The sequence below is a fragment of the Lycium barbarum genome, chromosome 9 (genome assembly GCF_019175385.1).
Source record: "Lycium barbarum isolate Lr01 chromosome 9, ASM1917538v2, whole genome shotgun sequence".
NCBI lineage: Eukaryota > Viridiplantae > Streptophyta > Magnoliopsida > Solanales > Solanaceae > Lycium > Lycium barbarum.
Genome location: NC_083345.1, coordinates 20,186,436 through 20,250,352, shown reverse-complemented (window position 1 = coordinate 20,250,352; position 63,917 = coordinate 20,186,436). Strand labels below are relative to the sequence as shown.

The 63,917-nt window shown below is 36.7% G+C and overlaps 6 protein-coding genes, 3 long non-coding RNA genes and 1 pseudogene across 14 annotated transcripts; 1 reads left to right on the top strand and 9 right to left on the bottom strand.

Moving 5' to 3' along the window:
- Positions 1-7,472: 7,472 nt before the first annotated feature.
- Positions 7,473-8,513, bottom strand: LOC132611738 (putative F-box/LRR-repeat protein At4g00320). Its single transcript, XM_060326119.1, has one exon. It carries the CDS (start codon positions 8,511-8,513, stop codon positions 7,473-7,475), a length of 1,041 nt encoding a protein of 346 aa, XP_060182102.1.
- Positions 8,514-12,583: 4,070 nt separating this feature from the next.
- Positions 12,584-15,267, bottom strand: LOC132609656 (acyltransferase Pun1-like; annotated as a pseudogene).
- Positions 15,268-16,182: 915 nt separating this feature from the next.
- On the bottom strand, positions 16,183-22,901 carry LOC132610126 (uncharacterized). Its single transcript, XM_060324402.1, has 2 exons — positions 22,471-22,901; positions 16,183-16,470 (listed from the first exon to the last, which is right to left on the bottom strand). The coding sequence occupies exons 1-2, from the start codon at positions 22,805-22,807 to the stop codon at positions 16,436-16,438; spliced, it is 372 nt and encodes a 123-aa protein (XP_060180385.1). The 5' UTR covers positions 22,808-22,901; the 3' UTR covers positions 16,183-16,435.
- A 1,499-nt stretch (positions 22,902-24,400) lies between these two features.
- LOC132610657 (uncharacterized) lies at positions 24,401-27,057 on the bottom strand. Its single transcript, XR_009571209.1, has 3 exons — positions 26,560-27,057; positions 25,608-25,673; positions 24,401-24,688 (listed from the first exon to the last, which is right to left on the bottom strand). It is a non-coding gene; the product is annotated as an uncharacterized LOC132610657 (long non-coding RNA).
- Positions 27,058-28,926: 1,869 nt separating this feature from the next.
- LOC132609658 (endo-1,3;1,4-beta-D-glucanase-like) lies at positions 28,927-33,946 on the top strand. 4 transcript variants are annotated; one of them, XM_060323734.1, is made up of 9 exons: positions 28,927-29,074; positions 29,223-29,370; positions 30,578-30,599; positions 31,046-31,172; positions 31,374-31,464; positions 31,836-31,925; positions 32,288-32,388; positions 32,552-32,688; positions 33,458-33,946. In XM_060323734.1, exons 2-9 carry the CDS (start codon positions 29,223-29,225, stop codon positions 33,513-33,515), a joined length of 774 nt encoding a protein of 257 aa, XP_060179717.1. In that variant the 5' UTR covers positions 28,927-29,074; the 3' UTR covers positions 33,516-33,946. The 4 variants fall into 4 exon arrangements, with proteins under 4 accessions (XP_060179717.1, XP_060179718.1, XP_060179715.1 ...); XM_060323732.1 differs by having other exon boundaries at positions 28,938-29,087; XM_060323735.1 differs by lacking the exon at positions 33,458-33,946 and having other exon boundaries at positions 28,934-29,087; positions 32,552-32,692.
- Positions 33,947-34,332: 386 nt separating this feature from the next.
- Positions 34,333-36,658, bottom strand: LOC132609659 (uncharacterized). The gene is made up of 2 exons (XM_060323736.1): positions 35,373-36,658; positions 34,333-35,128 (listed from the first exon to the last, which is right to left on the bottom strand). Exon 2 carries the CDS (start codon positions 35,112-35,114, stop codon positions 34,503-34,505), a length of 612 nt encoding a protein of 203 aa, XP_060179719.1. The 5' UTR covers positions 35,115-35,128; positions 35,373-36,658; the 3' UTR covers positions 34,333-34,502.
- Positions 36,659-36,779: 121 nt separating this feature from the next.
- On the bottom strand, positions 36,780-42,327 carry LOC132609660 (sm-like protein LSM2). 3 transcript variants are annotated; one of them, XM_060323738.1, is made up of 4 exons: positions 42,228-42,327; positions 41,349-41,403; positions 40,965-41,123; positions 36,780-37,238 (listed from the first exon to the last, which is right to left on the bottom strand). In XM_060323738.1, the coding sequence occupies exons 2-4, from the start codon at positions 41,349-41,351 to the stop codon at positions 37,119-37,121; spliced, it is 282 nt and encodes a 93-aa protein (XP_060179721.1). In that variant the 5' UTR covers positions 41,352-41,403; positions 42,228-42,327; the 3' UTR covers positions 36,780-37,118. The 3 variants fall into 3 exon arrangements, with proteins under 3 accessions (XP_060179721.1, XP_060179720.1, XP_060179722.1); XM_060323737.1 differs by having other exon boundaries at positions 41,349-41,406; positions 42,228-42,323; XM_060323739.1 differs by lacking the exon at positions 42,228-42,327 and adding an exon at positions 42,072-42,092.
- Positions 42,328-43,477: 1,150 nt separating this feature from the next.
- Positions 43,478-50,223, bottom strand: LOC132609657 (BTB/POZ and MATH domain-containing protein 2-like). Its single transcript, XM_060323731.1, has 4 exons — positions 49,392-50,223; positions 46,788-47,136; positions 44,861-45,137; positions 43,478-43,930 (listed from the first exon to the last, which is right to left on the bottom strand). The coding sequence occupies exons 1-4, from the start codon at positions 49,811-49,813 to the stop codon at positions 43,752-43,754; spliced, it is 1,227 nt and encodes a 408-aa protein (XP_060179714.1). The 5' UTR covers positions 49,814-50,223; the 3' UTR covers positions 43,478-43,751.
- A 6,505-nt stretch (positions 50,224-56,728) lies between these two features.
- LOC132610325 (uncharacterized) lies at positions 56,729-58,010 on the bottom strand. The gene is made up of 2 exons (XR_009571112.1): positions 57,919-58,010; positions 56,729-57,807 (listed from the first exon to the last, which is right to left on the bottom strand). It is a non-coding gene; the product is annotated as an uncharacterized LOC132610325 (long non-coding RNA).
- A 2,244-nt stretch (positions 58,011-60,254) lies between these two features.
- LOC132609886 (uncharacterized) lies at positions 60,255-61,999 on the bottom strand. The gene is made up of 2 exons (XR_009570960.1): positions 61,703-61,999; positions 60,255-60,827 (listed from the first exon to the last, which is right to left on the bottom strand). It is a non-coding gene; the product is annotated as an uncharacterized LOC132609886 (long non-coding RNA).
- Positions 62,000-63,917: the final 1,918 nt, after the last annotated feature.

Genomic DNA, 63,917 nt, shown 5'->3' with positions numbered 1-63,917 from the left:
GGTATTTTGATTGGGTGTTGAATAAATTCCTTGTAGCAAGTTAAATTGTTGTAGTGTGTAGGATGGCTAAGAATCATCAATATATATATATATATATGTGTGTGTGTGTGTAGTGATAGATGAATATGGGTCATGCTATATGCCAAAGAACACTAATGTCGCTTAGCGTTTTAATGGTTGTTGTGATGACTTTTATGTTGGAAATGAGAGTTTAATGTCCCAAAATGATATGGTGAATTGTTGCGGACTGATTTGAGGCTTATTGTGCGTTTGACGTAATTTGTATATTTATGAGAATTATATCGTTATATTGTGGATTGTTGACACAAATCATGAATAGAAGTTGAGAAGTGTGGCATAGGGGGCTGCTCTCGGTTTGGGGCTGCTTCGGCCACATTGGATTAAATTATTGGATTGTTGGAAAAATTATGTAAACTGTTTAGAAAGTTCTTGAATGTTGTTAGTAAGAATTCGGGTTGACAATTGAATGTATGAGCTATATTGTGGCTTGAATGTAAGCCGTTGAAACGAATAGTTGGAAAGTTGTTGAATGATGTAAAAGAAAGTTACTATTGTTATTTTGTCTTTCGAGTTGATTATCGATGTTGCTAGGTTGGTTATTGTGGTTGTTGTTGTTGATTTTGAGCGAGTTAAATTCTCGGGTTGGCCTATTTACAGGGGAAATGCTGCCGAATGTTCTGTAGAATTTAGAGTTAATTTGGAATAAATAACTGCTTAAGTGCCTATGGTTAATATTGGATATTCGTTGGCATATTTGTAGACCTTGGGGAGCCCGAGGCGTAGATTGAGATTTACTTTAGATTGGCTATTTTGGAGTGCGTACGAGGTATGTAAAGCAACCTCCTTTCTTTTTGGCATGTCTTAGTTTTCATAGGCTAAATTAGAGCCTTAAGGAAAATTCTAAATCCGAAATCCGAGCATGTTATGATCCGTATATGTTCTTTGGCACTCTTATGTATGACTTGATGAAATATGAACCTTTACGTATTCGAAAAATCGCTTTTCGAACTTTGCGCAAAAAAAAGGTTTCACTTTAAAGAACTTCGAAATTTCCGAATGCCATATCTTTCACATAAATGCTCGGATTGCTCCAAGATATATTTTTATAAAAGTTTGCATTACGTATAACGAGTATGTTTTCCATAAGCAGGCCCGACTTGGGTAAATTCCCGTATGTGGGTCCCGCGACTTTCCTTTATGTAATTCGGGAACTTTTGAAAGAATTTGTTAAGACTATTATTTCGATTTTCAAATATGATCATTTTACTTATGTTGAATTTATGATAATGATTTTATGCATATGACTACTCACGACTCTATTCGTGCACTTTGTTATTTCCTTCGCCGAGTCCCGGACCGGTTCTGTTATCGTGCGCATTTTGATATACTCCGGAGTTATGCTGTGTTATGGTTTTCCGAGCTACTCGCTAATGAGGGTCGGGTTCCACTTATGTTTGGTGATGTGTGGTATATGGTGTTATGTTGTGATGTGATATGTGACGGGGGTACGGAGATTTGAGACCTTCTGGTGTTATGCTGTGTTATGGCGCCATCGACGGGCGGGCGACCATATTCTTCTGTACCCTATGCATGACTTGCATATTTTTGACAGTAAACAAATTTTGATATGTTGAATTTGCACTTATGTTGATACTTCCATTTCGTTATATCTCAGATTTTTGCTTTCCTTACATTCTGCTTTGCATACTCAGTACATATTTCGTACTGACCCCCTTTCTTCGGGGGCTGCGTTTCATGCCCGCAGGTACCGACGTACAGTTTGGTGATCCCCCAGTTTAGGATATCCCCTTCAGCTGTTGGAGTGCTCTTCTCATTTCAGAGCATACACTTTTGGTATATATATATTTTGTTCGCTATGCATGTATATATTTGTTTTGGGGTACGGCGGGGCCCTGTCCCGCTATATGATTCGTTTGGTCGGTATAGAGGTCAGTAGACGTATTTGTGGGTGTGTGTGCCTGCTTCAGTGCAGTTGTGTTTATATGATCTCTTTCGTTATGGCAGCCTCGTCGGCGTGCGTTTTGTATATGTTTTTGGGCCGTTGCGCCATTTGGTAGCCTTGTCGGCTTTTGACATATTTGATAGCCTTGTCGGCTTTTGACATATTTGATAGCCTTGCCGGCTTTTTGATATATGTATATATATATGTTTGCGCTGAAATGTGTCTAATAAAGTTTGATATAGTTTGAGACGGCATATAGCAGTTATAGCCATATATGTTGTTTGTATGAGATTCGATTGAATAGGTGCGTCAGGGTGCCCAAGTAGGGCGCCAGTCACGGCCTACGGGGTTGGGTCGTGACAAAATCATTCGTAAGACGTTCGAGGACTCGGAAAAATTTATATAACTCCATCTACGAGGTATGTAGGGCTTTCTATTCTCTTTGTGGCATGACTAGCTTTCAAATGACCTTTCATTGAAAAGTTGTTCCGCTAACTTGGATCGATCGCGTTCCATGATAATTGAGATGACACATACTCATCTACAACTTGTACCAAATTATGGTCCACATCTCCTTTTGGCTATCGATTAAAAGACTTTCCGTTCAACTTGTGTCGATTATGTCCCAAAATGGTTAAGTTTACCCTTTTCTCATGAATAGCTTGTATTGAAGTACCTTTCACATTTCGTATCCCTCTTGTTTATCGAATGAAGAATGATATTAGTTATGGTACTCTTCATATCAAAGTTGAGTTGATTGTACTTCCTTTAATTGAGTTAATCATTATCTTCTTGTTTATTGCTCCAAGGTGATGAACCTCTCGTTGGCACACTCTTTCCGATAAAAGTTGTGTCGATCATATTTCATAAGAGTTTGGCTAACTTGGCTTCGTGAATAATTTCATAACAAGATGTTTCCTTGTACTTTTAATTCTTTGGCCTAATGATCAAATAATGATAAACGTAGCGACAATAACGATAGTCGGAGGATAACGACGATAGGTCACCCCGACTCTTTCCATGATATTTCTTCTGAGGTCAGTCTTTCATTGCACTTATATATATGTATTTATTTTTATTACCGAGCCGCGCTATCGTCGGCCGGGTAGGCACTTATATGTGCACCTAGACATGTTTCTTTCTTTACCGAGCCGTGTTGTAGGCGGCCGGGTAGGCACGTAGCTGTGCATTGCCACTAATCAGTTGGGAAGAGACGATGTTATGATGATTAGCTCGCCCCACAGAGGGATTTATTATTGTTATATGATATGATATATGCCTCCACAGTGAGGAATGATTTTACGGGCATGCATTTACATTTATGTCATGGTTATGGTCACCCTTAGTGGCCTCGTTCATAGTTTCAGGTTGGCTCTAGATCTCTTCCCATGATTATCCGTATCTTTTATGCTTATGTTATGTTTACACTTACCGCCTTACATACTCGGTACATATTTCGTACTGACGCATTTTGTGCGCTGTGATCATGCCCACAGGTACGGTAGACAGATTGGTGTACCTTTCTCGGTAGGATACCAAAGTTCAGCAGGGATGTTCGCAGTCCATTCTCCGGAGTTGCTGGTCAGAGTCATTAAATAGGATATATATATATATATATATATATATATATATATATAGAGAGAGAGAGAGAGAGAGAGAGAGAGAGAGAGTATGGCTATGGGTACGTCGAGGCCACTGTCCCGACCAGTTGATGCATATTAGTGCTCTTAGAGGCTTACAGACTATCAGTCAGTGTACAAGTATTGTGTTTGGCCTTGCCGGCCTTCTGACTAGTTGTCTTTCTTGGTTGTGGCATTGTTGGCCTTTGTAATGCATATATGTGTTGTTGGGCTTTTTCTGCTTGCAGGTTGTTATGATATACTTCTTACTATTGTTATTCAGCGGCCTCGTCAGGCTATGACTCACGTTACAGAGTTTAGATATCACAGTTGGTTAGCTCAGCCCTTCGGGTGCCGGGTGGCGGCCACTCCCCCAAGGTTGGGATGTGACAAAAATTGCAAGTCTCCACACATCAAGGTGTGTTCAAGAACAAAGCTTAAACAAATCCAAGGACCTGTTCTTCTACAACTGAAGCTGTGTTAAGTCCTAGGAGTGTTAAGTGTCTGTTCTTTTGTTCTTAAACTTGTAAACCTACTCTTCCCAAAAGGAAGCTGTTGTAGGTACCCTGAATTCGAAGTAGTTTTGCATAGGTAGTTTACCTTCATCCTATTGAGTGGTACCCTTGGCTAGAGTTAGTCAAGGTGTATTAGTGTGTTTGGCTGGAGGTAGTCAAGCAGTATTGAACTCTCAAAGGCTGCTTGTAGGAAGTGAATCTTCACAAGCGTTTGAGTGGTACACTAGGCTAGAATTAGTCTAGGTGTATTAGTGGCTTGGCTAGAGGTAGTCAAGAATTACTTGCAGTAGGGGTACTGTAAGGGTGAGAGATTATGTGAGTTAATTCCTAGATTGCAAGAGATGTAATCTGAAGTTGCTCGGTGTAGTGGAGATGAAATCTTACGTCGTAAGTCGTGGTTTTTAATCCCTTGAGCAAGGAGTTTTCCACGGTAATATCCTATGTTGTTTACTTACTGCACTGCATTAGGGAACTGGTACACAACCAGGTCCCTCATATATTGTTTGGTGGACGCACAGTCTCTATCAAGTTCCTTTGTTTATATTGGGTGGTGAACGAGAAGTATACCACGCTATAACTACATCTAATCATCATACTAGTATGCACCAGCAGATTGATACCTAAAATTGCTATGGTGGGGAGTGACAAATGATACTCGATGCTGCCTTCGTCATGCTGCCACAGAAACAATGAGCACTTCATCTTTTAGCGTGCTTATCCTAAAGGTTTGTGACTGAAGATGAAGCAATACAGCTTTGGTTTATCTATTAAAGGAGTGCAATCTGGTCTAAAGAGATCTATTTAGCATGACATGAAAAATAAAAATAAAATATAAGCTGGTGTAAACAGATAGCTCATGCTGAAAATGTGTTATAACTTGTTTGATGAGAGATTATGAGACAACTACAACAATGACTAAGCAAGTCTCTGCATTAACTTAACACTTGCTTGCTTACAGAAAATGTCCAAATTGCACATGAATCCACGTTATTTATTTTTTACTGTACCTATACATGTAAGTCTGTAAGTACATTGCAAATATCCACCCTTTCGCCAGTCAATACAATCAGTTTCAATAACATCTGGCAGCTTACTAGGGATTGCCTAAACAATTGGCTCATTGCTCAGAATCAGTGTTCTTAGATAGCAATACGTTTACAGGGGATGTCCCGGCATCTTGAAGAAACTGCAGATATCTGTAGACGATCAGTATTAGACCAGAAATGATCCAATCACATTATCCAGTGGTATCTCCTCTGGATTTTGTTAAACGTGAATATCTCTAAATCTTGGACCCTCTCAAAACAAAATATATGTTATTAGTATAGTTTGTCGACCTGGAATCCTTGTGAAACCGATATTATTTACTAAATATAGATGAACATTATAGATCATATAAAATGCTCACAATGGAGGGAGTATCACATAATTAATGGTTGCTCTCCTTTTATAGGATTAGTTTGTATTATTAATAAATAGGCCGCTAGACATTGTCTAGTCGTATAAATTCGCTTTAAAAAAAGTATCATATAAGCCTAGTTCTGTATTAGTTTTAGCAATGCTTACCACACAAGCACCTGCAACAATCTTTATATGTCAAACTTTGTGCTATCAATAGGATTTGAATCAGCAAATCATATAGACTGATCCAATGCAAAAACCAGAAGTCTTGTAAAGCCTGCTGAAAACAAAGGAGCCCAAGTTTCATGCAAACATAACAGATACAAAACTTAAAATGCAGTAAAATTGTTCAAATGTTTCATATGAAACCACTTAGTCCCTTTCTTTAAGCAAATAATTAGGCAACAACATCATCTTTAACAAAAGCAGGTATCACTGAGGCAACGAAGAGGGAAAATACCAACTCGCTCAATAAGGGAGATAGTAAATGGTCGGAGTGACAACTGATACTCGATTCTGCCTTTGTCAAGCGTGACAGCCTGTGGAGGGTGGTATGTACGCAGGAAAATATGAACCCTTATTTTTGATTTCTTATACTAAATGGCTCAGAATGAAGTACTACAACTTCTGTTTATCTCTAAAAGCAGTGGAACCAGGTCCATAGACATCTATTTAGCGCGACATTATTTTAGAAGAAAAAAAAAAGGTACTTAATGGTTCAATACTCCTACCAAATAAGAAAAGATGCAGATGCCACATAAAGCAGAAGTCTAAAACAGAACTGTATGCAACATAAGTTTTCTTTCAACACAGTAACTACTTTGACGCCTCAAGATGAAATTAGAACAATAAGTTGAAAAGCCAAGAAGAAATTAATAGGTCATCAACTGTAAAATCATGAAATTTTTTAGAATTCTAAGACGTGATTCTATGAGGCCTCTTGTTTTGAAAATATCTCTTCCCATTCTGTATTTTGAAGTACAGAAGAACATATATTGTTGGGAATAAAATAGATCCGCAAAATAATATTCACGGTATTAGTGATAAACGCGGAACACTAAGTTATGGTTAAATCAGCAAGAATAAAATGCAGCAATAATGACACCAAGATTTTACGTGGAAACCCTTCTGAATAAGGGAAAAAACCACGGCCAAGAGGAGCAGCTGATATCACTATAGTAAGGAATTTTACACTGTGTAGTAACGAGTATAAATACTCCTAAGACCACTACACCCACAAAAGAAATAACACTCTTTTGATTTCCCACCTTACTACAATATCACTCACACTCTATTTTTCTTCACAGACTATTTTCTCACAGTCTATGGAACACCTCACTTTGCTCTCACTCAGATGTATTGTCTGAGATTTTGGTGTGTATAGCAAATGATCTTGGTGATCTTACAAATGAACCATAAGCCGCCTATTTATAGGAATGAATTTCCTATGATGAGGTAAGCGCTTACATCACGACTATGATGAGCTAAGCGCTTACATCACGACTATGATGAGCTAAGCGCTTACATCACGACTATGATGAGGTAACCGCTTACTTCACGACTAAGATGAGGTAAGCGCTTACATCACGGCTATGTGAACAAAAGAATTGACTTGTTGGCCAATTCCACAATTGCTACCAATGTGATTTTGTCAAAGGAAGAAAAATCTTCCTTTCTTAAAATATGGGATAGAGAACTGGACCCCACATATATAGCTGGGCCTTCGATATTTATGTGGAACTCTCTAATAGTTTGGAACAACTAAAATATCTAATACAAGTATTTGAAATATTGACACAGAGAAGCACTAGTCACAATGTATCACTTAAATTAATGTGTAAACTAAAATTTGTAGTTCTTAAATATCTAAAATAGATCCTAAAAATACATATTAACCAACTTTATAATTAATAAGTGCATTCAACTTGCAATAGAGATAAATTAATTGCATCACTAATCTAATACAAAACAAAATGTATCCCTCTCGCTAGGGGTCCTTATTGCCATCTTTCCACTTTCGAGTTCCACAGGATGCCATCTCCGGTTTTCCCAATCGAATATATAGGCTTTTACATCTTGTAATTGATTATGCAAAGGCTTGCTTCCATGAGAAGTAGAATGACTCAAAATCTGCATATACATTAAACTGTCCATGAAACATGCAATCGTTTTACTAGTTGACTCAAGGACGAGTCTCCTGGGATGACAACTCCATTGCAAATTAGCATCCACAATCTCAGGAATTTGATCTCCTATATACTCTAGTGATACCAAATTTGGAGCATCAATTATATCCAACATAGGATACTCTTCCTCAACACCAAAGTAAAACAAATGTTCAAGAGTTGGTGCTTCAATTTTAACACGTTGGTTTCCAAATGTCTTGACAGAAACTGACTTGATCTTTTGAAGATTTAGTAGCTCAATCTTTTCCAGCCCATCACAATAATGGAAGATGAAACTGATAATCAAGGGACAACTATTAAGTAGAGTCTGAAGCATGTTCTCGTCTAAATTTAAAAAAGATAGAGAAAGTTTTCTCAACGAATGGCAGTTGGTCGTACCACTAGATAACGAAACAGACATAAGATTACAACCATCCAGATCCAATTGTCTTAAAGATTTTGCTGCCAAGATTGTGAAAATAGGCAAGGGGTATGACGTATAGGGAGGAACTCTAAGGACGAGATCTTTTACACCGTTCTGAAGTGCAATATCAAGCCACTTATCAAACAAAAGGAAAGCTTCCCGAGAATAATTAGAGTCTGATAATTCAAACTTTTCAATAGGGATTTTTCCGTCACTATATCTCTTCATGATATTATCAACTATTTTCAAATTGCCTTTAAGATGATTAACTGTGAATTCCAAGTTGGGAAGAGTTAACCAGGCTTCCAGCCACGTTTTACAGAGAATACTCATCTGGGCTGCTTCTGTAAAAGTAAGGTAAGAAAGTATTTTATGAATGAGGCAATAAGGCAATACATCAGCCATGGTGGAGGCTTTGCTTGGAAGCTGCAATGATTCCAAGTTAGAATTATCTCTACATAAACCCTAATGTGCACGAGAATATATAGAAGGAAGGTTTTTGTAAGACATCAGTCACCCTCAAAACAAGGAAAAGTAAATAAAAGTAAATCTTTTCTTTTTGTGGACTAATCAGAAAAGTTAATCACCTCCAATAATTCTAAAACCTTTTTATTTAGGTTATGCATGTGGGGTGCTATAATTATTGAAAGGCTTGATATAAATCAAAACTCTCTTCCTCAATTATCCCTTTTGCTTCATAAGATGTATGCAAAATATTGTTAGGGTTTCCTTTGGGACCTTCCGTCCAGTGCTTGAATGGCTGCTTTTTTTCACTCTTGAACATTCTTTCAGTAGAGATGGATGGATTGAGTCAAAATGGGTTAAATTAATAAGTGAATCGTGATCATCTGACAAAGTTTGCTTGAGTAAAATATATTGAATCAAGATGCATCAGTTAATGAGTTATAATTTGACTCGCCTATAGGATTTTACTTCTCTCATTTTGACTAAGCATACATTGGGCGAATTATACTCAGCAAATTTCTCAGGGGTTGTTTGGTTGATTGTTTTGACATGGTCAATCATAGTATAAATTTCCGAATAAATAATACAGTGTTTGGTTGATTGCATGCAAAAGATCACTGCATATCTGTTGCAACGTTTGGTTGGTTGTACCCATTCACTTCTTTAAGATTTTTCATAGGAATGACACTAAATAGCCGTTTTGTTAGTAGTCCCACGTCGTGGATGGATGGCAATTGTTCTTATATGGTCAATCTTAACCTCTTGATCTAGCTTTTGGGTTGAGTTAGGCCCAAGGTCTATTTTCTTGTCATATTTTCTGGAGATATACTAGGCTAGGATTATGATCCTTTTTTACTGCTTTATGTTGCTGCAAGTATTATAAGTGCAGAGCTCAACAAAGCAAAAAACTATAATTCTCTTTGTTGCATCTATTCCAATATACTTCTAGAAATTTTCTATCTTCCACTGTCATTTCCCTTAGTTTTTTTTCTCTTAAAAAACCAACATGTTTTAAGCACCCCTATTTAAAACATATCCAGTTTTAAGAACTAATTCAAATTTCATCTACTCGAATGATGAACTTTTACAATAACTTGATTCAAGTTTAGTGTGGTATAATTCAAGAGATGACACTTACAAAGTGTCCTGGGAGGCAGAGATGTGGTTCTACAAACAAATTTAGTATATATGTTGAAGGTCTTGTTTCGCCAAATTTTCTGGAGTAAGTTTGAATAGCTATTGATCAATGAGGGGGAGGATGGAAATTCGTGCTCTTCGAGGTCTTGTGCTCATGATGAACTAACAAAAAATTTATAGGTAAATGATTCTGGAGATTTAGCAAAGAGGATAACAAAATTGTGCCAGGAAGTAATCAGTGAAAAATTTGACAGTAGCTTCTTTTATTATTATTATTATTATTATTATTATTATTATTATTATTATTATTTTTACTTTTTTACAATTTTCAAACCTGTAGTGTTGGCTGTACTTGCTTTGGAATGGGAGGAAATTAGGTTTCTGGCAAGATGTGGTGTGTGGAAAGAGGAGTTCCCTCCTATCTGTCAAATTTCTCAATCCTCTAAAGCTGTAGTATCTGATTGATGAATGACGAGCCCCAAAGGATGGATGATATAAGATGGAAGCCTAACACAAGGGGAAAATTTATAGTTAAAGAAAATTACCATGTTCTCATGAGGGACGATAACATCTTAAAAAATTGGTAATTGATGTATGAGTCTTGTCTCGGATAATTTGATGATAGGAGGTTTCAAGTTATGCTGAAGATGCTACCTTTGTCAGGCGGAACGCAAATCTGCTGGTCATCTAGTTTTTGCATTGAAGGGCTACTCACAAGAACATGGTAGCTCTGGGACGTGTTTTTGAACCAGTCATCACAGAGAGCTAGCTGCTTTTGGAGGGCGGTACAGTTGGGGAAAATGTTTAGATGTAGATAATGTAATGCAACTTCTAGAATTTGTCGACTGTTAAGCTTTTACGTTAAGACTCAATTTTTTTTTTCTTGTACAAATTTGCCTGTTAATGAAAGCATTACTTTATCACAAAAGAAACAAAAGGATCTTTTGTATATGTTTACGAATGATGGAATTTGATCAGAAAAGAAACAAAAAGCTGGATCCTAATGATGGGATTTGATCTTATTTTAGTTTTAGAACTCTGTTGCAGAATTATTTTGCAATATTTGTTAGCACCTATCAAATTTTCGCTTGATTTTGAATAATTACATGTTCAATAGATTGTTTACTGTATAGGATGAATTCGAGTGATTCAACTTCTCATGGAAGCAAGCCTTGGCATAGTCAATTAGAAGTGAATGCCTACACATTTGATCGGAAAAATAAGCAGCGTGTCGAACTCAGAAGTGAGGATCTGGCAATAGGACCCTTATAGAGAGGGGGATTATTGGTGATGCAATTAGTTTATCTGCATTGCAAATTGAATGCACTTATTCATTTATGAAGTTTATTGATATGTTTTCAGGATATATTCTAGACACTTAATAACTTCAAGTTTATGAAGTTTTCTTAAAAAGAGTCTTTGATCGAATATGACTAAGTTGGAAATATCAATGCACAGAAACATTATGTCCGGTATTCTATTTTCTCTTCAGTTCATGTGAATTTTCTCATGTTTCTATGATCAATATAACAGTGAAAGCAGTTGCGATATTTTCATATAATGGGTTTACTGTCGTCAGTGTAGATGATAATTGTATACGGTAAAAATCGGGTATATGTTAAACCGGTGAGACCAAAGGCCGAGGGAAGGAAGGAACAAGAACGTGCATGAAGGCTCCCGTTCTAAACCGGGGAAATTGGACCGGAGCAAGGGAAGGGCATCATTTGGTCCGGTTCCCCTATGACCGGGTTGATCAAGGCCGTATGTCCGTTTGATCGTGGCCGGTGGTCCGGGAGATCCGTTGCGCGGTTGCCACGCGTCGATGACGTCCTGCCATGTTCAATTGTCAATCGTACGGGTGTCAGATCGTACGGTCAACCTAATCCAACCTAACCCAACTCAGAGCTTTTTCATCATTATTTTATTGTTCATGTTGTGTGAAGCCCATGGGGCACTACTATAAATAAGGGGCATTGTCCTCCTCTTAAAGGGTTGGCTCCCTAACATCAAGAACACTCTTTTGTATTAAAAATATATGTCAATCTCTCTCATTATCGTGTGCAATCCGAATTCACTGTGTCCATCTCTATTATATTTCTTCGATCAAATAACACACGTATATTAGCACACACTCGCATCCATAACAAACCACCAATTAATAGTTGCTTCTTCGTAATACATTCATGCATTTCTTTTCTCTATCAAAGGGATTCAAGGCATAACCACATATTCTATACCTCACCCACAAATTCAATTGATTATCCAAATTCGGGGTAAACAATAATATATGCACATCTTTGGGTTTTAAGAACTTCAAACTGAATGTGCTGGCTTCTTGGAGTGTGATATTGCTTATATCGATAACGAGACTGTGTTAGTTAATTCTCGGACTATTTCCTATATAGAGAAGTTCCCGAATGTTCTGCATCTATTGGCACTTCTGGTGTATAGGTCTTGAGCAATGGAGAACATTACTGTATTTGATTTGTTATTGGATTTTTGGGAGTTTGTTATTGGACTTCCTCTCTCAACAGGTCATAAGGGTATTGGATAATTCATTTGATTTTTGACAGTTTGCTTTGGAATTTTCCAGGCAGGGGCGGACACACGTACATTGAAGCGGTGTCAAGCAACACCAATTCGTCAGAATTTTTTTATTTAACATACGTATAAACAGTATTCAAAAACAGATATATATAATCAAAAGACACCACGTGGCAGAATGTGTCGTGCAGTCTGGTGTTCCGGAGCTTTGTAAAATTGGGATAGAGGTTGCAGCATGTAAAGGTCGATTCCTGGTCTTCTCTGGGCTTAAAATGGGTTATACCAGCACAGCCATGGTTAATACAGTATGATACGGATACATTATGAAATAATACGTAGCAACCATCCAAACAAGTTGTTATTATTCAACACCCATGCTTCACAACGTAAATCATACATACATCTAAAAGTAATTTGCATATGGAGAAGCAAATTGAATAAACTCCTCATCACGCCCGAATACAGACATGTCTTGTTCATTCAACATGACGAATACTTCGGTGCCATCATCTCGGTAGTTCAGCAAATTGAACAATTTATTGTAAGGACCAGTAGCTGTGGTTGCAGCCACGGGTTTTCCCCAACCAAAATCAACATCATAAGAAGGAAATTTACACATGCTGCTGCAAGTGTACTCATCAAATTCCTCCTTCTGTGGTGGCAATACTTTAGCTAATTCAAGAATTTCTAAGGCCCATGCATTTTCTTTGATATCATCTCTGGTCCTAAATAGTTGTTTTCTTTCCTCATGAGACCAACTATTTTTGGTAAGTTCATGTCTGCCTCATTGGAAATATGTGTAGAGAAGTGAGACAGAGCATTTCCAACAGAGTTAGGCGGTAACTTTGGTGAAATCATTCCTCACAAATCTGCGTAATGGATTAATTTAGAAGGGACAAAGGAATTACCTGAGTTCGCCGTCGCTGCTTTAGCAGCACATTTGAAAACAAGTGCACTAACGACTTCAGTACTTGTAGGATTTTTCACTACTGTTTCACTAACAACATAGGACTTAAGTGCACTTATTTTTGAAGAGGAAAAAACATACCTTGTTTTTTGTGTACAACCATCTGATATTGATGGAAATACAGGGGAATCCAGAGGACCAGTTGGTGGTGATGGAAAGGTAGTGCCAATTATGTAATAAAGAGGAGATGTTTTCGCATTTGGATCGCGAGTTAATGTTGCCCAATCAATTGAAAATTGAAAACCATTGCATCCATCTCCAATCTTGTGTGACAAACATGTACTAACTTCAATTCCTCCACATTTAAAATGTGTTAACTGAATCGCAGCCATGCCATAATCGGAATCATTCGCCCAAGCTACACCAGGAGGGAAGATTAAATCTTTGACACTACAATCTTTGTGATTGAGAACTTGAGACATAGGTGCATCAATTTGCAAGTTCAAGAACTCAACACCCTTGCATTGCAATCAATCGTGACGTTATCTTTCATGCTTCCTGCGTATGGATAATAGAAGACTAAAATTTTGGAGAGGGAGTTTTCAAGAAGTTTTGATATTTGGGCAGGTTTATTAGAAAGTGCACCTAATTAATTTTTGGAGTAGAAAAAACCAAAGGGTATATAAGTGTGTTTGGTCTTGTTCAATGAGAGAAAGTTTGTGCCATTTTTGAGAGGAAGGTGTTGGAGAAAAAGGTTTAATGAGTTTCTTGGAAGCTCTTGTTACGTCATCGAATGCATTAAGTGGGGCCATTTTTCTGCTAGCAAACCCGTATGTGGTAGCTAGACTCAAAGCGAGACTCTCAGATTGACCTGACGTTTCTTTTCTCTACTTGTTGATCGCTAAATCTTCTCAACTGTGGTTATACCAAATTCTTCACACCACAGTTTTATAGACCTTCTCTACAATGAAATCGATTTACTACATAATAAGACAAAGTACATCACCACGTATATAACTGTAGCGTTCCTAAAATCCAATTAAGTTTTAATATCTTAAAGCAATCGCGTTTACGAATATTGAAAACATTGTTTGGCTTAATAACGACGATGATGGATTAGAAAAGTACTATATGAACATGTTGTTAGGATCAAGCGCAGCTGATAGAAAGGACGCGACTTTATTACTTAACCAAGCTCACCAAGCAAGCGCCATGTTCGACCATGATTTCGACCCGGCCATCCCCGGCCCATCATCTGGGCCTCTCCATAGGCAAGATGTTAGTGTTACCCAACAATCCCCCCTTCCCAAAACCTGCCATATGAAGCATGTCATTCATGGGAATCGAATCCATGACCTTAGCTCTTATACCAATTGAAAGTGCAACAGCAAGGGGGGGGAGGGGGAACTATTTCGATTCTAATCGACTGATGATGACTAACAGTTGACTATCAGGCAAACAGTAATATTGAAACAGGCGGGTAACAGAATCTAATAGTGCAGAAAGTAAAGTGGCACCATTACTTTTATACGGGTTCGAACTCAATGTAAATGCTAGTCCAAATCCTCTTGGATTGCAAGAGGGTTTCTCCGTAAGCTCTGAATTTGTTCTTGAGTAATGTTGAGGGTATATTTCCTATGCATCCACCAGCAGTCTTTTTCTCTCTAGTAACAGTTGATATAAATCATACAATGCCTCACCAAATAATATTTTCTCTCTTCTCTCTTTTGAATACACAGTAAGTTGACTAGGAGATTACAATGCTTATTAAGAGTAGAACAAAGAACTGAGAGTGCTTGGGATAGGATGTACAAACAGTGCTAAGGATAGGATGCACATTTTTATTCTTCTTCTGTGTGTCCTAAATAGTCTTCGTGCTTGATGTCCTAAAGGTACAGAGCCAGGAAACTCAAGAGATTTTCATCCTTGAAAATTTTGATTAATTCTTTTTTTAAGAATCAGGTTAGAGCTTATTGATTGTTGAGTTCATTTCGTCTTGAACTTTTTTCCTTTGTTAACGTCGTTGATTTCATTTCAGTTCTCTTCTTGCTTGGATATTCTTCTTTCTATCTGTTGTGACAGATTTTCCTTTCCTTTGTTATGTCCTTGATTTGTTCTCTTGATTTGATAGTTTTCCTCTCTTTGGTTGTTATTGATTGGCTTCCTGATTGGGATATTTGCTTACTTGATTGTCCAATTTGATGTTTTCCTTTCCTTGGTTACTTGCTGCTGATTTGCTTCATTGATTGACGGTTGTCTCTTCTTCTAATTTCCTTAAGGAGTCGACTTTCCTCAAAATAGCTTGATGCTTGCGGCAATAATTCTTCCTTTTGTGTTGTTGATGTCCTTTTATTTGCTGCACATGTAGTACATTACTTATGGGCATGATACATAAGCAGTCCTTCAAATTTAGTCTCAGCTGATAAGTATGCCCTTCAATTTTGGGTGTGCACAAGTAGACTCAACTTGTCTCCACTTTGTCAATTGAATACTTACAAAATGATCATCTAGACACCTCCAAAATTTATGTGTCATGTCAGTGTCATGTCGGCATTTGTGTTTACGTGTTCAACTTTATACAAGTTAAGGTGCCTACTTGTGCACACCCAAAATTGGAGGGCATATTTGCAGCCTGAGACCCAATTTGAGGGCATGTTTATGTATTATGCCTTAGTTAAGTCACCATTAAAAATAAACCATAACACGTGTTAATACCTGGTTCGAGGATACATGGACTGTCACGACCCAACCCCGTAGACCGTGACTAGTGCCCGATCTGGGCACCCGAACGCATCTATTAAATATTATCTCAAATTCTATCAACTCATTCTAGTATATGGCGGAAGCCGACAAGGCTTTATTTCAAATTTAGGTAATTTCCAGAAAAATTTCGACAGAGTTTCCTTTGTTTTACGGACTATCCAATATACCCTGCACGCAGAAAATACCAACGAAAGCCACACAGGGCTAACCAAGCAATATATAAACATATGCGGACCGGCCGCCTTGGCGTATAGGGTCGCCCAAACAACATATGCGGACCGGCCGCCTCGGCGTATGTGATCGCCCAAACGACATGTACATACATTCATACAGAAAAGACCCTAACCCACAAACATGTCCACAGACCTCTAAACAGACCGACAGAATCATATGACGGGACAGGGCCCCGCCGTACCCATGAACGAATATATACAAATGCACTAATAAATATATATACCAAAAGTATAAGCTCCGGAAAGAGAGGAGCACTCCGAATAGCAGAAAGGGTGTCCTAAACAGGTGGATCACCAGGCTGTGCGTCTGTACCTGCGGGCATGAAACGCAGCCCCCGGAGAAGGGGGTCAGTACGAAATATGTACTGAGTATGCAAAGCAGAAGGTACAGAAATAAATCTGAATAATAATCGAATCAGATATATAGAAAATAATACATATCAAAATGTTTATTTCCAAAGTATAAATTATGCATAGGGCACTGGAAAATGTGGTCGCCCGCCTGTCGATGGCGCCACAACACAGCATAACACCAGAAAGTTTCAAATCTCCGAATCCCCGTCACACATCACAACACAGCATAACGCCAAACACAGCATAACGCCAAACATAAGTGGAACCCGGCCCTCGAGCAAGGAGCACGGTGAACCATAAACACAGCATAACACCGGAATATATCAAAAAGCGCACGACAACAGAACCGGCCCGGGAACCGGCGAACGATATCATAGTAGGCACGAGCGGAGTAGTGAGGAATCATATGCATAAAATCATTATTATAAATCCGAAGGATAAGTAAAATAGTCATATTTGAAATCGGAATAATAATTATCACTTTTTGATTCAAAGTTGTCGAATTTACATAAAGGGCGTCGCGGGACCCACGGACGAGTATAGACCCGAACTGAGTCCGCCTATGAAAAACATACCCATTATACATCAAGCAAACTCCTATAAAAATTATTGGAGCGATCCGAGCCTCTATGCGAAAAATATGGCATTCAGAGATTACAAAATTCCTTAAAGCGAACATTTTCTATGCGAATTTCGGAAAGCGATTACTTCAAATACATCATGGTTCATATTTCATAAAAACATACATAAGAGTGCCAAAGAATATATATATATATGGATCATAACATGCTCGGATCTCGAATTTGGAATTCCCTTAAAGCTCTAGTCTAGCCTATGTGAAACTAAGGCATGCCAAAAGAAGGAAGGTTGCTTTACATACCTCAAACGCTCTCCAATATGATCCAACTCAAGCTAAGTCCAAACTATGATTCGGGCTGCCCAAGGTCTACAAACAAGCCATAAAATGCCAAACATTAGCTAAAGACTTTTTGGGCATTAAATTCCAATTTCGCCCTTAATTCTACAGAAATCCGGGCAGCATTTCCCCTGTAAATAGGCTACCCCGAGAATTTAACTCGCTCAAAATCAACAACAACAACCACAATAACCAACCTAGTAACATTGACAACCAATCCGAAAAGCAAAATAATAATGGTAGCTCTCTTTTACGCCATTTGACAATTTCCCAATTATTCAATTCCATGGCTTACTTTAAAGCCACAATATCGTTCGTACATTTGATTATTAACCCAAACCCATACTAACAACATTCAAGGGCATTCTAAGCAATTCATACCACATTTCCAACAACCCGATTTTTTTTTTTTTCCAAGCTGGCCGAAAACAGCCCCAACCGAGACAGCCCTTTAAATTTTTTTTTATTCATTTCCAAATCATGGTTTGTATCCTCAAATTACATTCTAACAATGCTATCTCATCAATATACCAATTACAATAAATATACAATAACCTCCAAAAACAGTCCGCACATTAACAACATCATTTTGAGTCAACAAACATTCATTTCCAACATAAGATTCATAGCGACGACGATTAAAACATTAAGCGACGTTCATTCGTTCATCGTCATATAATGTGACCCATTTCAATCAACACTATATATACACATATATGGATGATTCTCAATTGTTCTTCACCTTACAATGATCCCAATCAACTAACTAAACATTAATTCATAATTTCAATCACAACACAACAACACCCATCACACGACCCACTCCCAATCATACTATATTTCATGATTTCCAACCACTATAAGATACTACAACATGAATATAACCTTCATAACACAAAAACATAATGAATGCTTACCTTCCTTCTTCACTTCCTTCAATAGTTAGGGTTTGCAATTGGGCACAACTAGTGGTTGGATGACCCAAACAACTCTTCCACGTTACTTAGGGACTTCTAAATAGTTGATTTATACCAAGGAAATAATTTTGGGGTGGCTTGATTTGGATTTGGTTTTTCTTGGTTTGTAGCCGAGAGGGGTGTTGAAGGTGGTCTTCAACTCCTTGATTTTTTTTTTCTAAGTCTTGCAATGGGGAAAAGATGACTACTTGGTCATACTTTAGGCTCATATAGTTGTTGTCCAAGTGTCCTTGGCCCACACATGGAGTGGACCAATTAAAATTGGCCACACAATGTGTGGGACCAATTCCCATTTACATGGCCACCAAGGAATTTATTTTTTATTTTTTTGCACAACATTTTAATTCCAATTTTATGAGTTGTAGTCCCAATTTTCCCTAAGTGTTCAATGCCATCAATTTCATACATGACTTATATCTCAAATTAAAATCAAATGGTCAAAAGTCCCGACTTCAAATCCCGGAAAAATCTTGGCCTTAAATTATCATAATTAATCCGGGTTGTCCCAATGTATAAAAATACGGGACGTAACATCCTCCCCCCCTTAAGAACATTCGTCCTCGAATGTTGGATTAGTTCTACGGATCTTACTCAAATTCGGGGGAGTTGCTTTTATAGCCATCACATACAAATCATTCATAAGTCAACATGGTCAGACAAAGAATTTGAATTACCTGAAGGTACTGGGAATAAGTGAGGATACTTTTCCTTCATCTGCTCCTCAGCCTCCCAGGTAATTTCTTCGCGGTTATTATTGCGCCACAGCACTTTAACCGAAGCCACATCTTTATTCCGCAACTTTCTCACCTGACGATCCAATATGACTATAGGCTGCTCCTCGTAAGATAGCTCCTCTGTGACCTGTATCTCATCTGAAGGAAAAATTCTGGAAGGGTCACCAATACATTTACGAAGCATAGAAACATGGAATACCGGGTGAACCGCTCCCAAGTCAGCTGGCAAATCCAATTCGTAGGCCACCTTGCCTATTTTGCGAATAATCAGATAAGGCCCAATATATCTGGGACTGAGCTTTCCTTTCTTGCCAAATCGCATAACACCTTTCATCGGTGACACTTTCAGGAACACCCAATCGCCAATCTGAAACTCTAACGGTCGACGTCGCTTATCGACATAGGATTTCTGTCGGCTCTGGGCTGCCAACAATCTTTCTCGAATAAGTTTCACCTTATCCACGGCCTGCTGGACCACATCTGGGCCAATCAACTCAGTCTCCCCAACATCAAACCAACCGATCGGTGATCTACACTTCCTGCCATACAAAGCCTCATATGGTGCCATCTGAATACTGGAGTGGTAGCTGTTATTATACGCAAACTCAACAAGCGGTAAATGATCGTCCCAGCTACCCCTGAAATCAATAGCACAGGCACGCAACATATCTTCCAATGTCTGAATAGTGCGCTCGGCCTGTCCGTCGGACTGGGGATGGAAGGCTGTACTCAGGCTCACCTGGGTCCCCAATCCCTCCTGAAACGATCTCCAGAACTTAGCTGTAAACTGGGCACCTCTATCGGAAATAACAGACACAGGAACTCCATGAAGTCGTACAATCTCCCTGACATAAAGCCTGGCATAATCCTCAGCTGAATAGGTGGTCCGAACCGGAAGAAAATGGGCTGATTTCGTCAGCCGATCAACAATAACCCAAATAGAATCATATCTCCGTGAAGTGCGAGGTAGACCTGTAATAAAGTCCATATTAATGATCTCCCACTTCCACGTCGGTATCTCCATCTCCTGCAATAGCCCACCGGGCTTCTGGTGCTCAATCTTAACCTGCTGGCAATTTGGACACTGAGCAACGAACTCTGCTATATCTCTTTTCATACCGTCCCACCAATATAGGCATCTGATATCATGGTACATCTTCGTCGACCCTGGGTGAACAGAATATCGGGCGTAATGTGCCTCGCCCATAACCTGTCGCCGCAACCCTGCAACGTCAGGTACACACAATCTGCCTCTGTGAAATAACACTCCATTAGGTGAAATCTCAAACGGAGTCTTCTCCTGTGCCAGCGCTGCGTCTCTGTACTTTGCCAGAATAGGATCCTCATACTGATGCCGCTTAATATCTTCTGTAATAGAGGACTCAGCAATACCTCGAACAGAAACCCCAACATCTCCAGAATCAGCCAAGCGAACTCCAAGACTAGCCAACTGATGAATATCGCGAACCATTTCTTACTCTCTGATGGCACGTCTGCTAGGCTGCCCATAGACTTGCGGCTGAGTGCATCCGCCACAACATTAGCTTTCCCAGGATGGTAGAGAATGTCAACATCATAATCTTTCAGCAACTCTAACCACCTCCGCTGCCGCAAGTTCAGCTCCTTTTGCCTAAAGATGTACTGAAGGCTCTTATGATCTGTATAAATGTCAACGTGAACCCCATATAAATAATGTCTCCACATCTTCAAAGCATGAATGACCGCGGCCAGCTCCAAATCGTGAGTAGGATAATTCTTTTCATGTTTTCTGAGCTGCCGGGAAGCATAAGCTATCACCCTGCCGTGCTGCATCAACACACATCCCAAACCAATACCAGAGGCATCACAATAAATCACATACCCATCTGGACCCTCCGGAAGAGTCAGGACTGGAGCCGTAGTCAACTTCTCTTTCAGCAACTGGAAGCTACGCTCGCAAGCATCTGACCACTGAAACTTAGCTCCCTTCTGAGTCAGCCTTGTCAAAGGCGCTGAAATGGAAGCAAACTTCTCCACGAATCTCTGATAATAACCAGCCAATCCCCGAAAGCTACGCACCTCTGTCGGCGTCGTAGGTCTAGGCCAATTCTTTACGGCCTCGATCTTCTGGGTATCCACCCGGACGCCATCAGCCCCAATAATATGTCCCAGAAATGCCACTGAAGATAACCAGAATTCACACTTAGAAAATTTAGCATATAATTCCTGGTGCCGAAGTGTGCCAAGTACCGTCCTCAAATGGTCTGCATGCTCTGCTTCTGACCGAGAATAAACCAGAATATCATCGATAAATACGATCACAAACATATCCAAGAACGGTCTGAATACCCGATTCATCAGGTCCATAAATACTGCTGGGGCATTTGTCAGCCCAAAAGACATAACTCTGAACTCATAGTGCCCATATCGGGTCCTGAATGCTGTCTTGGGAATATCAGCCTCTCGTACCCGTACCTGATGGTAACCCGATCGCAGGTCTATCTTCGAGAAGTACCTGGCACCCTGCAGCTGATCAAACAAATCATCAATCCTGGGGAGGGGATATTTATTCTTGATGGTTACCTTATTCAACTGCCGATAATCAATGCACATCCGCAGCGAGCCGTCTTTCTTCCTCACAAATAATACTGGAGCTCCCCAGGGTGACGCACTAGGCCGAATGAAACCCTTCTCCAATAAATCTCTCAGCTGCTCTTTCAATTCTTTTAATTCTGCAGGTGCCATTCTGTACGAAGGAATAGAGATAGGCTGAGTGTCTGGCAACAGATCAATAGCAAACTCTATCTCCCGTTCGGGAGGTTGACCCGGAAGCTCATCTGGGAATACATCTACAAATTCATTAACCACTGGGACTGACTGAAGAGTCGGTGCCTCTGCCTCTAAATCATGAACACGGACCAGATGATAAATATACCCCTTTCTGATCATTTTCTCAGCCTTGAGGTATGAAATAAACTTACCCCTCGGCGATACTGTATTACCTGCCCACTCTATAACTGGCTCCCCTGGGAATTGGAATCAGACTATCTTCTTTTGACAATCAACATTAGCATAGCAAGAAGCTAGCCAATCCATACCCATAATCACGTCAAACTCGATCATATCTAACTCTACCAAATCCGCCTTAGTGCAGCGGCCACAGATAATCACGGAACAATCTCTATAAATCTGACTGGCTATAACAGAATCCCCTACTGGTGTAGCTACCTCAAAAAGCTCTATCGGTTCGGATTCTATCCCAATTTTATCAGCAACGAGTGGAGATATAAATGATAATGTAGAACCAGGATCAATCAATGCATACACATCACGAGAGAAAACCAGTAATATACCTGTGACGACATTAGGCGAAGCCTCCTGGTCCTGTCTGCTGGCTAAGGCATAAATGCGGTTCGAAGGACCGCTAGAACCCGAAGCTCCGCCACGACCCCTGCCGCGGCCTGCTGGTGCTGGAGTACCTCGCCCCGCAGGGCGCATCGCCACCGAGGCTGAAGATGAACCACCGGCTGACCCGGTAGACTGAGCTGAACTGCCTGTACCACCTCTAGCCGGACAGTCTCTCATCTGATGGCCCTGACGGCCGCACACAAAGCATGCACCCGTAGCTCGGAAACACTCTCCCGGGTGCTGTCTCCCACAGTAGGAACACAAAGGTCTGGGTGGCCTCATCTGACTGCTGGAACCTCTGTTCAACTGTGAACCTGAAGCCCTGGAGCTCGGGCCTGCCCCTGAATATCCGACACCCTCAGATCTCCTGCCGGTAAACTGTGGGGGTGTACCCCAGCCTGACGGAGGAGGATGTCTGCCTGACTGCTGCTGCTGAGGCTGTCCGCCTCGAGAATCTCCAGAATAACCTGCGAATCTGGCCCTCTTGGGCGGCCTCCTGTCCCGATCTCTGCTAGAATAATCAGCTCTATGTCGGTCCTCCATACCCAGGGCATAAGCCTGTAGTCGGGCAATATCCATGTCTGCCTGCAATGCCACCGCCATACAGCCATCAATCAAATAGCGGTCTAACCCCATCACGTATCTGTGCATCCGATCGGCCATATCTGCTACTATGGCAGGTGCATACCGGGCCAAAGAATCAAACTCCATATTATACTCACGGACGCTCCGACCCCTCTGCTGCAGATGCAAAAATCGGTCAACCCGCGCTCGCCGTAACTCTGGGGGCAAAAAGTGGTGAGTGAAAGCAGTCACGAACTCGTCCCAAGTAGCTGGGGTAGCACCCTCACCCCTGGATAGCTCCCAGGACTCATACCAGTGAGCAGCAACATCCCGTAGTCTATGCGAAGCCAACTCAACAGACTCAGTCTCTGAAGCCCTGACCAAATCTAGTGAGCGCCGCATCCCCCGAATAAAGTCATGGGGGTCCTCGTCGGGCTTAGACCCGTAAAACTCTGGAGGGCCACATAATAGAAACTCTCGAACCCTCAGGCTGTCACGCCTATCGTCATCATCATCATCTCTCCGCCCGCGTCTGCGAGCCTGTCCCGCTACCAGAGTGGTCAATAACTGCACAGCCTCTCTCAGTGTCCTGTCCTCCGCCCCTTGCTGAGGAGCTGGAGGCGCGGGAGCTGAAGCCCCTGGAGCTAATGGTGAAGCTGCTCCAGACTCCTCTGACGATGAAGACGTAGCAGAGTCGGCTGGCCGGGACGTAATATCACGCATCATCTGAGCAAGGGTCCGAGTACCCTTCTGAGCCCAGCTGGTCTCTCCTACTACGCCCTTTTTCTTCTGGGCGTCCGTCGCCTTTTTCGGAGGCATCACTGAAAGAAAAACAACAACAGATCAAAACAGAATCATCCTAATAGCACAGTTCTATCGCACGATCTAAGATCAGAAGAAAAGACAACATCCTAAATGTCCTGTAGCCTCCTGTTTATAGATGTGGTGCACAACACACCGATAAACAAGACTCTACTAGACACGATCTGTGGACACTCCGAGGACAAACCGCTCTGATACCACTTCTGTCACGACCCAACCCCGTAGACCGTGACTAGTGCCCGATCTGGGCACCCGAACGCATCTATTAAATATTATCTCAAATTCTATCAACTCATTCTAGTATATGGCGGAAGCCGACAAGGCTTTATTTCAAATTTAGGTAATTTCCAGAAAAATTTCGACAGAGTTTCCTTTGTTTTACGGACTATCCAATATACCCTGCACGCAGAAAATACCAACGAAAGCCACACAGGGCTAACCAAGCAATATATAAACATATGCGGACCGGCCGCCTTGGCGTATAGGGTCGCCCAAACAACATATGCGGACCGGCCGCCTCGGCGTATGTGATCGCCCAAACGACATGTACATACATTCATACAGAAAAGACCCTAACCCACAAACATGTCCACAGACCTCTAAACAGACCGACAGAATCATATGACGGGACAGGGCCCCGCCGTACCCATGAACGAATATATACAAATGCACTAATAAATATATATACCAAAAGTATAAGCTCCGGAAAGAGAGGAGCACTCCGAATAGCAGAAAGGGTGTCCTAAACAGGTGGATCACCAGGCTGTGCGTCTGTACCTGCGGGCATGAAACGCAGCCCCCGGAGAAGGGGGTCAGTACGAAATATGTACTGAGTATGCAAAGCAGAAGGTACAGAAATAAATCTGAATAATAATCGAATCAGATATATAGAAAATAATACATATCAAAATGTTTATTTCCAAAGTATAAATTATGCATAGGGCACTGGAAAATGTGGTCGCCCGCCTGTCGATGGCGCCACAACACAGCATAACACCAGAAAGTTTCAAATCTCCGAATCCCCGTCACACATCACAACACAGCATAACGCCAAACACAGCATAACGCCAAACATAAGTGGAACCCGGCCCTCGAGCAAGGAGCACGGTGAACCATAAACACAGCATAACACCGGAATATATCAAAAAGCGCACGACAACAGAACCGGCCCGGGAACCGGCGAACGATATCATAGTAGGCACGAGCGGAGTAGTGAGGAATCATATGCATAAAATCATTATTATAAATCCGAAGGATAAGTAAAATAGTCATATTTGAAATCGGAATAATAATTATCACTTTTTGATTCAAAGTTGTCGAATTTACATAAAGGGCGTCGCGGGACCCACGGACGAGTATAGACCCGAACTGAGTCCGCCTATGAAAAACATACCCATTATACATCAAGCAAACTCCTATAAAAATTATTGGAGCGATCCGAGCCTCTATGCGAAAAATATGGCATTCAGAGATTACAAAATTCCTTAAAGCGAACATTTTCTATGCGAATTTCGGAAAGCGATTACTTCAAATACATCATGGTTCATATTTCATAAAAACATACATAAGAGTGCCAAAGAATATATATATATGGATCATAACATGCTCGGATCTCGAATTTGGAATTCCCTTAAAGCTCTAGTCTAGCCTATGTGAAACTAAGGCATGCCAAAAGAAGGAAGGTTGCTTTACATACCTCAAACGCTCTCCAATATGATCCAACTCAAGCTAAGTCCAAACTATGATTCGGGCTGCCCAAGGTCTACAAACAAGCCATAAAATGCCAAACATTAGCTAAAGACTTTTTGGGCATTAAATTCCAATTTCGCCCTTAATTCTACAGAAATCCGGGCAGCATTTCCCCTGTAAATAGGCTACCCCGAGAATTTAACTCGCTCAAAATCAACAACAACAACCACAATAACCAACCTAGTAACATTGACAACCAATCCGAAAAGCAAAATAATAATGGTAGCTCTCTTTTACGCCATTTGACAACTTCCCAATTATTCAATTCCATGGCTTACTTTAAAGCCACAATATCGTTCGTACATTTGATTATTAACCCAAACCCATACTAACAACATTCAAGGGCATTCTAAGCAATTCATACCACATTTCCAACAACCCGATTTTTTTTTTTTCCAAGCTGGCCGAAAACAGCCCCAACCGAGACAGCCCTTTAAATTTTTTTTTATTCATTTCCAAATCATGGTTTGTATCCTCAAATTACATTCTAACAATGCTATCTCATCAATATACCAATTACAATAAATATACAATAACCTCCAAAAACAGTCTGCACATTAACAACATCATTTTGAGTCAACAAACATTCATTTCCAACATAAGATTCATAGCGACGGCGATTAAAACATTAAGCGACGTTCATTCGTTCATCGTCATATAATGTGACCCATTTCAATCAACACTATATATACACATATATGGATGATTCTCAATTGTTCTTCACCTTACAATGATCCCAATCAACTAACTAAACATTAATTCATAATTTCAATCACAACACAACAACACCCATCACACGACCCACTCCCAATCATACTATATTTCATGATTTCCAACCACTATAAGATACTACAACATGAATATAACCTTCATAACACAAAAACATAATGAATGCTTACCTTCCTTCTTCACTTCCTTCAATAGTTAGGGTTTGCAATTGGGCACAACTAGTGGTTGGATGACCCAAACAACTCTTCCACGTTACTTAGGGACTTCTAAATAGTTGATTTATACCAAGGAAATAATTTTGGGGTGGCTTGATTTGGATTTGGTTTTTCTTGGTTTGTAGCCGAGAGGGGTGTTGAAGGTGGTCTTCAACTCCTTGATTTTTTTTTTTCTAAGTCTTGCAATGGGGAAAAGATGACTACTTGGTCATACTTTAGGCTCATATAGTTGTTGTCCAAGTGTCCTTGGCCCACACATGGAGTGGACCAATTAAAATTGGCCACACAATGTGTGGGACCAATTCCCATTTACATGGCCACCAAGGAATTTATTTTTTATTTTTTTGCACAACATTTTAATTCCAATTTTATGAGTTGTAGTCCCAATTTTCCCTAAGTGTTCAATGCCATCAATTTCATACATGACTTATATCTCAAATTAAAATCAAATGGTCAAAAGTCCCGACTTCAAATCCCGGAAAAATCTTGGCCTTAAATTATCATAATTAATCCGGGTTGTCCCAATGTATAAAAATACGGGACGTAACATGGACAGAGTATGAATATTTAGGTGCGGTAAGAATGGGAGATGGAATTTTTTTCCTAAACCAACAGAATGATCATTAGCTAATTTCATTTTATATAATACAAGAATCACTCAACAGGTATAATACTTATCGGTCAATACAAGAATTAAGGGTACTTTCCCAATTTCCAAACTGATCAAGGAGTTATCGCTGCCCGAAGTAGGCCTATCAACCATTTTCACAAAACGTTCAAACCTTCAGTGTTTCCACTAGAACTCTAATGATATGAGCCTAAACTTAATTCCAAGATGCGGGGTGTTACAATATCTCCCCCTTGGGATCATTCGTCCTCGAATGATGGGTCATGGTTAAGAATATGGTTGGACATGGCTTGAATACATGAACGTGAAGGAAACATGACATGAAACATGGAGACTGAACTAACATGGCATGGTTACATGGAAACGTGAATACTGAGACATAACATGACATGGGGCATGAAAACTGACATGACATAGTTTCATGAAAACATCAGTGCCCAAGCATGAGACATGAATAGCGAATACATGAACTTGAACGTGAAACGTGAGGCATGAATACATAAGGGACATTATAACTCTTCTCCAAAATGTCATTAAGCCATCATTAATTCGATACTCGTAATTCTTGCCCGACACACAACATATATCTTGCTTTCCTTAACAACTTTCGTCTCCTACCTCAAATGTCTTTGAAATCTCATTTAGAATCATTAAATATTACTTCTTACTCGTCAACATGTCGTATACGTCATACCCTTCGTGGGTCTATTCGCGGTACGCTAACAGGAAAATTTCTAAGGTGTAACAACTATGAAGGTGATAGGTGGTGTCTTTTTAGAAAAGAAAATGAGGAAGTTTAACCGGAAAAGTAGGAGATGGAGCAGGGGTTACTCGAGAAGATTTGATGGAGAGGGTGTCTATCCGGAAAGAAGACTAGAGAGGGGGGGGGGGGGGGGGGGGCTATTGTACAACAACAACAACATGTTCAGTATAATCCCACAAGGTCGGGGTCTATTGTATTTTTTTTTTTAGTGTCAAATGTCTTTTTAAGTACGAAAAAGGTCAAAATGCCCTTAAACTATGCGAAATTGAACAAAAATGTCTTCCGTTTATAAAAATGCCCTTATACTATACGAAATTGAATAAAAATGCCCTTATTGTTACTTAATTGGGTCAAAATGCCCTTTTCCTAGTAAACATTTTGTTTCTTTTCTTTTAAACACATTTTTTTTATAAAAATATTATTTTTAAAGAAACCTTTTCTTGTTTCTTGTCTTTTAAAATTCCTTTAACTAATAAAAAGTGGGAAGTAATTTTTTCTCTTCTTAATCTCGTTTTATCAATTAAAATAAAGTTACCTCATGTACTTTTTTAAGTGATAATATAAATCATATTTATAAGATCATAGTAACCCCATCATTAATTTTCATTTAGAAAACGATAAATTTTTCCTAATAAAATAGGAATTTTTTTTATTTCTTAATCTTTTCCGAATTGAAGTAGGATAAGCATTTCCTGATATAATCCTTGGTTTCAATTCAGAAAAGATTAAGAAACAATATTTTATTAGAAAAAGGGCATTTTTGACTCAATTCAGTAATAATAGGGACATTTTTGTTCAATTTTGCATAATTTAAGATTCTTTTAGACTAAAGTACGAATTGCGGGCATTTTTATCCAATTAACTAACAATAGGCATTTTATTCAATTTCATTGATTTGTTCCTTTGACATGTCAATCATTAGTGTGTTTCACTTCACGTAAAAGTCTCACGGACAGCGGTGTTCAAGAAATGCATATCTTGTCAACTAAATGTGTCAATCTTGTCGCTAGCCAAATTTGAATGCCTAATTGACAATTCTGCCAAGTTAAAGGGGTTTATTCGGCCTAATCCTAGTTAATGTGTGCACCCAACGTAATTAAGCCTAACTCCCCTATATCATTTCCTCTTTTTATCCCAAAACACCCATAGATCAGTGATTGTAAATTCATTATCTTAGTCACTAAATATCATTTTTCTCTCTCTTTTTATTTTTTCAATATTCCATAGATGTCAGGTCCTGAATGCTGCAAGAATCCACCAACATTAAGCTCAAGTAGTGGAAATGGGTGTGTGTTACAACTTGGAGGGTTCAATACATACGTTTCTGGTCTTTCCACTTCCAAACTCGCCATTCTCCTCGTCTCTGACGTTTACGGTACTACCTCTATTTCAAGATATGTGATGTTTTTGGTTGAGCACACGCTTAAGAAAACTACTTGTCACGTATAGTAAGATGTACTAACTTATTCTTAATAAATACTTTCATGTCCACCTGTGTTCACTTTTATTTATTCACTATTTTAAACACAAATTTTTTACTTTTATTTATCTATTTTTGCATATCAAAGAGAAAAATAATTTACTTTCCTGATTTACCTTTAGCAATAATTACTCATCTCAAATCATTTTTCAAATCTATTAAGACTATACACTAATTAATATGAATATCATGATAAAATACTCACTTCATTTATTATTTCTCAAGGAGTGTAACAAGTAAAAGTGAACGGAGGGAGTAGCTCTTTAGCGGTTTCTTGGTTATATAAAACTCTTTTTATTAAAGACAAGGTAAAATTGGAAGATCACTCTTCTTGATTATGTGAAACAGCACTTATTTTGAAATAAAATCAAAAGATAAAAACATCACTTATTTTAAAATGGAGGGAGTACCCCAGCTTTAACCCATTATGGTTCTGCTCAATTTGCACTTTGATTTCTGTTTTGTCCACCTCTTTTTTTGGGCAAGATTATTATTGTAGTTAGAGTTGAATTCCAAGTTTATTAGTAGCAAAAAATACAACAGCTAGAGCCCCGACAAGAGGATGTAATGGAATGTTAAAATTCTTTTAACTTCTTGTATTTTCGTTCTTACAAGTTACTCCTGTTTCGCTCTGAGTTTTTCAAATTCAAGCAAATTGTATAGAGATAATGGTCAAAAACACACCTGAATTATCACTTTTTCGCGAGTTTCACACCCCAACTATCAACTGTACCTTTTTATTACTTGAATTATCACCATCTATGTATTAAAACACACCTCGAGGTATGTATTAAAACACACATCGATATTTCCTACTATCACCATCTATTCAACTAGGTGTGTTTTAATACATAGATGGTGATAGTTCATGTTGGAAAAGAAAGCAGCGGATAGTTTGGGTGTGAAACTAGCGAAAAAGTGATAGTTCGGGTCAGTTTTTGACCATTATCTCAATTGTATAACAGATATTTGTTATGGAACAGTTAGATGTATATCAGAGATTCTAACGACCTCCTGATTTCCTTGTTTAGTTTATTATGTTCGTAGGATTAACTTTTTTTTATTTTGGAAGACAATATCTTATGCTCTTAATTGTTTGCAGGTTATGAAGCACCAAATCTGAGGTACGCGCTGCTTCTCAAGTTCAGCCTAGTGTTGTCAAATACCTTCTAAATGACTCTTATTTCCCACTTCATGAGTTTTTCTTATATATAATTCTGTAAGTATCCATTGCACAAAATCAATTGGTCCACCACACTGATGTGGAAATAGTAGGATAGGCTTCCCATTGTACAGGTGGGTGTAAAAAAGCTAAAAGTGGATTTGCATAGTTGACCTAACTAGTTTGGGATTAAGGAATAGTTAACTAATTGATTGATACATCGCACAAACGTATACTCTTAAAATGTTTCTGTTCTTACTTCTCAGACGTTGGTATATTCTTTGAATCTTTTGGTTATATTAAAGGAAGAAGCCGGGGTCACCGTTATTTGTGTTTGTCCAGCAATTAAGCTGCTAGAAGTTTCCTTTTTTTATCTCGGGATAATCGCAAAATTCAACTGCTATGTAGGAAGATTGCTGACAAAGTTGCAGCTGCAGGATACTATGTGGTGGTTCCTGATTTTCTTTATGGTGATCCTTATAATCCTGAAAATACGGAGAGGCCTTTATCAATATGGATGCAATCACATGATAAAGTATGTGTTCAGAATTTCTCGAACTTGATCTTTGTCTTTTTAATAACATAGCCATAGATGTGCCTCTCGAGAGTCAAAGGAGGCAACGCCATTGGATCTCATTTTTCAATTCATTAAGCTGATCATGCTCGAGAATGTTCCGTGACATTTGTAGTGGAAGACTGGCTACCTTGCTACTCATTTTTTATTTGTTTTTGTTAGGATAAAAGATTTGAAGATGCAAAACGGGTTGTTGCAGCTCTAAAGGATAAAGGTATATCTGCTATTGGAGCTGCAGGGTTTTGCTGGGGTGGTAAGTTTTAAGGGTTATTTAACCCTTGCTGATACTACTCCCTCTGTCCCCAATTTATGTGGCACAGGTCGAATTTCCAGAGTCAAACCTTTTAGTTTTGACCCTAAATTTGGGCATGGAATTTTTAAATTTTTTGAAATAAAATCTACATATTTGGATCATATTTTGAAACTACGTAAAAAGTACTATAAGTCAAAATAATTGACAATTCAAAATATTTAAAAGACATGTGAAAAATATGGTCAAAGAAAAACTCGTTTGAATCTCGAAATCCTAAAGGTGTCACATAAACTGGGACGGAACTGAGTAGTATGTAAAGGGTCAACGTTCTTGTGATTGTTTGTGATCCTGATCTCCATTTTTCTTAACAGCAAAGGTGGTTACTGACCTAGCTAAGATTGACTACATTCAAGCTGCTGTGCTATTGCACCCATCATTAGTCAAGGTTGATGATATTAAAGGTATGGTTGGTATTACAAATCAGCTGTGATCAGATAAAGCTGTTACTGCTGAGTTTATACTCATTTGTTGCATTTGCTATTATTGCGTGGGGCACTGAGATCCAGATGATTTAGTACTCTAAAACTTCATATAGCTGTTTTGAATTCCTTTATGCCTTAATTCCATTCTAACATGGATTTTGCTAATTATTTTATGAATATCCCTTGGTTTTAAGCAATTGCTATTAGCTGTTGTTTGAATTCTCATGACTACCTTGAACTGCATCACCATGAGATCCTTCTTTTGTCTCTTTGTTTTTTCATTTTTTTTCTGTTTGAACCTTGTTTTCTCCTCGTCAATTGACAATACATAATACTTGCAGAGGTGAGGGCACCAATAGCTATTTTAGCTGCTGAGATAGATAAAATCTCTCCTCCCGAGCGTATTAAGCAGTTTGAGGAGATTTTATCATCAAAACCTGAGGTACATGAACATCATAGTCGATTATTAGGCTTTTCTCTGTCATCCTAAAAAGATTGATGTTTAAAATAATAAAGTAGGTAACTAGTTTGATGTATCTCTCATTGTCTTACAAGATTTTAGATTTACCCTTTGCTTTTCTTTCTTGCCTTCTGTAAAAATATAGGTGGACAGCTTTGTCAAAATATTTCCTAATGCTAAGCATGGGTGGACAGTGAGATACAATGTTGAAAACAAAGAGTCTGTGCAGCGTGCTGAAGAAGCCCACCGGGACATGTTGGATTGGCTTACCAAGCATGTCAAGTAAGTACAAAGATACGTGGCAGTTGCAATTTCCAGTTAAGAAGTCTAAAAATCTGCCATCAGAATAACTACGTTACTAAAAATTGATCCGTATTTTACTTCTTGTTTGATGAGAAATTATCGTGCTATGATCATCTGAAATTTATTGCATGGACTCATATTCTTTATGCCTGAGAGTGGTTTAAGTAACATTTGATTCTGCGACTGCTTGTCCTATGTATCTGTTATGATAATTGAATGTGATAAAAAGAGACGAGGTAGACCTAAAGTCAAGAAATGTTTGATTTAAAAGACCTTTAATCTCTTAGGAAACAATATGTACTTAGCTACGAACAGAATACAGTAAAAGGAAGGAATCCATATAGGTGACACCAAGTAGTTGCGATAAAGAGTGTAGTCTAATCTAACTAATTTAGAATATGGGACATAGTTAATTACTCCCTCTGTCCCAATTTATGTGGCACACTTTCCTTTTTAGTTTGTCCCATAAAGAATGTCACCTTTCTTTAATTAGAAACAATTTAACTTTAGAAATTTCCTTTTACCTTAATAAATGGTTTATAGCCACACAAATGTCTAAGGTTTGTTGTAGACCACAAATTTCAAAATTCTTCCTTTTTCTTCTTAAATTTTGTGCCAAGTCAAAGGGTGCCACTTAAATTGGGACAGAGAGAGTATGTGATTTGCAGAGAGAAACTAGATGAATTCAAAATTCACGCAAGTTTTCTATCTGATTCAGTTAATCTCTAATATAAAGACATTGCTTCAGGTACAGTGTGAAGGGAAGTGGATTTAGCAGTGTCCGAAGTCCCCGTTCCTCTATGTAACTTGGCTATTACTTAGATGACACAAGCAAACAACTACAATAAATCTGCAGTTTGCTTCATCAGTAATTCCATACACTGTCAGTGTAGTGACTCTACTTTAGAGTTATGTTTGGCTCCATGAACAAGACATAAGATGTCTGGTTTAGATCTGTTCAGGGCCATGTACAGTCACCAAGTTATCGGACATGTACTTCCCAACTTGCTGATTGGCCTTAAAATGATTCTTAAGCTGGGTGTATAATGTGGGCAAAGCATTCAGAAATTTGTCGATTGACACAGCTACCCTTGTCCAAGTGGAGTGAATTCACACCCCTTCGCCGAAAAATTACACGGTGTAGATAGGTTTATTTTATTTTATGTATAGATAATATATATTGAATCCCCTTGACTTCGTGTTGACTTATTCATGCTTTAAATCTCCTTAGTGAAAATTCTGACTCTGCTGCTGGCTAGGAACAAGTGAAAGTCATTTATCATGACCATAGCTTAAGGAATTTCAACTACTGCAGAACCATGCAAGTGCAAGGGTATTTCAGGTGCTAGTTCTCCATTAGGAAACCAAACCTACAGAAAGCCAAAGTGCTACATTTCAACATCAATAGATTTGTCGGGTAAGTAGTCTCATAGAAAATGAAGTCTTGATCGGTCCGCAGTAACTCGACAAGGATTTAACTTATACGCACGTACCATGTAAAGAGTTTTTACACTATCAGTGTAGTTTAACCTGTTCTTGTAGGTTACTGTTTGTTTTAGGTTACTAACCCAGCTTATTAGTTATTATGGATGGTTAGTTGTAGTTATCTTTTAGATGACCTAATTGTGTAAAAATTATTTTGCTCTTCAGTGTATAAAAGTTAAAAACTCATAAAACAATGCATAGCAGTCATGTAAGTATGACTTTTCAGTAGTCCCAGTGATAAACAATCATTAGAACACGGAAATAAAACGTGACCAGAGTAAGCACCGAGCTTAGTATAGCTTCCAGCCTCACATAGTATTGCATTTGCTTGGATTTTCATTGTTGAGGTAACTGGTTGGGTCATTCAGCCCTGACATGAGCAAAGTTGGCGGATAATAACCATACCCCGGTGGAAACATACTCGGACAATAATGCGGGTAACTAGCTTCTCTGCCATATAACTCTTGGTAAAGATGTGGTATCTGCCAAAACATAGAAGAGGCTTTCTCTCTCGCTTCTTTAGTTACACGATCGTGAATAGATCCATGTCTTTTGTGTATTCTGCAAATTGCTTCATCTACCCCTTTAGGGGGCACATAAGCTTCAGGTTTGTGATACTTATCTGATTTTCTTGATACAAGCTCTTCAGCTTCATCCAAATCATCATCAGAATAATCGTGACACGAAGAATCTCTATTCGTTTTCTTCTGTCCGACTTTATTCTTGCCCTTGTCCTTGTAGGGATTAGGAGCTGCTGCATTTTGTTGATCAGGGGCAGTATGTGTTTCTTCATGAATAGGGGGATGTCTGTTATAGGATATGAGTTCTGCTTTCTTTCCCATTTTGTTAGTGGTATTCATGAGTACAGAAGGATCAAATCTTCCTTTAATGGTAGCCAACTTTGTTGTTGGATCATACATAACATCAAATACACCTAGCATAAGAATACAGCATTAAACTTTCTACGATACAATTGATCTTATAATCAAATAATTCATGCTCAGATTTGATCAATATTGTAGAACAGTAATGGGACTCGTAAGAAAATAAACACAGATTTAAATTTTGGACAAGTTTTGCAACATTTTCTTCAACTCCTTGGGACTTTATAGTAAGCGGACTATTTGATATGAAAACTGATAGATGAAAGAAAAGAAGATAAAACAAGAGAATTATACCTTCAACTTGTGATAAAACTTTCTTCAACTCCTTTGGACAAGCTTTGCAACAGTTGACATCAACTTTTATAACACAAACTTGCAGTGTTAAAGTGCATCCAAGATAAACACTCTCTTAGTTCACATATATACAGTTATGAAAATATAAAAGTTAACTATAGTATGTAAGATGAAAAGAGATGCATCAAAATTGGGAAATTTTGAGAAAGAACAATGTGGATACCCGATCATCAGGACTCTGTTCCATCAAGACAACTTGCTTGAGCAAATATAGAACAAGTGATTGTCCAGTTTGTCACTTACACTACCAAATAAGATAACAAACACAAAACATAGAAATAATTGGAAGAAGAAATTAGGACAATCCAAAGAACATAGACAAAAAAGAGCAAAATATTTGGCATGCAAAATTAGGGATACGAGTTTTTACTTCCTGGAACTTGAGAGGTAAAGCAGTAAATGGTGTCGTAAAAGAAAATATACTGAATTTATAGAAAAAGATTTTAATTATGGAAAATAGCAGCAGTTTATGGTAGGGAGAAATAATAGAGCCACACTATGATCGAACATTAATTACATAAGATTTGGCAGAAAATGTTAGTGCTAATATTTTGTGGTTAAAGCAGTCAATGTGGAAAAAGAAATGTTGTAGATACTGGGGATCCATGTTTAATGGTTTTTACATGGATAGTAATTAAGGCTAAAAATCTGTCAATAGAAACTAATCGAACAAAGAATAGATATAGAATATGGTAAAAGTAAAAAAAACGTTTAGTGTGACGTACCATCGATATAATATCGTGAATAGAGAGGTATGGCTCTCACAAATTTAATGCATCTTAGTATGATATATGGTACACTAATGAAATTGAACTTAGCTGTTAGCTGTTAGTATGACTTTTTCTCCATGTCGTTACCTTTGACACAATTGCCAGTTTTGAGTTATTAAGTATACAACCACGAATAACAAGTGAATGTTAATCTCCGAGGTGGTGTTTTAGTATTTGAGCACTAGAACCTTTGTTAGTTCTTGTAAAATATTTCTAAATTTATAAAAGCATTACTTGACAAAACCTTGGAAATTTGTTAACCATTTATATTGTAATGTTTATTAAGTGTTCATATGTTTAATATACATTTCATGCCTTATCTCATGTAATGTCTTCATCGTTAATCATTATGTCTAATCAAAGTACGTGATTACGTTTAGATTATTTATGTAGTTTTGACACTAAAACTGTTTTATCTATTCTTATCAAGGTACTATTCACACCATAATATAATATTAATACTTATGTAGTGTAGGAACTAACTACGAGATGACTACTTTGTATTATTAACTCCTTCCACATAATAATTTTTAGTATCATGTCAACCTTGCTGTTATCTAGAATGAACACAATGAAAAAGAAAAAAATGTAGCCCGGAGATATTACAATAGCAAACCTTACAATTTGGTAGGTAAAAATTCCCAAAAGTGGTGGCAATTTGGAAGGGTCTTAGACACTTAAGTTTTTAACATTCTTAATTTTGTCAAAAGACAGAAATGCCTTAGGGACAACATTCATATCAACAGCTTTCACATCACGGATTGCAGTATTCATAACGTCTGCATACTAAATTTTAAGATGATGAAGAAAACCACTACATGCAAAATGCATCTAGAATTACAATAAACAGTAAGAAAAATCAGAATTCTGCACTTATCCGCAGAAATGTGAATGGATCAATTTTGAACTCTAGATTTCAGCCACCACGAGCTTCTCTCCTTGTAGCATCATGAAGCAATTCTATGTCAACTCCATCTGGAGGCAACTGCACGTATCTCACCACCGATCCTCTGATGAAGCAGTTCCTCACCGACCTCTATCACCATCAAAGAAACATGGAACATGTTTATTAGCATTCTGATGTGAAAAGTACTAAAATTCAAGATGAAATATTTTTTTCACTTTTCTGTTTTGGCGTAAAGAAAGTTATGTAGAGGATGCAGAAACCTTTTTGAATCCTTGCAAGAAGCACACGACCTTCTGTAATTGAAAATATTGATACCAGTACCAACTTGATGCTGATGAATATAAATGTTGCCTTTCTCAAAAGTACCAATTCAAAAATAATGCAGGGGAAAACAAAAGGGCGTGTAGGTGGGGGTGGTGGGATAAAAATACAAGGGAAGAGCAGGAAAACATACTACATCTGCATGTTTCTCACTCTCCCTCTTCTGTCTTTCTCCCCTTTCTTTCTCGTTTTCGTAGGCTCGCAAGTCGTAAGTGTATATGCAAACCCTATTCAGCAGTAAACTCATATCACTAGTAGCATAAAGGCAAATTTAAGCTGACAGGTGGGATTTATTAGGCTAATAACTATGGTCTCCCTACTTACTAGTAGAATTGTTCTCTAATTTGGAACAGTTCCAATCTTTCATTCATAGTCTTGCACACTTTTGGAAAACCTGATCAAAACAAGATTGTTCTTACCTAAGTCACGGATATTTTTTAAAGAATAGGAATAGAGTATATAAGAGACTGACTATTGGGAATGGGTGATGGCTACAGAGCTTCTCATATAAATACAAAAAACGGAAAGAATCCATCATTTTCTTATGATCCATCATCTTTCTTTTTATGTTTGTAAATTCCAATCTATAGGGTTTATCGTGCGGAAGCTCTTGTTAGATCTCCTTTCCCTACTCTACAAGGAAGTGGGTGCGTGTCCCATCTCACGTGGAGCAGCGGAACTTCTGTTTTCTTTAAATCAGAGGTGGGTGAGCTGGTGAGTAAATGAAAAGGAAAAACAGTGCACAAATCCAACCTAGCAGGAAGAGAACATCAAGGTGAAAGGGGGACTATGAAGTTTACAATTGGTGTGGCTAGGCTTCAACCGCCAAAGCCCCATTGCATTCCCTACATCACCTAGACATTTCATACTTTATGGTCCTACAACTATTGTTGTTTCTGTTTCCAATTTGTGCATCTAGTCAATTTAAAGGGCCGACAGAGATTGTCGCTTCCAGTTCCAATTTGTGCATCTAGTCAATTTAAGGGCCGATAGAGATTGTCACTTCCAGTTCCAATTTGTGTTTCAAGAGAACTGGATACAAAAGAAGTCCTAGACTAAAAGACTGGAATAGTCGTGTGTTCCCTTGATCAAAAAAAAAAAAAGGACTGGAGTATTAACATGCCAGAAATTAACGTTATCACATGAGTTTTGGTTCAAGGTGGAGAGACCACAAAGGCACCAACTACACAACATATTCAATACGAAAGATTTTCATTAGAAAGAGTTCCATATAAAACATGTGGACGTGTATCTGGAGGGAGATAGCATCCACAGTGGCATGACTCCAATAAAGGACTTGGACGAAGCTCTTGGAAGGCCTATGACAGGATCTCAAGTAAGAAGCTTCAAAACAAGCTAATTGGGATTCAATTGCAAAGAAAGACGTGTCTAGTTTTGGAAGAAGAGCTCGAGCCAAGGCGAACCTTGACTTGAGCTTTTCTTCCAAAACTAGACACTTCTTTATTTGCAATTGAAACCCAATTAGCCTGTTTTGAAGTTAATTATTTGAGATCTTGTCATAGGCTCTAAGAGCTTCTAAAGCTTCATCCAAGTCTTTCATTGGAGTTATGCCTCCATGGGATGCTATCAGAGGCCATCATATTTAATTCCACCATAGGCATTAGAGCAAAGGTTTACCACAGGCTCTCAACTTATGAGCAACTATCAAGTTGAGTGCACGCTAATAATCTGCAGTGTAAGATTAACGAGAAAAGGCCATAAATAGTCCCTTATCTATGGGAGTAGGTCTAAAATGGTCCCTTAACTATACACTTACCGGTTTTAGTCCTTTAACTATCCAAAAACTTATCAAATTTGGTCTCCGTCTATTTTTTCATACAAACAGCGTACAAACTCATAAGCCTTCGTGATATTAATCGTTAAACATTCCTCAGACCTATATTTCTCTCTCCTTGCTTCTTTTTCCTCAAGTTCCTCTTGTTAAAAAAAAAAAAAAAAAAAAAGCATTCTAGCACTGGTGTCGCTCTCGAGTCTCTAAAATTCGAAAAGACAAACTCAGGCACAAAATTTCTGTAACCATTCTTCTCAAACACTACTAAAAAACTGGTAAAAACCGCGGAAAAAAACCGATGGAAAAAATTGACGGAAAGACCGACGGATTCCGTCAGTTTTTTCACTAATTTTTTTAAATCTTTTTTTTTTTTAGAAAACCGACGGACTAAGTCGGTTACTTTTTGCACAAAAATGCGCGAAAAATATTACTATATTTTTTATATTATTTTCTAAAATAAATCGATGGAGTCCGTTGGTTTTTTTTTTTTTTTATTATTTTTATAAAAAAAACCGTCTCCGACGGAGACGGACTCCGTCGATTTTTAGAGCGAAAAAACAGTATAAATTAAATCAATGTAAGTATATGAACAAAAAATATCAGTGGTCTAGTGGTGAAGCCCTTTAATGCCAAGGAACATACTCAGGTTCGATTTCAAGTTCCTACATTTCATTCTTTAATTTTCAAAAAAAAAAAAAAAAAAAAAAAAAGTCGGACCGTAATTTTTTTTTTTTTAACAAAACCGACAGACTGGGTCGGTTTTCCGTCGGTTACGAAACGCGAGAGAGAACTTGAGGAAAAAAGTTGAGGTTAAAGAATGAAGTTGAGGAAAAAGAAGCAGGGAGAGAGAAATATAGGTTTGAGGAATGGTTTAACGATTAATCTCACGAAGGTTTATGAGTTTGTACACTGTTTGTATAAAAAAAATAGACGGAGACCAAATTTGATAAGTTCTTGGATAGTTGAAGGACTAAAACCGGTAATTGTATAGTTAAGAGACCATTTTAGACCTACTCCCATAGATAAGGGACTATTTATGGCCTTTTCTCTAAGATTAACTGTAGATTCTCCGCAGCAATGCATCGTTACAGCTATATTTGATTCTTACTCTTACAACTTCTTAGCCTTGCAATAAATAAACTCTAAGTTTTCAAAGGATAAAAGAACGTAACGCTAGACCTTCTTAAGTAAAATTAGTACTTCATTCAACAGAAAGTTGAATAGATCATAGCATAGCGTACGACAAATGCGAATGAACGCTAAGCTTTAGCATTTCTAGGAGAAAACCGCAAATAATCATAGTCGCCGTGACCGACAAACCTCATCCCCATGTAGACTAAGGATATCATATCACAGTGAACATTAGTCACCAGAAATGTATACACACAGAGAAGTTAATACTTTAAATTGACCTTCTCGATTCACATATCCAATCAATATTAATAGTTTCTAGCAAAACTATCGGGTTCACAACTACGGAGTTCTATGGAAGCGAAAATATCCAGTCGTTCTATTGCATACCAAAAGCGAAAGAAGTAATTCAGGAAATCTCGAATTGAGATAGAGATAGCCAAACAGAGGTTTTCAACAGATCATACACACAAAAAGAGAAGGTAAAAAAGAGGCATCATGTAATGCATCTCCAAACTAAACATACGCAATAAACCGTATTTTCACAGATGAAATAAACAACATAAAATAAGAAGAACATAGTTACAAGAGAAAGAATAAGGAGGAATTACCATGTGGGGGTATTTGTCCTCATCAACAACCCTCGTGTTTTCAAGCTTAATGTTTAGATACTGATCAACTGAATGTAGTGTTCCTCGGATAGCCAAATCGTTCTTCAGTTCCACAGTCACTTCTCTTCCCACCAGATCCTTGAAATATGAGAAAAACAACTGCAAAACAGAGCGGCACCGGAAGCAAAACCAAGTTAGAACATAGACCAAATAAATTTATGAGAAAAACCTCAAATAAGAATTGATTCAAATAAGGTAAATAAACTTTCTACTCTAGAACAACCAAAGAAAACAAAGCATACACCAACTACATACAAATAATGGAATCGGCGATGATTAAAGAGGAACATACAGCAATAAGAAAGAGGGATCAGAAAACAATACCATTTTTATCTCTCAGGGAGTATATCACTATGTTCTCTGTGTCCTTGGCTGCTATCTGCTTCAAAACAAATGAAGATTTCAGCCTTCTTTATAACACAATACAACAACAAACAACACGACCTAGTTTGGAATATTATGAAGATTCGTAATACTGTGAGGATTCACAAATTAAGTGGTTTTAGGCGGACCCATCAACCTACTACAACTCTCCCCTTTATCCGGGCTTGGAACTAGCAATGTGAGCTCACACAAGTAGAGTTATTGCTTATTACTCCCTCCGTCTCAATTTGTTAGTCTTACTTTCCTTTTTAGTCCATTTTAAAAAGAATGTCTCTTTCCTGAGGGCCATCGGACTGGAGTAAAACCCTGAATTACCCGTGGTGCACTTGCGGGAAACTCCTTGCCGAGGGCCTGTGCACCCCCGGGATTAGTCGGGGCTCAAAGAGACCTGGACACCCGGTGCTTAATCAAAAAAGGATGTCTCTTTCCTTTTTTGGCAACTCTTTAAATTTACCCCTCTATTATGAGAAAAAGACATTTTAATACATTCTACATATCTTTAGTTAACAACCACAAGATTTAAAAGTCTTGTTTACTTCTTAAATTTCGTATCAAGTCAAAACCAGACAAACAAATCGAAAAGTATGGAAGTATATAGTATAAACGGAATTATTAATCGTTCCAGATGTTAAAAAATAAAGTTAAATAGCACACTATACACACCTCAACGCCCTGTTTGTTTAGACTGAAGTGAGTTGTGGATATAAGGGGATGTTAATCAAATGGAATTAGGGTTTTTTTAATTACAGAGATAATTAAATGGAATTAGGGTTTTCTTAATTACAGAGATAATAGAGAGAGATACAAGAGGGAACTTACTGCTCGACTTCGCTGGAGGAAGAGAAGGGAAGCCGGAGGGGCTACTTTAGTGAGTTAACAAATACTTTACTACCAAACCGTCTGTAAAACTGAGTCTACTTATATATGCATAAAATTTGTTTGGACATATACCTTTTTCATGTTAATTATAATTAACTAACATATTTTTATTTTATTAAATTATACTTTTATATATATATATATATATATACACATACTTGCTCAATGTGCGTTACAATGTGCTCAACATATTATTTTCTTAATTATGGTTTTTTTTTTAATTTTAATGATAGAAACTATAAATTATATATTTAAACTTAAATATGTAAATTTTATTTTTAAGAAATTATAAAATTGGTATCCAACTTCAACGTCAATTAACCTCGTACTCCAAATCCCTGGAATTCCAGGTGAAAAAAGAGTCCATGAAATTTGATTTTTTTCATGAATTCGTATCTATCTTTATTAGGAGTAACAATTAGGTCTTACATATATGGATTGACCTTTTATGAAGAAGAAGAAGAAGAAAGCTCAAAAACATAAAAGGTACATCTTTACGATGAAGAAGAAAATACAATTATATTATAAGAAAGAACTTTTAAAGTGAATACATTACACATGGAGGTATGATGCGGGAAAAAAGAAACGTGGAGGTATGTTGACAGGATAAGAGCATAATTGGGTCAATTTGCTAACTGTGAAAGCACTTTTATCCTATTTTTACTAGTTCAATGACAGCTTTAGATCAATGATATTTCTATTTTATTTTCAATAGTAATTCAAGGATGATTTATAAGAATGTCTGGGGGTGAGCGGTCTTGATTTTTTGACCTCACTCACTTCATGAGCAAAACTTCAAAGTTTTGAGTTTTGACCTTGAAAGTTTACTCATAGGATGTGTGGGGAGGGGGGCAGGGGGGTTCAAAAATTGAAGACCATTCATTTTTAAGGTCATTGAGTGTAATTTTCTAATAGTTTTTACCGCATTTTGGCTACTTTTTGTTTTAACAGTTAAAAGAGCTTTGAGTCTGAGTTCTTTTTTAAAAAAATTATCAGAGTGAAGTGAAATTGTAAAGAGAGAAAGTACATGAAATGATGAGCACCACAGATGTGACCTAGTGACCAGTAAAATGGTGAACCATGAGATGTCTTACTCAAATCCCAGCGGAGGCACAAAAGCCATACGAACCCAACACACAAGCCTATATCTTGAGCGTTGAATTACTTTTAATTGATATTGAGCACCCAAATAAATATCAAATAACAATACCACAAATAATGCAAATAAATTACGTGTTCAATTGACAAAACAAGAGCCAAAATAACAAATACATAAATAGAGGGAGTAAAGAGAAAACCTTATAGACAAATACACATTACTAGGAACAACATATTATATAGACGATTACAACAATATCAATGACATTGACAGACCGAAATTTACATCTATGTCACACTACAGCCTGCATCATGAAATATGTTCCTATCCTATTAAGGACCACAGTTTGGCAGTTACAACTTCAATTACAATCGTTGTTTCACACGTCGACCATGGACATCACCGCCGTCAAGAATAACCTCATTCCCTAGCTTGCTGGCAATGCCAGAATGTTCATTTACCCTAGCAACATACTCCAACAGTTCTGTGAGGACATGAGGACAACTTTCTCTCAGATAGTCAAAACCATCCGTTTGCATTACAGCTGCATAAACAGGATTCTGAGGTCAATACCAACTAATAATATAAATCAATCCGTATGAACTAATAACATAACTCGGACACTTGTATGAGCCAGATAAAGAGTCTGAGCAGCAAAGCAAGTAAAATCTAGAAACATGTTACCAAAAGAAATCGACTAATCAAACCACAATTTTCAATTGCGCCAACTTTGATCCAAAATGGTGGCATAGCAAGCAAAGCAAGTAAAATCTAGAAACATGTTACCAAAAGAAATCGACTAATCAAACCACAATTTTCAATTGCGCCAACTTTGATCCAAAATGGTGGCATAGCAAGCAAAGCAAGTAAAATCTAGAAACATGTTACCAAAAGAAATCGACTAATCAAACCACAATTTTCAATTGCGCCAACTTTGATCCAAAATGGTGGCATAGCTATTGCAATTTTCAATTGCGCTAACTTTGATTCAAAATGGTGGCATAGCTATTGCAATTTGCACATACTATTGTAAGAACGGCCTTTGGGCTTAATAGTTGAGCATCCATGACCCCACATTGACAAATGATAGCACCAAATTGTAGAGTAGCAAGTCCTCTCTCACTTTTTTACACTCTTTGGGCCTACACCTGAACCCTTTAGAAACAAGGACAGCGAATAGAATTTCATTTCAGGGCTACTAATATAGACTGCAATAGTAGCGAGACATCTCCCGTTCCTAGTTAACTAGGACAATACTTTCAGGAGGACATAAGGAGAATTGTCGAAAATGCAATTAGAACTTATTCAAATCTTTTAAGAATAACACTTCGAAGAGGTTATTTGCAGATCATGGTGACAATTATAAATGTGAACTTCCCACAAAAACTCAAGTACTTGAGCCAAATAATCCAATTGAATCCCAACTTTGATGTAGCATTCTAACATAAGTTGAATAGAAGAAAAAGAAAATTACCTCTTAGATTTTCTGGCATGGCAACAAATTTGAGACAGACAGATTTCAGCTGGAAACAATGGTGCTGTTCAGCCAGGGCGAAAGTGGTTGCAACAGTATTAATAGCAACTTCATCACACAGGTTAGCCTCGCAGAGCAACCTGAGCCTATCTAACCCATAACGGTCAGCTGCCGCAAGCAGATGTTGAGACATCAAGGTTGTTGCCCATTTTGAGTTCAACCCTGTGAGTTCTTCCATGTCCGGCAGCACATCCCAGTACATGAAATGAAGAAGAGCCTGCCATCAACATACACAAGAATTAAGCAACTAACGCTAAATTAAATCACAACTCTAAATGAAAAGAGAGAATGCCACATCAAAATTGCAAATAAAAAATGTTTAAGTTAATATGAACTCCAGGTGGCTTCTCTATCAGCATCCTTTCAGCGACTTAGCTTCTTGTTGATATCATAACAAAATTATACAGCTTCAACAAGTACGCCAGATATGCAATGTTACCAAAGGCAAAAAGCATAGGAAGGCATTCTTGAGCTTTAAACATAAAGTGCAATCAAGTGCGGGTTCAGAAGAAATGAAGAAAATGAAGATAAATAAATATGTAATGCAAGAAAAAGTAACTATAAAATAAACAATAATTATATAAAAAGGAGTTAGAAGAAACTACACTTAAAATATATGAATAAAAATTATAAATCAAGTTCAAAACCCATTTTAAATATCTAAAACAAATGCAAGGATAAATTTTATGTATCAATATTCTCCTACTCCTAATCATACAAATACATCCGTAACAATTCATTGACACGATGTGTCACTCTACTAGGTATATTTATGTTTAGTGTCACCCATAACAATATATGTCTAGTGTCACCCATAACAATATATAGTAAATAGGCAAGATGTGCACCTTTAGTGCCTTGGTGCCTACACAGAAACAGCACCAGAAGGGAGGCAAAAGGCCTAGCTTATGTTGTATCTAATTTCAAGACTTAAAAGCGCCTCGAAGGAGCCTTTAAGAACACTTATCATGCCTAAAAGTCCCAGATCAATGTAATTAAGTTTAAGACCACTAGAATGCTTGGGACAAAAGTGTACAACACATTAGCAACATCCCAGATATGCAAGTTAAAGAAGTTATTTGACTGTTACTTGAATGAGTACTTACTACGGACAAGTCAACATGAAGTTGCATTTCTTGTTACTTGCAGACAAATTCACAAACCACTTATACCCCGCTAAAGTCAACGGAACATCCCTATCATCTTCCATCTTTTGGAGATTAGAAAGTAAAAGCTAGAAACTTCAAAGCAAAATTACAAGGATGTATGATTTCCCATGAGTTTGGAAGAGTTAGCAAGTGGGTCCATCATACACAACTTGTTTACAGCATACAAAATTTTAAAATCACGACGATTGGTAAAATAAACCAACAAAGAGAAAATCATATAGTAGAACATAAAGAACTTTCTGCATCTTCCAAAACAGCTACATGCTGACAGCATTTTTCAAGTTGAAACTGTCAATTAAATATATCATGCATTCTTAAAGAACAAATCCTTGTCCATTATAACCTTTCTAAACGCTTAATTATGGGTTGAAGAATGAACTACCAGGACTCCATAGGAAAGAAAAATTATGAAACCTAGTTAAGAGTGACAGAAAATATTTATCAAAAAGAAAGAGAAATTAACAAATAAATGGCAGGGTGCAAGTAGCATTGAAAAAATTATCTGATCCCAGTGTGATAGAAAATGCAACGACAACTGCGATAATAAACAGATGAGGAGCTTCATAGTAGTACAGCTTTGGAGATATTAAGTTCAGCAGGTGGTATCTTGAATACTTACAGATTGCATTAATGATATACACTACAAGCAGTCAAACTAGATAACGGGGAAGGGGTGGGAGGTAGTACAAGAATTTGACCTTAAAAACGGGGGCTTCCATATCTTCTACTTTTATATGCTCTGTATTTTGATCCTTCATTGGACCAAAAAGTTGTGCTCTGAACACAGGTGACCTTGCAGCAAGCACCAATTTGTGAGCAGCAAATATCTCTCCATTAACGTCAAAGTTTACATCTGTATCCTTCCCACTTTCAAGGAGCTGTCCAAAATGCAGTCCGATATCTGATGGAGATAGAGGGATGGAGTAAGTTTTAGGTCCTTCGGTGCGAGACCTCACTACACCAACACAGCAATGAACTTGCAGGCAATCATCCTTCAGGTAGTCTGATGATTCTAAAGCGGTTCTTTTAAAGAATCGCTTATATCCCCTGCAGAACCCAAATTCGGTCATGTAGATTAATACACGTTGCGTGTTGAACAAAAGAAAGGTACCAAAAAACATGGCCAGAGAAGTTAAGATGTGAATAAAAAACTTTAAGTCAAATCTTGCAAGTGAAGACTGGTATGAAGTGCTAATTTCAATCTACAACAAAACCACCACCAAGCTTCAACAGACTTCAAAAGATCATTTGACACACAAACAGTGCTCCATTTCTTAAATCGAGTAAATGAAAACAGAAGTTACACGAAAAAGAGCTACTGCATAAGCATGTGAAGGTTAAGGAGACAAGGACTAATGGGTCGTGCAAGGATAATGCTGCCTCCATCTAGTAAAAGTTCAGCAAGTCTATACTCGATTCCAGTGGCGGATTCAGGATTTTCACTCAAGGTGTTCGGAAAAATAACTGAACCTAAATATACACTGTAATATATGTTCAGGGTGTTCAAAAGTTAATATATGTACATAAACACATAAAATTTACCCTAAATATACACTATAATTTTTTGTCCAGGGTGTTCGGGTGAACACCCTGGGCTCTTGGTACATCCGCCCCTGCTTGATTCACAAAGAGAAGGTTAAAACACTCAGTGTCACAAAATCATAAGCAAATCATAACACAATCCCATATATTTATAGGAGACAGAGTAGGTGTCAGTACAAGAAAATCTTCGGCGGTCTAGCTTTGAGATGATTACATAGGAAAAAAACATTTTGGTCCTTTAATTATTATGATAATTTTGGCCTCTATTATCCAACCGTAAACATATAATCTTCAATTTCGTGTCAAATTTAATCAAAATGGAAATGAAAAGGTAACAACTTTTTATATCATGTTAATCACAATAAAAAATGAAAAGGAAGGAAAATCTTAAAGTCATTGAGGAATGAATATGATCAGTAAAACACGTGGATTGTTTAGAAAAGTATTGCTAAATGTCCATGAAACGTGTCGAGGCTTATCGGGATTTAAGCAGAAAGCACAAGCAAAGGCCACTTCTTTAGCGGAAAAAAATACACAGATGGAAAAAATAAAGAAAATGTGTAATGCAAGAAAAAATAACAAGAACTACGAAAATAACTATGTGCAAAAAGGAAGAGAAAAAAGTCATTTAACTAAAGCATGTGAAATTAAATGTGATCTTAAAATAGTGATTCAATTGAAATATGATAAGTTTCTAATTCACATTGAGTGACTAATTTTCCAATTCTAAAATTTTAATTTCTTGTACCTAATCGCTAACTAATGAGCCGAGGTTCTATCGGAAACAGCCTCTCTACCTTCACAAGGTAGGGGGATTTCACTGGGTATGCTGTTGTTGTTGAATCGCTAACTAATCAATAAATATCATATCCATAATATTAAAGTTTGCTAGCTACATTTTGATTGAGCCAAAGTTACCAACAGCACATTTTAGCCTGTCTACTACACTGAAAGGCCATCTAAGCATGGAGAAGTGCTAGTCTTAGAAATTGACCACTTCATATAATTATTATGGCACAGGAGAATACCACAATGACATTCAATCTTTTCTTCTTAAAAGAATGTTATAGATGAGCAATTACTGCTTACTTCCTTTAACCAGAAAGGATTGAGGTCGGGAAATCATAACCACCAAACAAGAGTAAACTAACCAATTAATCAGTCTCACGGGGTCAAGAAAAATCATAACCAACCACAGCAAGCATTGTTTAGTAAATGAAATTCAATCACATTTTAACATGTCTGCAGTCAAATGCCAGCTAAGCTCGGAGAAGTGCTAGTCTTAGAAAATGATCACTTCATATATATTATCGCACAGGAGAAACACCACATTGCTATTCAATCTTTTCTTCTTAGTTCTTACAAGAATATCATAGAAGCAATTACTGCTTACGCCCTTTAATCAAAAAGGATCGAGGTCGAGAAAACATAACTTCCAAAGAAGGGGTTGATTTCTCAAATGGTCACTCAACTAATAGCTCTTATCTCAGAAAATCACTTTTCTTCTTGGTTCCGATTTTCTTTAACAAAGGAAGTGACTTTCTGAGATAATAGTTATTAGTTGAGTGACCATTTGAGAAATCAACTCACCAAGCAAGAGTAAGCTAACCAATCAATCGATTCCCAAAGGGAAATGATCGTGGGGTCGGGGAAAATCATAACAAACCCACAACAAGCATTGTATATTACATTGCAATTCAATCACATTATATCATACCATAACAAAAAACTAAAACCAAGAACCCGAAAACAAAACTCACCACATACTCCCACGATATTTAAGAGTATACGGTCCACTCTCCAACGATCTCCCAAAATGGCTATGCACTTTATGCCTATCCTTCCCACTCTGATCAATCAAAGTCAGCTCAAAAAGCGCCCTAACATCCGTTCCTTCACTCGCTAACGCAATAAACAACGAAACATACGTAACGTTATCTTCAACACTCTTCCCATCAGGATAGAAATAAATCGCCCACGTATAACCACCTACATTAAACGTATCTGAAGCTATATATTTCCCAATTCCAATCCCTTTAGACAATGAATAACCAGTGATCTTAAAATCATGAGAACCGTTTACGGTTTCAGTTATCGACGTTGATACAGTGGATGAAAGCGAAGACGATGATGATGAGGGTTTGGTAATTGACGAATTATCAACCCTTCCCATGCCCATCATACGTGAAAAAATTGAAAATTTTCAATAATAACCACTCAATTAGTCAATTAATTTTGTGTCAATTTTGTAATTGAGGTAAATTGGGAAATGTTGATCAGATCTAGGGTTTAGAAAAGCAGAATTCGAAGGAAATGAAAGAATTAGGGTTTATCTCCGAAATTGATGGCTAGGCTCTGCAAATTAGGGTTTAATCTGCGAAAATTGAAGGCTAGGCTCTGCAAATTAGGGTTTAATCTGCGAAATTGATGGGTAGGGACTGCAAATTAGGGATTCTGGAATTTTCTAGGGTTTCGTTAGAGGAAGAAGAAGAAAGGGAGTGGATGAATTTTAATTTATAGGGGGGGAGTTGTGCAAGAAAATGTGAGGATTAGGTGATGAAGCTGTTGTGCATATGATTTGAGTTGGAATACACGCGCTCTGTTTTGGGGGTTGTTGACCCTGTGGAGGAAAGAGGAGAATGTAACGGTTGGTTCTAAAAGGAGAAAGTCCTCATTAACGTTGTCCTACTATACTGCCTTTGTCCCACATATTTGACTGACCATACAATTAAAGGGCAAACAAAATACTCTAATCTAAAATACTCCCTCCCGATAAAAAAAAAAAAAAATCCACTTAACTATTTACACATTTCGTAAGAAAATATTAATTTCTAAATAAAAATAGATGATTTAACTAAATTATTCCTAATTAAATAAACATTGGGATTTGATCATATAATACTTAATAGGGGCAATTATGGAAAAACAAGGTTAATTCTTTCTTGATTTGTTAAGTGGATTCTTTTTTTGATTCGGAGAAAAAAAGGCTAAGTGGAGTCTTTTTTTTATCCGGAGGGAGTAAGTGTTATCTTATAAATTTAAGATTATAAATCAACATATGTTTTCAACAACGCACTTAGTATTAAAGAAATAATCCTTTCTAATATTGCTTGGTTTTCAAAAAAAAAAATGAAATAGTTTAGTAAACTCCACATTATATTTATTGATGATTTCTGATGAGCGTGATTTTTGTTAAGATGAGACTTACGTTTAGGATGGAGGGAGTACTAGTATATTCTCCGTCCAATTTAAGACTTATTTCCTTTTTTGTCTATCACATAAAAAAGACGTCTTTTAAAATATTTAGTAAGTTAACAATTCAAATATCCTACATGAGAAGTTTAAAACAACGAGATTCCAAATATATTTAGTACATTATACACATCTTTAATTTAGAATCACAAAATTCAAAAGTCTCTTCTTACTCCTTAAACTTTGAGTTCAATAAATTGGGACGGAGAGAGTAATACTTCTGACATTCCAATTTAGAAAAGAATAATGTTTGAGTCGTGTATCTGCGTCTAATCTACGGTAGAAGAAAAGGTTCTATTTGAACAATTATTTATTTCAGTTTATTTGACATTATTTTTTATTACTCAACTCCAAAAAAAAACATTCTTATATTTGAAGATAATTAATTAAGTTTTTTTTTTCTTAAAAAAAATTGTAGCTACACATGTAATGTTGTATTTAAATTCACAAGTTTCAAAAAAAATTATAGTCACACTATATATATATATATATATATATATATATATATAACACTGAAATTTTCAAAAGTCTTGGTTTCCTTCTTAAATTTTGTACTGCACTATATCAAGCAAATTGGAAAAGAGTTAATGTTGAACGATATGTCTAAACTATTACTTTTTGCTAGTTTCATACTTCAACTATTTATTGTTTCATTTATCTACCTAAACTTTCACTCCCTTTGTATTAAAAACACCTCGGTGTTGATTGTCGATTTGGAACAAATATTTCGCCAACTCAGCATCGAAGTGTGTTTTATATAAAAGGAGTAATAATTTAGGTAGATAAAAAGAACAACTAATAGTTAGAATGTGAAACTCGCAAAAAAAAATGATAGTTTATGTGTGTTTTTTACCATAATCTCATGGAAAAATGAAATGGTATAGGAGTTTTAACATATGTTTTGTTAATTTTTTTGTGATTTGAAAAGAACATTGAATAGGTTATCTTTATATTTGAATTTTTTCGTGATTTTCTAAAGTTCGAATTATTTACTTTATTATCTGATTAATACAAGTATATTAAGGAAAATAAAAGATATGTGATCAAGTTATGAAGTACTTTTTGTAACCAATAATTAATTGAATGTTCCAACTCGCTAAAACTTAAATAAAACACTGTTGGGAGTAAAAAGTAAGTATTTTGTATGTACAACTAGTTGATAATGGTCCTTAAAAAAACTTATCCACTAGATCTGGATTTATATACAAGACAACTGTAATTTCATCATCAAACAATAAATTAAAATAATACAAATTAATTTGCGGAATAATTAGGTTATGAACATATGGGTGTGTTTGAAATATAGGAAAATATTTTTAATTTTCTCACGTTTGGTTGGTTCAAATATTTTGAAAAATATTTTTCTCGAGAAAAATAGCTTTTTTAAAAAACGAGATAAATGACATTTTTTTCCCCGTGATATAAATGACATCCCTAGTAAGAGTAGGGAAAATAAGTTTTCATATATAAGTAACATTTCAAATTTATCATCTCCTCCCCAACCCCACCCCAACCTCCCACTACCCATACCACCCAAACTTCATAATATTTTACTATATCCTATATAAAAGTTCTTGAGATATATTTTTTTAATTATTTACCAAACACCAAAAAATAAACAAGAAAAATACTTGTTTTTCAAGAAATATTTTTCATTCCAACAAAACATTTGCATGAAAAATATTTCCTTCATACCGAAACACACCTTATGAATAAAATTTACTAATTATGTAGGGAAAAGGCATAAATCCCTCCCTCCCCCCCCCCCCCCCACCCCACCACAAACCTTGTCTGCTAACTCACTTTGACACTTTAATTTCACGAGCGTTTATGTACCTTCCTATTTTAGTCTAAAATTAAAGTTATATACCCTTTAACGGGGGTGACATGGCAAATTATAAGTAATGATTTAAACGTTTGGTAAACTTTTTTCTCCATTATTCAATATACTATTTGTCAACGAGCGCCATATTAGTCAATACCACATTTATGATTACATTTCTAGTTGGATCGTGTAGCCATTTTCTTCATTATCGGTTTGTCAGGACCCTATTGAGAAGATACATATTTTCTCTCCAAAAACTGGTCATACAATTCTCACCACTAAAGTGTTGAAAGTGGTTATTAAGTCGGGTCCACTCATAAGGGGTGCTAATTAGCCCGTTAACCTACTAGCTTGTCCTCCTTCTAAATCTTCCCTATAATGTATAAATACACCATTATGGATATAGAAACAAGTAGAATTTCCACATTAACAAGACGGTAACACTAAGAAAGAATCTATGCATCATCCGTTAGAAGATACTAGATGGGTGTGGTCCGTGCTCACAATCCACAGTTGTTGTTAATGTAGCAGTTGATGGTCAGGGGATAATTCAATATTTAGCACCTCATGGAATGGACATCAGCAGGAAGCTATGATTTGTTATATATGAAAACTGGATACCATAAGAAAAGATAATTACATTGTTTAGCATAACTATATGCAAATAACAGTTTCAAGTTCATCTTCATTTATCATTTCATATGAGCAAGAGCTACAATCTGCTAATCTTAGTAGCCAACCTTTGCTATTGCAAAAACCACATAGCAGGGAAGTATTTTGAAGTACTGGAAAAAAAAGTAAAACGCCAATCACTAACTAAAGAAGTTGAAATTCAGAGGAATGCATAAATAGAGATCACAGAGAGATAACTTCAAAGATACATCTATCATATTTCATAAATCAAATGACAAATCTAATTTTGTTATTGGGTTTAGATAACACAAAGCAGGACCTTATCTTTCCTATTTAGCTTAGTTGTTACACTGAAATCAGTAACAAACATTTAAACATAATAAGTTATGTGAGTTAATGATAGAAGAAGGTATATAACCATCATACCATCCAAACAGCTCAGTGAAATCAAGCGATGGAAACTTGTCCATTTTGAGATCTTGTGATACTTTTTTCAGTTATTTTTTAACTTTTAACTACTAGATCTCATAAAAAACTGCTGCTATTACCAAGTTCAACTAGATAGGAGAAAAATACAAACAACAACATATCCTTATCTAGACATCAAAACATGATACACAAATTTAGTCAATCAACAACTATATCTCAGTTCCAAATCAGTTGGGAACTCTCGAAGAATTAAAGAAATTAGCTTATTGTTATTTGGTTGTAGTGCAACTATTTTTTCCTGGCTGCTTCTCTAATCCCTGTTGTGCCAGAAATTGGATTTGCAGTAGGCAGCAGCCCTTGCTGATCATTGATGGAAGTTTCATATATGCACGATACAGAGTCACTTAATATGAGGCATTTGTAGTTATCAAAAGGTTTTGATAAGACTTTGAAGTATCAATATCTGATATTGTCGACATGAATCCTGACTTTCCACAACCTTTTTAGCGAATCATGTCTTTGTCCTGGGACCATGCATAGCTACATCATGTAGAAATATTAAACTAAAATTACTGACTGACAATGTAACTTTAGTACAGGAGCCGGATTTACTAAAACTGAAAGAAGCCTACGATCTTATCAGGAAATCTTATTTCCAGAATAAGGATATGAAGAACGTTTAGGGTGCAGAGAGATAGGTATGAAGATTTCATAATCAGGCTAATACCTATTAGTTTCCCAAACAAAGAAGAGAAATAACTTCATTTCCAGTCTGTTTTTTCTCATGTTATTGTAAAGGGATTCATCCCCAAGAGATGGTCACTGCCTTGAAATTGAGTTTCCGTTCTCTCTTGGCTTATTTTACAAGTCCACTCACCCACTGATTTATATTCAAATATGTGAATTGTGAAATATCTGTTTTTAGCGCTCAATTTAATTCAACTAAGATTGGCTCAGTTCCTGCTGTCCCAACGAATAATTAGTTGCTCATCTAGACGTATCTGCCCTACCAATTCTGGTATGTCCTTTCAACATTTATTCTCAAGATTACGTGTGCTATAATTGTAGCAGGACACCTTCAGTAACTAATCATGTAATACAACAATGAAACTTTACTAAATCCAACTGATGGCTACACAAACATGGCATTTGGTCACCAAAAGAAAGAAGAAAAATGAGATCAGAGCCTCCTACGTGAACATACAAATGCAACATTAAATGTGGCATCCTCTGCTCAAAATATATGAAGGGGATCGCCAAACATCTAAATCACTAATACTAACAAAGATTCACATATCATGTAAATTTAGAGTAAAATATAATTAAAATATACCACATTTGTTAAACTGAAAATAGCTTTTAAGTGTCAACAATTTCAAAATTTCCATTCTGTACAAAAAAAATTAAAGCTCATATATTATCTCCAATATCAGAATTCTTCATATCATGCTTCAGGTGCTTTCCTAATATTTGTCGATCTTTTCTAATATAGAGAATGCAATTAATTTATCACATGCCTTCTTAATTGATTTCTCAACTTGCCAAGAATTCCAATTAACAAAAACTTCTCTGATATTGCTTGACAATGGATGAACAGGTGGTTAATGGACATTCTAAAATTCATAGGTAGCAAACCATTAAATAGACTTAAAGAAATGATGAGAAATACAGATAAAGAAAAAAATTGCGACAAAAATAGTTGCTAACATCAGTCCAACAGCTCTTCAAACAATTAAAAATGTAACCGACAAACATATGAAAGATTTAAAGAGTTTGTGAGTGCCCAAGTAGAATGCTTTCAAACATAATCTAACCTGTGAGAAGTTGATAATGACAGGAAGATTATGTGCAAAGTTTATTTTGGGACAAATTTGTAATTACACGATCCTATGTATACATGTTTTGTTTTTCGTATCCATAGACAAATCTAGAATCTGCCCGAGACATCTACTTTTCTCTCTCTTTCCTCTCCTTTGGTATTCAACTCTAATTTTCTTTATGCATGTCTTTTACAGTTTGATTTTTCGTGCTACTGGTGACCATGATTGGCTCTTTCTCAGGTTAACAGCTAATTTATGTTAGTTGTGCTAAATTCTAAGCCTACTTAACCATCAAACAGTTATGGTCGTGTATGTCAACCAATCCCTCATTTAGTCTTGTAAAATGATCTTGTTTAAGATGCTGAAGATTTTAATCAAATTTTAAGGTACCCCCACCCAAATTAAAAAATTGCACTGGAAATGGGGAAAGTAAGAAACCATCTCACAACAGGAAGATAAGTTGGACATTTTTGTGTCCTATCTCAAGAAAAGACCACAACAAAATTTAGTAGAAGGCTGCATATCTACTTACGTGTGAATGTGCAATGTTGAGGCTGCCAAAAAACGCGGAATAACCTGCATATCATCTTCGTTACTTCATCCTCTTTAGTTCCCAATGATCAGTCCTCCCTACCGAGCAAAGTTGAACAAACTTGATTCCAAAAACATTTCTTTTATTGTAAGCAAAAGTCACAAAAATAAGGATGACACTTCCTGCAATTAAACGGCATAAAGATAGTCAAAAGGAAAATCTTCAAAAGTCTGATCAATTGAACTGTAAATATTTGAGTAGACTGACCTTTTACAGTTTTTTTCCTGGTGTGGGTGGTTGACCTTTCAGCCTTGTGCTTGAAGAGTCAGATGCAATAACTGCTTCCTCCATGTCCACTGCACTTGCGCTTAGAGGCTTCATCTTTTTGGTGTTCCTCTGATTAATGCTAGGTGGAAAGATAGGTTCCCTTTCTACGTAGGACAGAATTGATACAATTGTCTGTGTGTCATTCGAGCTTCTCCAGGATGGCTTTCTTAACTAAATTAAGAACAGTATGTCCGACAACATCTTATGAACATGGTCAATGGGCAAGAGTTGATTCTGTAAGCGAGAAGAGTCATTTCTTAAATTTAATAAAATATCTAATAAGCATGAAACTGATGTGAATGCTTATATAGATAGTGTTTTGCATGCTGAAACGATTTAGTTGTGGCTGATTTTTGCAGAAATAGCAAATCAAAAACATATATGAAGTATACTACTACATATAAATAAGGGGCAACATTGACCAAAGTTGTTTCAAATATATGTTCTGCTGTCATGGAGAGCATCTTCTCGGTTATAACTCCAGAAATTACTGTTGTAATCGACCCACTGCCATCAGTAAGATCAATTTGGAAGGTACACCTGCAACCATATTGAGTTTAATAGTTGTACACATATGCTCTATTTTGTCGAGATGAAATTTATATGTATGGTGAAAACGCAATGCCGAGGCACTAATGTTGTCTGTCGATTACACTTTCTGCATTCAAATTCTCTTCTTTCTTTCGTGCTCTTTTTTGTTTGCATCCTGAACATTCAAGCACGCAAAATTTCTGCAGGTCATTTGAAATAAAAATTTTGGCCTCAACATAGAAAATTCCAATCTGTCAAGGAAGATGAAAAGCAGATGTATATTATTTTGTTTCATGAATAAACCTATTCACATCTAGATAAGTGAAACACTTACTGAAGTCTTGTGTTGAAATTTCTGCAATGGGGATAACTTGCTACTGAGTGGGAGTTACTGCGAGAGACGTTGATGACGCAGAGAAGCTGGTTGATGCATAACTAGCAAGCATGTGTTTGTTTGTTTTTGCCCTATCATCACACCAAATAAAGTATTCAATATGCTGTTCAGGGGCAAGTTAAAAAGTAAAGCTGAAAAGTCAGTACCAGTTGATAAGCTCCAACGCCTGTGGGTAAGTACGATTTATGTGTATTGTTGAGTTGAATCTAGTTTGCAGTGATAAACGTGTATGGCACAATGTATGTGTAGTGTTGTATTAACTAAAAATATGTAAGTCAAATATTTTAATATGTGCATACCCTAATAAGAAGATATTCCTATATTCCTTCCAAGGATTACAAGGAATTCTTCATCCTTTCCCATTTTAGCTTGCAGCTCAGTTTCTTCAATTTCTCCGAAGTCCTCCCATAAAGTGAGTAGAAACTATTTTTTCCTGAGAGTGCGGTGAATATAATACTAATTTTTTGAGCATCTATCGTTAGGATATGCATATACTTCCAAAGGAAAATAAGGGCATATAATTTGAAATAAATGTTGTACTTACTGATTCTCAACAACAATGATCTCTCGGCACCTGTTTTGATTGCGACCTGCATATTTTGGAGGGCCACAGCGTAGAACAACTCTTATTATATCTGCTAGTAAGATATAAGGTAATATAATGAGTGCGTACATGTATAAGCATATATAATTGAGCATGCTAGTAATTAGCAGGAGCGCTATACCAATTTCTACAGAAGAGTGAGGAGTCATATGAGCAATGCGGTCAAAAGTTGTGATATTCAGCTTAGTTGATGGTGGAAGTGGTTTCTCATGCTCGTCAGTTGGCTTGACATGTTTAATTATAGTTTCTTTATCGAGTACCCAATAAAACTTGTGTATTGATTTGCCGTATAAAGTGGGCGAAACTCTAACTCTTGCGGCAGAAATCAGATATGTCTCCGAGATTTGAAGCTTCTCTGCATAATGCCCAATATCATCACCATACACAACGGCCCAAAATTGTTGCTTCTGTAGAGTTCAGTATGTGTCTCAAATGCACGCAAATTATACTACCTTATAAAGAAAATTAAATGATAATGCTATAGATAAAATTACCTCTTCATCTTCCAAAATTAAATTTTGGAATCTGATTTTCTTCTCAGGACTTTCTCGCTCACGGCTCAAGTCCACGATTTGGAATTTGGAAGTCCAATCTGGCGTGTCGGCTGTTATTTGATCGATGTTTAATCTTGGTGCCATATGTTTGCCAATTGTATAACTTTATTTACAATAGTACTGTCAAGTATATAAGCCACAAATTACAAGAAATCAATTTATTCAAGATGCGGGTCTGTTTTAGTGAAAGGGATACACAATCCCAAACCATCGATTGGCCCAAAAAAAGAAAGACATCAAATGTTAACACAACTCAAACAACTTGCACAAAAAAAAATCAAAAAGAAGAAAAGGAAAGAAGGATGCTCGAGAAGTGTAAGGACATTCTACTTGTACAGCCTATATCATTCAAATTCTAGTGCTATCACAACTTCTGGACTATTCAAGTTCCATCAACTCTTTGTACATTTTGGCTTTTCAGTACCCTCCAAATTATTGAAAAAGGCACACAGAAGAAATAGTCAGGGCAAGTTCCTGTTAAGTGTATCAACTTCACTATTTGCATTTCTTTAACAAAAAAAATATCTTTATTTTAATATGGAACATCATAAGTTGCTTAATTATACATAAATGACTCCAAGAATCTACTCGCAGATACATCCTAGCATCAAGTAGCATTAGATAGTTCTATGTAAGATATTTCAACATAAAATTATTGTGGCAACATATAGTTAAATTGGACCTCTGATCAAAAAGAGAGGACCAAGTGATACAGGATAAGAAACACATCAAATAATGTATAAAGAGAAGGTTTTTTTATCGGTAAAAAATAATCTTATAAGTAACAATGACAAATAGATGTCAGGATGATACAAACAAATGTAGGTGACCTCTACAGTTGTCGTACCAGAATACTATCTTTCTGCCATCACCTGAAACAAAGCATATGTTGGTTAAAGAATTCCCACATTCCTCTTATATCCAGGTTCATCCAAAGAAAAGGAAGCAATCAAGTGAATGGCAATGATTGATTTATTAAGCACCTAAAAATGAATGTTAACTTTCAAAATACCGTTTGGGAGTAGTTGATTCCCACCATCATGATAGGTCGACTTAATTAACTTATAATTAAAGAAAAAGAGAGAAGCTCAAACTGACCATGAATACACAGTATCTTTGTTTTCAATTGAAATAGATTTGTCTCTTGCATATTAAAGTTTCCATTAGCATTTGAACCTTTTACACCATAAGCACATTAGTAAAAGCAAAATGACATCATGTGAGTTCCTGAACTGTATGTACTTGAAGGAGCTAATGACTCACTGGAAGTTCTATTAAGTTCTTTTCATGATTCAAATTACGGGAAGATGAAATCTCCGATGGTGGGAACTGGGAAGAGAATCTATTCCGCCAGAGGATAAGGAAGTGTAGAAATTTGAAACACAACCCCAAACACTATCACGAAGATTTAGTTTATAATCTGTTGCAATTATCATAAATAAAAAGAGGAAAAATTAAACTCTGATTACCCAAAAAGTAAAAATAAAATAGATTTCTATTCAATAGATATCCCAAATCATACGCTCTAACATGCACCTTGGGTTTTCTTGCTGGTTTCCTCTAAATTCGTTGTTTGCTCGCTCCTAAGTAAGACTTACAGGTAGGCATTTCCTATTCTTTCGACAATAACAAACCTACAATTAAGGGTGTATAATAAGTAAATAGAACCTGGGGGAAAGGCAATCAAAATAAGAAGGGGATAAACTAATTTTCAAACATCCATGAGTAAACCCAGCCAATTTTATTTTTTTGGGTAACTAATAACTTGTATTAATAAAACCAAGTGAATATTTACAAAGCAACCAAGCTACAACACAGCTTGCTAAATCCAGTGGGAGCACCCCTTAGAACTACAAAAAACTAAAAGGCTGCCTGCTAATTACCAACAGTAGCATCCTTACATATCCAACCAGTAGCAGCTAGTCTAGAACACAAAATACTCTATTAGCCTTCACATCAGAATTTGCACATCATCAACCTAGCTTTCATTGTCGGACTAGCTCGAACGGTGCAGATACATGCAAATGCTTTAGCATTTTGTTCCCCTTGTGTCTTCCCTCCTTCAAAGACTCTAGTGTTCCTTTCTATCCAAATGGCATGAATATATTCTGCATAGACCATTTTAATCAATTGAGCTTGTTTGGATCTACCTTTGCTAAGCTGCAGAATAGTCTGGTAGTGCAGCATCCAGTTGTGAACTCCTGGCCATTGAAATTGCATCCATTTCATCAATCTCTTCCACAACAATTGATCAAAACAAGCATTCAAAGAAAAGATGATCCCTAGTATCATTCCCTGTGTGACACAATTGACAGATAGGATCAACTTGTATGTTCCATTTCAAGAGTCTGTCGGCAGTAAATAGTCTATTCTGAACTTGAAGCCACATGATAAATACTGCTTTAGGCCTCGCTGAGTTCTGAAACAACAAACACCTCCAAGGGAAACCCAGCCAAATTACGAACACACAAGTACAAAATACTACAATAAACTACCAAACCACTAGGAAACCTATCACATATCCATCAAAAGTAGTGGAATAATATACCCAATAAAGAAAACATAGATTTTTTTTTTAATTACAATCTCTTAAATTAGTCAAAAAAGAAAAAGAAGTTGGAGTATAAGCTAATGACATCAAACTAACAGATTGAATTTAAAAGGAGTGCCATTTAATAAAAGCAAAGAAAGTTTTAATATCCACATATTTAGAAAAATCTTGAACAAAGGAAAAAAAAAAACAATTTCTTAAACTGGTGTTGCCCCTTCTTTTTCTTCATAAAATTGTAAAATTGGAAGAAACCTAAGATTGCAATGAATCCCAAATTGCTGAAAATAATTCTACAATAAACTACCTAACCACCGGAAAACATATCATATACTTATACAACGAGCAGGAAAATAAAAGTTAGAAAAGCTATCATATCTTCCAGTTCTGAGCTTTTAAGCTTCTTCTTTGGTGATTGTGGAGCTGGTATGCTAACTTCTGTAAGTAAGTTTTCCTAAACCTCAACCGATACATGCCTACAGCACATCCATTTGGATGTAAGAGCAAAATGTAGCTAATGAATTTCATTTCGCGAAATCCTTAAATTATCTATCAGAAGAAGATTTGTACTTGGATTCACATATTCATACCAAAATTAAAAAGAGTGGACGGAGGAACTTACCGGAAAACCACTTATAGAATGAGACGGAATTTCGGGAAAACAGAGGAGTATCTTGAACACGTGAGGAAGATTTTCAATGGAGTTTCCTGCATTTTGGGAATTAAGTAGTATTATATTTTTGGTTTAGGACTATATTAGAGCTACATTATGATATGAAGAACGAGATTTTTTAGCACTTCAGGAAGCGTTCAGTGGAAGAAAGTGGAAGCATCTGAGTGTAATAAAGGAATGAAAGATATAAATACAAAATTGTCCTTGAAAAATATTTGTATTTACTTTTATACCTATGTTCATCCTTGTTGGTTCCCTAAACTTCCACTTCTATATAAGGAGAAATCTAAGGTGTGGACAAAGGGAGTTTATTCGTTACGTGACGATTCCCAATGATCAATGACACAAGTCGTGGTTGCTGCAGATCCGCTTCTGCTTTGGATTATAGTGTATCTATGTGTATGTAGTTGTGTACAATTGTAAATATTTATGCATTGGATAGTGATAACATATATATTTTTTATTGCTAATAAACATACATAAGTTTGCATTGTTTTTATGCATATATATATTTGTCTATTACATTGATGATTGCACTATCTAAGCATATATATATATATATATATGCATATCATTTTACTTTAGTACAGTAAGCAAAGAGAGATTCCAAAGAGATTTGCATTCACGATGAGACAATGTGCTACCTCAAAAGAGAACAAAAAGACGCTAACAACAGTCAATGTAATATACATTGTAGTAATTAAATGAGTTAATTAAAATTATACAACCATTTAAAGTGACATTAATCGGTTATAATAATAAATATTTGAGTATTATTCTACATAAATTATACCTATAATAAACCTTTTTTCAATAAAAATGGATAATCTTATTTGCCAAATATAGTGTATAGGTAAAAGTAATATACATTGTAGTAATTAAATGAGTTAATTAAAATTATACAACCATTTAAAGTGACATTAATTGGTTAAAATAATAAATATTTGAGTATTATTCTACATAAATTATATGTATAATAAAGCTAATTTCAATAAAAATGTATAATCTTATTTGCCAAATATAGTGTATAGGTAAAAGTAAATAAAATAATGTATTTTAAGGAGATAAGATAATTATTTTTATTTAGATAGATGTATCATATGTTAATTTTGATAATAAAATAATAAAAATGACAAAGAAAATTTTTAAGACATTTTATTAATAGGTGAAAATTATTCATGGAAGAATGGAACAAACAATATATACATTGTTAGTGTAAAGAAGTTTTTCACTATCAAATTTCATTTATTTATTGTGCGTAATCTGCCTTATTTTAATATTATAAATCTCATTTTATATTTTTTAAATGATGTGGATAGATGAATACCTTTTAAATATTTATTAGTATCTTTTTATTGCTCTATTACAATAACTCTTTTGTATGGTAATTACATATGCAAATAAGAGTTAATTCTAACTTTTATGTGTACATTTCGTTTCAATAAGACAAAATTGGAAATATCACCTCATTAAAAAATGGAACAGAAATGAGTATAATCAACAATGACACAAAGCATTTAAGAGGAGCACTTGTGGTGGGGTAACGTGGGACCACGTGAGATGTCACATCAATTGAGACACACTTAGCATTTATAGAAAAAGAGGCTTGGGTTTTTTGTCATAAGGAATTTATATCCAAGCTTTGAGGCTTACAAGCACAAGTGTGCAGAGTATGAATTTTTGTGAAATGATTGTGATGCCCCTCAAAATTGCCAAGCAAGCATGTTGACGATAAGCCCGTGCTCATGGCTGAATACAAATTTTAGATGGTCCTAACCAAAACTTTAGTATAATTTAATAAAGTAACATAACTTATTATCTTTTAATTATGAGAATATTCATTTCTTAAGTTGTAAAGCACTAAGAATCTAACATTCTATCTGCTTTTTACTATCGCTTAATGCTATAAATTTATTAGGTTTGCAAAGATATATATTTGCTTCTTAGATTGAATTGTATTTTGTACAACAATCATGAGTCATTATATATTATTCTCTTGAAGATCAATCATTTCTTATTTACCACTCACAAATAAAATTAGAAAGTTCGGTGCATAATTCAAATGCGCAATTTATCTCGACAGATAGCAGAAAAGTTGTTAGCATGATACAATATTTGCTTTTGTTCTTCTTTCATAATTACAATGATATATTATTAATAAGTA

What these genes read in the sequence shown, in the direction of transcription:
- LOC132611738 (XM_060326119.1), bottom strand. Translation starts at nt 8,513, where the DNA reads ATGGCTGATGTATTGCCTTATTGCCTCATTCATAAAATACTTTCTTAC.
- LOC132610126 (XM_060324402.1), bottom strand. Translation starts at nt 22,807, where the DNA reads ATGAGGCCACCCAGACCTTTGTGTTCCTACTGTGGGAGACAGCACCCG. An exon ending in TTCGCCTAATGTCGTCACAG is followed by an intron (nt 16,471 to 22,470) that starts GTATATTACTGG and finishes TCATGCCCGCAG; the next exon opens with GTACAGACGCACAGCCTGGT.
- LOC132609658 (XM_060323732.1), top strand. An exon ending in TATGAAGCACCAAATCTGAG is followed by an intron (nt 30,600 to 31,045) that starts GTACGCGCTGCT and finishes ACTGCTATGTAG; the next exon opens with GAAGATTGCTGACAAAGTTG. An exon ending in TGGCTTACCAAGCATGTCAA is followed by an intron (nt 32,689 to 33,457) that starts GTAAGTACAAAG and finishes ACATTGCTTCAG; the next exon opens with GTACAGTGTGAAGGGAAGTG.
- LOC132609659 (XM_060323736.1), bottom strand. Translation starts at nt 35,114, where the DNA reads ATGTATGATCCAACAACAAAGTTGGCTACCATTAAAGGAAGATTTGAT.
- LOC132609660 (XM_060323738.1), bottom strand. An exon ending in AGGACAAATACCCCCACATG is followed by an intron (nt 37,239 to 40,964) that starts GTAATTCCTCCT and finishes TGATGGTGATAG; the next exon opens with AGGTCGGTGAGGAACTGCTT.
- LOC132609657 (XM_060323731.1), bottom strand. Translation starts at nt 49,813, where the DNA reads ATGATGGGCATGGGAAGGGTTGATAATTCGTCAATTACCAAACCCTCA. An exon ending in AAATATCGTGGGAGTATGTG is followed by an intron (nt 47,137 to 49,391) that starts GTGAGTTTTGTT and finishes TGGGTTCTGCAG; the next exon opens with GGGATATAAGCGATTCTTTA. An exon ending in TGGAAGCCCCCGTTTTTAAG is followed by an intron (nt 45,138 to 46,787) that starts GTCAAATTCTTG and finishes TGTTGATGGCAG; the next exon opens with GCTCTTCTTCATTTCATGTA.